The sequence below is a fragment of the Vitis riparia genome, chromosome 9, assembly GCF_004353265.1.
Source record: "Vitis riparia cultivar Riparia Gloire de Montpellier isolate 1030 chromosome 9, EGFV_Vit.rip_1.0, whole genome shotgun sequence".
Classification (NCBI taxonomy): domain Eukaryota; kingdom Viridiplantae; phylum Streptophyta; class Magnoliopsida; order Vitales; family Vitaceae; genus Vitis; species Vitis riparia.
This window is the reverse complement of record NC_048439.1, coordinates 5,394,997-5,465,557: the sequence shown is the minus strand read 5'-3', so window position 1 is coordinate 5,465,557 and position 70,561 is coordinate 5,394,997. Positions and strand designations below refer to the sequence as shown.

The 70,561-nt window shown below is 34.2% G+C and overlaps 9 protein-coding genes and 1 pseudogene across 9 annotated transcripts; 8 read left to right on the top strand and 2 right to left on the bottom strand.

The window, feature by feature from the left end:
• Nucleotides 1–3,996: 3,996 nt before the first annotated feature.
• On the top strand, nt 3,997–9,226 carry LOC117922077 (plastidic ATP/ADP-transporter-like). The gene is made up of 5 exons (XM_034840085.1): nt 3,997–5,159; nt 7,093–7,347; nt 7,784–7,927; nt 8,005–8,352; nt 8,579–9,226. The coding sequence occupies exons 1-5, from the start codon at nt 4,404–4,406 to the stop codon at nt 8,939–8,941; spliced, it is 1,866 nt and encodes a 621-aa protein (XP_034695976.1). The 5' UTR covers nt 3,997–4,403; the 3' UTR covers nt 8,942–9,226.
• Nucleotides 9,227–15,464: 6,238 nt separating this feature from the next.
• On the top strand, nt 15,465–17,637 carry LOC117921583 (coleoptile phototropism protein 1). Its single transcript, XM_034839503.1, has 2 exons — nt 15,465–16,320; nt 16,931–17,637. Exons 1-2 carry the CDS (start codon nt 15,595–15,597, stop codon nt 17,498–17,500), a joined length of 1,296 nt encoding a protein of 431 aa, XP_034695394.1. The 5' UTR covers nt 15,465–15,594; the 3' UTR covers nt 17,501–17,637.
• A 1,512-nt stretch (nt 17,638–19,149) lies between these two features.
• Nucleotides 19,150–22,348, top strand: LOC117921566 (pentatricopeptide repeat-containing protein At1g15510, chloroplastic). Its single transcript, XM_034839482.1, has one exon. It carries the CDS (start codon nt 19,193–19,195, stop codon nt 21,809–21,811), a length of 2,619 nt encoding a protein of 872 aa, XP_034695373.1. The 5' UTR covers nt 19,150–19,192; the 3' UTR covers nt 21,812–22,348.
• A 1,229-nt stretch (nt 22,349–23,577) lies between these two features.
• On the bottom strand, nt 23,578–27,160 carry LOC117921492. Its single transcript, XM_034839373.1, has 7 exons — nt 26,944–27,160; nt 26,247–26,362; nt 26,028–26,146; nt 25,780–25,942; nt 25,465–25,691; nt 25,053–25,374; nt 23,578–24,962 (listed from the first exon to the last, which is right to left on the bottom strand). Exons 1-7 carry the CDS (start codon nt 27,100–27,102, stop codon nt 23,810–23,812), a joined length of 2,259 nt encoding a protein of 752 aa, XP_034695264.1. The 5' UTR covers nt 27,103–27,160; the 3' UTR covers nt 23,578–23,809.
• A 4,898-nt stretch (nt 27,161–32,058) lies between these two features.
• LOC117922488 lies at nt 32,059–33,683 on the bottom strand. Its single transcript, XM_034840618.1, has 2 exons — nt 33,486–33,683; nt 32,059–33,012 (listed from the first exon to the last, which is right to left on the bottom strand). The coding sequence occupies exons 1-2, from the start codon at nt 33,624–33,626 to the stop codon at nt 32,059–32,061; spliced, it is 1,095 nt and encodes a 364-aa protein (XP_034696509.1). The 5' UTR covers nt 33,627–33,683.
• A 3,045-nt stretch (nt 33,684–36,728) lies between these two features.
• On the top strand, nt 36,729–38,439 carry LOC117921426 (molybdate transporter 2). The gene has a single exon (XM_034839268.1). The coding sequence runs from the start codon at nt 36,823–36,825 to the stop codon at nt 38,230–38,232; it is 1,410 nt and encodes a 469-aa protein (XP_034695159.1). The 5' UTR covers nt 36,729–36,822; the 3' UTR covers nt 38,233–38,439.
• Nucleotides 38,440–44,174: 5,735 nt separating this feature from the next.
• On the top strand, nt 44,175–47,204 carry LOC117922486. The gene has a single exon (XM_034840616.1). The coding sequence runs from the start codon at nt 44,175–44,177 to the stop codon at nt 47,202–47,204; it is 3,030 nt and encodes a 1,009-aa protein (XP_034696507.1).
• A 201-nt stretch (nt 47,205–47,405) lies between these two features.
• On the top strand, nt 47,406–47,531 carry LOC117922800 (annotated as a pseudogene).
• Nucleotides 47,532–48,729: 1,198 nt separating this feature from the next.
• On the top strand, nt 48,730–55,498 carry LOC117922485. The gene is made up of 2 exons (XM_034840615.1): nt 48,730–51,741; nt 54,770–55,498. Exons 1-2 carry the CDS (start codon nt 48,730–48,732, stop codon nt 55,496–55,498), a joined length of 3,741 nt encoding a protein of 1,246 aa, XP_034696506.1.
• Nucleotides 55,499–60,364: 4,866 nt separating this feature from the next.
• LOC117922210 lies at nt 60,365–64,338 on the top strand. Its single transcript, XM_034840257.1, has one exon. The coding sequence runs from the start codon at nt 60,800–60,802 to the stop codon at nt 63,977–63,979; it is 3,180 nt and encodes a 1,059-aa protein (XP_034696148.1). The 5' UTR covers nt 60,365–60,799; the 3' UTR covers nt 63,980–64,338.
• The last annotated feature ends 6,223 nt before the right edge of the window (nt 64,339–70,561 follow it).

Genomic DNA, 70,561 nt, shown 5'->3' with positions numbered 1-70,561 from the left:
ACTTAAAATTTTATACGTGATATTATCTTATTAGTGATGTTTTTTCAACACCTAAAAAAAATACCATTCAATATTAGAGACATCAATATTGTAGACATTATAACCATTGTTTTTTTTTTTTTTTTTAAAAAAAAAATTAAGTAATTCACATAACAAGGGAAGACATTTTTGTTTGAATTTTTTTTTGGAAAAAAAGGTATGGTAAAAAAAACGTAAATTTGAGAATAATGATAATAAATCTTTGAAAAATTAAGTCCAATTATAAAATTAAATTATTTGCTTGAAATAGACTATATTTGTCCTAAAAAGGATCTTAGTTTTCAGGATTTACATTTTTTCTTTTTCTATCTAAAAAAAAAAGATAATGTTTCTTTTCCAAAATGTATATTTTCTCATTTTTTTTTTATTTTCCTTCACCTTTTATTTCATTTCATTTTTTTCCTGTATTTTCTTTCCCTCATTTTTTCTCAAATTTTTTGAGAACCAAACATTGCCTTATAGATATATATATATATATATATATATATATATATATATATTTGACAATTATAATTTTATAAACTAATAATAAACTAATTAATACCATAATTTTATAAATAGAGATTGGTTCATAATAACTTTATTATTTTTTTTTACACATAATTATATTTTTATGATTTTTTTACTCTAAAAATGTACTTAAAATAAAGTAATACTTTGTATTGAATTTATTAATTAATTCAAAAAATAATTTGGAACTCAAAAATTAGATCTAATCATTAAAAAAAGGATAAAAAACTGATATATTATAAATAATGACCTTATTGTTTCTCTTATACACATAAATATATATATTTTGAATTTAGGTAAATAAATTATAAATTAAATAAGACATAATTAATAATTTAAATTCTTTAATTTTTAAGAATAATTTTAAATAAAAAATTGATCTAACTAGTTGCAGATTAAATCAAAATATTTTAGAACATTATATACATGTAATGAAAAATTGGACTCAATTATATGTTAAAAAAATTAAAATTTATTTATTATTCATTTTAAATAAAATATTTTAAAAATTATTATTTATTTTTAATGAAAAAAATTTATGAAGATGTTAATATCCTCATGTTTCTAACATATATTAAAATATTTATTTTATAAAATAATATAATTTATGATTTTATTATAATATTACTATTCATGTTTTACTAAAAATTATTTTTTAATTTATTTAAATTATAAAACTATTTTCATTTTCAATATCACCTTAATTAAGTTCAATTTATATTATGTGAATTGAATTTGCAATACTTCTACAAAATAAAAAAAATTAAAAACAATTTATCCAAACAAGTTTTTTGTTTTTAAAAACATTTTTTCAAACATCCTTATTTTTTTAAAAAAAACTTAAAAAAAATCATTTTTTGTTCTTTAAATTACCAAATTCACTTTTAGTAGAGAAAAGTGGGGAGTAAATAAAATTAGATTTTTTAATTATTATTATTTTTATTTAATAATCGAAAATACGAGTTTTCATTGAATTTTGCCAAGTAGGTTTGTATCGTTATTGTTTTGGAAAAATAGCAAATCCATTTGCACTACTACTAAAATTTTCCATGAAAAGGAAATATAACAAAGTCATAAAGCAACTTGTTTTGACTTTGAAAATTGGAAATATGGGTTGTTGGATAGCAACTCAAATACGTTATTTCACTTTTTTTTCTTCTGAATTTCATTGCACCCTGCTACTTTCCTAAATTTTTGTCCAAAGAATAGTTTTCTATTCCCTAAAACAAAAACACAGAAAAATACTTTTAGTTTCCATTTTTTATTTTTAAAAATAAAAAATGAGATATTTAAAAAAAACATCTTTTAATTATTTTTATTTATTTTCTAAAGATTATTTTAAAAAATAATTTTATAAATATTTAGATAATTAAAAAATAAAATATTACATAAAAAATTATTTTTAAAATATTAAAAATATGTTAAAAACATTTTAGAATTCCAAACATATTTTTATCTTATAAAACATCATATAATAATTTTAAAAAACTGTTTTCAAAAACTATTTTAAAAAAATATTTTTAAAAATAATTATCAAATAGGACCTAATACTATATTTGGTTATGAGAAAGTACTAAAAAATTAAAGAAAACAAATCCAATATAATAAAAATTATTTATATATAATCCAAAAAAATAAATTTAAAAAACATATAAAAATAATTTATTAATTTTAAACCTATTATATATTTATTTCCTTTTCCTTTCTTTTTTCTTATATTTTTCATCAAATTTTTTAAAATCAAATATAACCTAAATATAAACAAAAAATTATTTACACGCAAAAGAAACCAATACTTTTTTGATAATATATATATATATATATATATATATATATATATATATTTTTTTTTTTTTTTTTTTTTTTTTTTTTTTTTTTTGTGTGGAAAAATGACCTAACAAGGAAGGGAGAAGTAGGTTTAGCTCAATAGCTCACAAATTGAATTTCACTACTAGGAATGAGGATGGCGACCATACTTCTTCAATTTCCTATTTTGACCTCTAGTTTTCAAATGTATCCTCCGCTCAAAAATAATTCTAAAATAAAAATAAAATAAATGATCAAAATTATTGTAATTTTGTATTTATTTCCTAGATAAATGTTCTTTAATAATACTTCTTAAAAATAATATATTTCTTTTACAAAAATCTTATATAAGATTTACCTCAATAAATGACTGACAAAATTGAATTCCAATGTTGGGAATTAGGAAGGACCCATGAAAATAGTGGGCTCATATTTCTTTGATTTCCTATTTTGACCTAGAATTTTCAAAGGTGGGATTCGCATGCTCAAAAATAATTTTAAAATTATAGTTTAGGATTTTATGTCAAACCCATTTTTTAAAAGGACAATTTTAATATAAAAATAAAAAATGATAAAAAATATCATAATTTTATTTTTATTTTCAAAATAAATCATGTGACTAATGCAAGACTTGTGTATTTAAAAAAAAAAAAATCGTAACATAAAAAATAATTTTAAAATTACTGTACTTTTAAATTTTGAATTAAATTCGTCTTTTAAAAATACAAGTTTAATATAAAAAACTCATAGTTTACTCGGCTTTTTTACCAGATAAGTTTAATAAGAAAGTGAATCCATCTCTTGAAAAAAAGTAAAAATTTAAAAAATAATGAAAAATATCATATTTGTATTTATTTTTAAACAATTTGAATTCCAATGTTGGGAATTAGGAAGGACCCATGAAAATAGTGGGCTCATAATTCTTCGATTTCCTATTTTGACCTAGAATTTTCAAAGGTGGGATTCGCAGGCTCAAAAATAATTTTAAAATTATAGTTTAGGATTTTATGTCAAACCCATTTTTTAAAAAGGACAATTTTAATACAAAAATAAAAAAATGATAAAAGATATCATAATTTTATTTTAATTTTCAAAATAAATGATGTGACTAATGTAAGACTTGTGTATTTAAAAAAGAATAGTAAGATAAAAAATAATTTAAAAATTACGGTATTTTTAAATTTTGAATTAAATTCATCTTTTGAAAATATGAGTTAACGTAAAAAAACTCGTAATTTACTCGTTTTTTGACGATACAAGTTTAATACGAAAGTGAATTCATCTTTTGAAAAAAAGAATTTTTGTGTAAAAATTTTAAAAATAATGAAAAGTATCATATTTGTATTTATTTTTAAACAATTGTATCTTAATAATATTTTTTTTATAAAAAAAATCCTGCTGACGTATCTCAGAAAATAACTCTCAAAATTGGATTCAAATACTATTTTGACCTGTAATTTTCAAAGTGGTGTGTTCCGCAACCCACCTCCCAAAGAAAGAAATATCTCAGGGGTATTTTGGGCATTTAAATTTGGTTCACATGTCACTATTTTTTTTTTTCTTTTTTTTGGGCGCCTGAGAAGATCCTATTGAGATACCTTTTTGGTGTTCGGGTGGCGTTTCTTTCTCCACTTTTTCTCTTTTTTTCTGTCACGACTTCGCAAACCACACATCTGTTTCAATTAGTGAGTCCAAAAATTTCTTGTTTTTACAGAATGAAAAAACTGATTTAAGGCATCTCGGCCACTGGTTCCGAGGCTTTGTTAGGGCAAATACAGAGTGGTTTGGAGCAAAACCCAGATAGTGGAGAGAGAATTGAGGCTCTCTCTCTTTAGATTTTTTTCCTTCATTTATTTTTTCCTTTTGGGGTTGAGGGTTTGGTGCATTGGGTGATATAAAAAGATATTTGTATACCCAATGCTCATTTCTTGAGAAAGTAATCTTCTCCCCTCCCGGCCATCTTATCTCAATTTTACTTCTCAGTCTCTCCCTCACGTTCTCTTCTTGAAAGCCAAGTTTTGGGTTTCTTGAAGGGAAATTAGGGAGACATGGAAGCTGTTTTGCAGACCAAAGGGTTGCTCTCTCTGCCCTCAAACCCGAAATTCAGGGTGTTCAATTCACAGCAAGGGCTAAGGCAGAGGCTTTTCGTTCAAAAACCCAAAACCCTTGGTGGGTTATCTCTACCTCTTAATGGGTTTCAGAAATTTCAAGGGTTTGTGGCAAAACCACATGACTTTTGCAGACAAAATAGAGGCTTTATCTGCAGGGCTGAGGCGGCCGCTGCAGCTGATGGGCAATCGTTGTTTGCAGAGCCAGAGAAGCCCAAGTTCTTGGGTATTGAGACTGCGACCTTTAAGAAGATCGTACCACTTGGGTTGATGTTCTTTTGTATCCTTTTCAACTATACTATTCTTAGGGATACAAAGGATGTTTTGGTTGTGACAGCTCCGGGGAGTAGCGCTGAGATTATACCATTCTTGAAGACTTGGGTGAACTTGCCTATGGCTATTGGGTTCATGTTGCTGTACACAAAATTGGCTAATGTTTTGTCCAAGCAGGCTCTATTCTATACCGTCATCGTCCCCTTTATCGCCTTCTTTGGGGCATTTGGATTTGTTCTCTATCCTCTCAGCAATTTTTTCCATCCCACAGCGCTTGCTGATAAGCTTCTTGCTGCTCTGGGTCCGAGGTTCCTCGGCCCACTCGCAATTTTGAGGATCTGGAGTTTCTGTTTGTTCTATGTCATGGCTGAGCTTTGGGGAAGTGTGGTGGTTTCAGTTCTGTTTTGGGGTTTTGCCAATCAGGTGGTGATACTTTTAAATTGAATATATCTTAATTTATCTGTTCTCTTGATTGTTCAATGATTTTGGCTTCAGGTTTTGTTTGGTCTATATCGATATCTTACGTTAGATTCCTAGTTGATTCTCTGATAATCACATATTATTAATCATTTGATGGGGTTTAAGGAAATCTTTTCCTTTTCAAAATAAAATTTTGGTTCTAGTGTATGGTTTTCTGATTTTAGTGTCTTTCCTGATACATGCTTTATTTCTATTACCTTTTAATTTTGGCATTTGTGGTTGATTCTTGGTCTTCATCATTTGCAACTTTGCTCATAAATGGAGTATTGCCCAATTCTGTTTTGGCATTCAAGGTGTAATAATGGATTGAGAAAATTATATGTTTTCATGGTTATTGTTCTGTTAAAATAGATATTTGCTTGATACTAGAATTTGATTGGTAGGATTGGCTTGATTCCACTATCTTTAGGACCTGATCCATTTCTTGCCTTTCTTATGTAGATTGGTATGTTATTGTCTTGAAATGGTTCCCCTCTTTTTGCATGGTTTTTCGTATATATGGATTTGATCATTTAAGGTGCTCATAGAATGACAGCTTGCCCCTTCTAACATGCCACACTATGGTAGGGAACCGAATCCAGAGGCCAAGTTCCATCATTTCGGTGGAAGAAATTGCTAAATGCTGATGTGTCATTTTTTTGATAGGAAAAACAGTAAACGTGAAACTTGGGAACCCTTTGTTTTTCACATTCTGCCATCTTTTACTAGAGTTGAACAATTTTCATACCTTTATAACATGATACATAGATCATTGTTTTGTTCGTGGCTTTATATACTTTTTTCATCTTTTATTTTTTTGCTGATTGATGTGTCGTGATATTAATCAAGATCTCCAATTTTAGCTTTCACTTAGATGTAACTATTGTTGCAAATCATAATTATAATGTTGTGGATTTGAGAGCTTTGGTCAACCCTTTTGTTCTGTTCTACCAGTTTTTCCCTTTTTATATTGGCAATTTCTTTCCCTTTATGATACCTGTATCATGTATACCACAGATTTCTTTGATTTAGTTTAAATTATAGTTCTTGCTAATCTGTTATTTTCTTAGTTTTCAAGTGTGTAAACGTTTCACCATTAGACCTTTGAAATGAAAATTTCAATGTTCGAAATGTATGATCCGAATATTCACTTTCTGTTCCATGGCTAAGGAAGAAACAAGAGAAAGAAAGAAAAATAGGAATCTTGAAACTTCTTCGACTGTAGTGGTTGTTGAAAGGTTCCAAAGCTCCTTTTCTTTTCCTTTGCTTTCTCATAAATAGATGGTGGATATTTGATTCCTGGGGGAATGTATTGATGTCCCATGTCTGAGCTATGAAGCATAGAGATGCTTTACTGGGCATGAGCTGTGTCCTGGCTATGCAACTGGAAAAGACATGGGTGTTGATTTGTTGTGTTGGAAGTGACATGGATTTCTGATGTGTTGATCTCCATGGGATTAAAATGTTCTATAGCCATGGGAATGGAAAGACTCTGGAATCAGAGACATACTAGGTGCACTGCATGCCATTGCAAAAAGCATAAAAATGGGGATTATGATCTGGCATATATCGAACATGTCTGGTTGTTCAACATTTAATGGATATAGTATATTGACTTCTAAAAACTGCTTTTATAGGCGGAGTAAAACAAAAGGAAATTTGGCTCTTGGCCATGCGTGTAAGATATGCTATGCTTATATTTTTTTTTGGCTAAGTAGATCTGCTATATTTGTTGAGGCTGCAATCCTTTATCTTTGGTGTTGTTCTACAAGTATATGGATTCTTTAGAATCTTGATTTTTTGTAAACTTCTGTCTCAATTTTCTCAGTATCTTATTTCCATCTGAATAGTAGTGGTGGAGCTACCATTTATTGTTATTGTTTGTTTTTCCTGTCAGATAACTACCATTGAGGAAGCTAAAAGATTCTACCCTCTGTTTGGACTTGGAGCCAATGTTGCCCTTATTTTCTCAGGCCGAACAGTGAAGTACTTCTCTAATCTGAGACAAAATTTGGGTCCTGGAGTAGATGGTTGGGCCATCTCCCTGAAAGGAATGATGAGCATTGTGGTGCTGATGGGGCTCGCAATCTGTTTCATTTATTGGTGGGTGAATAAGTCTGTTCCTCTTCCGACCCGTAGCAAGAAGAAGAAGGTAATCCTTTCCACTATCCTGAGCTTTACTACCCAGAGTGGTGATACATTGCAAGAATTACTTTGTAAACCATTCTTTCCTTTTTTTTTTCCCTCTTCTTACTTCTGGTAAACATGGCACTTCATGTTAACTAGAGTGCCAAAATACTTCTATTGAAAAGAGCATAGCTACCTTTGATAAAGCTGACTTTTCATTGGAGGGTTGGTTGGTTCATTGGTCAAAGGTTTGGAAATAGGACAGTTATTTATTTATTTTTAATTATTTTTGTGAAGGGGTTATGCTGCATGGATCCTTCTCTTGCAGTAAACTATATATAAACTTTAGAGAAACTCTCTTATCTTTATTATCCCAAATACTATTATGGGTGCATTGTGGTTTATCTCAGAGTTCTAAAATAGTATTGCTACTACTAATGTAATATTAATTCCTGTCGCAGGAGAAGGTCAGGTTGGGGACAATGGAGAGTTTAAAGTTCTTAGTGTCTTCCAGATACATCAGGGATCTTGCCACTTTGGTGGTTGCATATGGCATCAGCATCAACCTTGTGGAGGTTACATGGAAATCAAAGCTCAAAGCTCAGGTAAGCTGAATTCAGGTTCTATTGTTTCTTGTCCTTTTGATCTGTTAATTAATCTCTCTTTCTCTCCTGAAATGTAGTTTCCTAGCCCGAATGAATACTCATCCTTTATGGGTGACTTCTCAACTGCCACTGGAATAGCAACTTTCACAATGATGCTGCTAAGTCAATGGATATTTAACAAATACGGATGGGGAGCTGCAGCGAAGATCACACCCACAGTCCTCCTCCTCACAGGAGTTGGCTTCTTTTCTCTGGTTTTGTTTGGGGACCCCTTTGCACCTGCTCTTGCAAAGTTTGGATTCACTCCTCTTCTTGCAGCAGTATATGTTGGTGCCATGCAAAATATTTTCAGCAAGAGTGCCAAGTACAGTTTATTTGATCCCTGCAAAGAAATGGCCTATATTCCTTTGGACGAGGACACCAAGGTTTGGATTCTGTTTCCACTGTTTTTGGGATTCTAAATCTTAACTCTGCTTTAAGTTTTGAACTTCATACATATACTATAATTGAATAGTTCTTTGGAACTTTGCACCGGCTTGAAATTTGAGACTATTAAAATTCTGAAAGATTCTTAAAATTTAATACCTTGATATTGAATTTCCTTGCAAAGTCCATATTTCACTCACTTTGCCCATTAAATGCTTAACTTAGGTTAAAGGGAAGGCAGCCATTGATGTTGTTTGCAATCCGTTGGGGAAGTCTGGAGGTGCTTTGATTCAGCAGTTCATGATCTTAACCTTTGGGTCACTAGCGAATTCAACTCCTTACCTTGGAGGGATACTCATGGTGATCGTTGTTGCCTGGTTAGCAGCAGCAAAGTCTCTTGATACCCAGTTTACAGCACTGCGTCGGGAGGAAGAGCTCGAGAAGGAGATGGAAATAGCAACTGTCAAGATCCCAGTTGTAGCTCAAGATGAATCTGGAAATGGTTCTCTTGCAAGTGATCCAGCTCTAAATCCTGCAGGGGGCGACTCGTCAAGCAGTTCATCAGAGACAACTCCTCGCAACATCTAGTAATTTTTCTTCCATTATTGAATGATGAGGAAGAAGTAGAAGATGAGGAGCATCATAGATCTTTTGTTGGTTTTAGTGTTTTTAGTCTGCCATAGAATAATGAAAACCAAAGCTAGCATGCTACTGGGTACGTTTTGAAGAGCCCTTGGGGCTTTTTCCCATAGATGTTATCACCTTTACTTTCTGTTGCAAGTTTATAGAACTGCATTGGATTTATATTTCCCTCCCTTGTTTAACTTCATTTATTTATTTATTTTATGGTGAAAGGTTCTTTTGGAGAATGTAGTGGACATGCTTTGCCCCAAGATTACTCTCATGCTCTCGTTATTGTTATTAGTTAGGCTTATTGGTATGTTAACTTGGTTGTTAGTTGGACAGTTGGTTGGGCAAGATTAAGGCTCTGTTTGGTAAATGTTTTTAAGAATAAGTTTTTTGTTTTCTAGAAAAAAAAAAACACAAAAATATGGTACTTTTAAAGAATATTTTTAATTGTTTTATTTTTTTTTAGGTTATTTTAAAAAATAATTATATAAACATGTAGAATGATTAAAAATAAAAGATTAGATATAAAAATTAGTTTTAAAACATATTTAAAAATATTAAAAACAAGGGAAAAACAGATTTTAAGTTACAAAATGTCAAAAAATTATTTTTTGAAATTATTTGTAAAAGTAGTTACCAAATAGGACTAAGCTTGGACAATTGTTTGTGTAAGCAGTTTTTTTAACTTACATTTTACATGATGTAGATTTGATGGAGAATAAGTTAAGAAAATTGTTTTTCATATTTGAGTTCTCAAATAAAATTTATTTATTTATTTAAACGATTAAGAATTGTGTTTAAAACCTATTTTTAAAAATTGCTTTCTTTTTTCAACTGGTTTTATCCTTACAGAATTTATGTTTGCATAATTGCATCTATCTAGTCATTCTATATATCCATTTTATTCATACCTAAAAATTTTCAGTAATAAATCCTAAAGCAAAATCCTTTCTCGAAAGTTTATTTATTAAAAAAAAAATGTTTCAAATAAAAAAATTGTTTTGTAAATAAAATTATACTAAAAATTAATTTTTAATAAAATTGCCCAAAAAATGTTTTTTTTTTAAAATAAAATTTATTTCCTTAATTAGAATGAGATTGAAAATAATTTTTGTAAATAAAGTTCTTAAATAATCTTTTAATGAGAATAAGTGGAGAGTCATTTTTACAAATTAAAATTATAGAAATCATTTTTTTTAATAAAAATTGAATTGAAAATATTTTTGTAAATAAAGTTTATAACGAGATTAATTCATTTTAAATAAAAATCAAATTGAGATTCTTTTTTTTAAATAAAACTGTAACAATTGATTTCCTAAGAAAGGTAAATAAAACTCATTTTCTTGTAAATAATTTTTTTTTGTAATAAATTTTTTTGATAAAATAAGTGTAAATAAATTTAAGAAAAATTGAAAACTAATAAAGTTGAATCAAATAATTTATTGAAAATAAATTGAAACCTCTTTGTAAATAAGTAAATTGAAATCATTTATTCATTTTTTTTAATAAAATGATTTGAAATTTGTTAAAAAACTAAATTTTGAAATGTCTTCTTTTTAATCAGTTTAATAAATTAATTTGTGTAATTTTCATGTCATTTATCTTGTATATTCTTATTTTATTTTATTTATCATGACTTGTGTATATTTATTTGTATGATTCTTTTTCTTTGTATCCATGATTAATTAATTAATTACCACAATTCCCTTGATTCGTTTAGTAGAGACCGTATGTATACGGACTTGTTACGACTCTCCATCATATATTCCTAATAGGTAACTTGACTCCCGAACTCAAACTTGTTTTTTGTAGACCCAGTTTTCCTTCAGAGTCACATTTGAGGTTTTTCTTTCATATTTTGTTTTTTCTTTTAATAATAAAACAAAAATAAGTTGCGACTCCAAATCTTTTTATAAAAAAAAATCAATAAAATTTTCACCAAGGTTATGTTTGGTTCCCATAAAATATTAAAGAAAGAAAAAAAATACAAAGGAAAATGATTTTTTCATGTTTAGTTGTCCTATGAAAAATATAAAAGAAAATCAAACATAATTAAAACTAATTAAAAATATATATATATTTAAATTATTTAATCTTTATATTGATGAGTTAAAATAAATCAAATGAGTTTGAAGTAACAAAAATAATAATTTATCGACTTTTAATTTATTTTTATTTTCCTTCACTTTTTCTTTTGTATTTTCTTTCCTTTGCATTTTCCCTCTAATTTTCTGGGAACCAAACATAGCCCAAAATAAAAAATGAGTCTCTCCGTTTAAGTAGGGACGGATATGAAAAATATGGGTCTACATATATATATATATATATATATATATATATAATATTTATATAATTTGATAAATTTTTTATATTATAAAGATAGTTAAAAAACAATGACAAGTAATTTAGAAATGTTTAGAAGTGAAAATTTTAAAAAAGTGAAAGAGAAATAAAAAAAAGGGAAAATGATTTCATGTTGTCCCAATTTGCAAGGCCCATATCAAAAGTATGTTTGAAAGTATAGTTATAAAATGCCGTTAAGAATTGGGAAGATAGTATAATTTGATGATAACATAATTTGTTTAAGGTAAATATCTTCAATAAGGAAACCTTATATTTATTATTTAATCGTGACATCAAAATTGATCTCTTTAAAAATTGTTTTTAAAAATTTACTTTATTACTTATTAATTAAATCTATTTGTTACATTAACATTGTAAATAATTTTAATTTTTGTAAATAATTTCATTTATAAATCATAAAATATTTTGAATCATTGAAAAATTTTTTCCTTTTTTTTTATTTTTAATAAATTTTGTAAATTACTTTGTAACATCTTGTGTGAGAATGTTGAAAAAATAAAAATATAATAAAATAATTTGGCAATGACAAATATATATTTTTCTTTTTTACAAAAATATTTGTATTAAGTATTTTGTATGATGAAAGATTAATTTCTTAAATGACTTTCCAAAAAAAATAAAAAATAAAAAAAATCTTTTACTTAATATTCATGAAATTCATATTTGTCTTTATTTATTTTATTTATTGCACCTTATTTGTAAATAACTTTGTTTCTAGGAAATACATTTACTAATAAAATTTGTAAAATATTTTGTATCATCTAAAATAAAGTTTATTTATTTATTTTTCTTTTTTCTTTTCTTCTAATAAAATGCATATTTGATATCAAAATTGTTTTGTGACAATTAATATTAAGATTTCAAATGAATCAAAATATAATAAAATAATATAACTCCAATAAATTATTTTTTGTGATTAAATTATGGTTATCGATCTTTTCTATTTATAATATTTTAAATATAAATTTTTTATAAATAAATTTATTGCTTAGAATTAATAAAATAAATGAGTTAAAATAAATTTTAAGTTAACTTTAATACTTAAAATAAAAAATAAGTAGTAAGTTTTAAGTTAATAATTTAAGAATAATTTAACTTAAAGTCAATTTAAGCTATTAAATAATAAATATTAAATTAATCAAACACGCACTTAGTTAACTATTTATTTAGTTTTATGACTGTGTAGTTAATTTTCTTTAGTTTGGTTGACTTCTATAGAAGCCCTTTGTTGTATCAAGATTCCATTAAAAAGTGGCTAGATTAGGTGTTATGGGAAGGCAACTTGGAGGCATTTAAAAGATGACTAGTTGAATGGCATGTGACAAAATGAAATCAAAGAAATCAAAGAAAATGAAGCTAAAGTTAAAGGAGATTTAAATTAGAAAATTTGATTTAAAAAATATCCTTTTCTTATAAATTTGTGAATTAAAATTTAATATTTAATTGATATTTTGAATGAGGGTTGAGCTGTGAAATAATTTAACATGCTTGATTATGCATGTATGAGAATATTATGATCATTTATGATGATTGAATGAAAAACATGATGATTGGTATGTCGAGAATTGTTACTCATGGTTAGATGTACTTTATTATATTGTGATATAATCTGTTTTGCTAGAATAACCTAATGTGAAATATGAGTGACATGGAGATTTAAGGCATCATGATGGGTGGCTTGAAAAACAAATATTAAGAAAGAATTATTCCTAGGCGGGAGTCCTTAAAGGAAGAAAGGTAAAATATCATAAAGTAAAAAACCTAAAACATCCTCGAGAAGATCTATGAGTGGATATAATGAGAGATATAGACGTATATATGTTCCTAGGTGAGAGTTCTTTAGATATAAGTACAAGGGCTATGGAAGAAGTGTTATTCGGTAAATTAGTATATGAAAATTCTTTAAAAGGTATAAGGTGAGTTGAAATGAGTTGTTGATATATACCCTTACTGTATGTTTCGATGAAAATTTATGTTTTTTGAATGAATTTTAGTATGTTTCTATCGAAGAATATTGAACGACCATATTATACTCTTCTCTACTAAACTTTAGCTTACCCTTTATTTTCTAAAATTGATCATAACAAATTATAGATTGAGTTACAATAATCCTTATAACTCAAATAGATGTCAGAAAAAGTCATATAAATTAAAAAAAAAATCATTATTATTTTTCTTTCAAGAGGGTTCAATCCCATTCTTAGCTAGATTTCAGCAAAAAAATAAGGTTCAAATTAACAATTTTCAAAATATGCTAGCAAATGTGTAACAAGAACAAACATATCCACAACAACAAGAAGCAAATTGCTTCAAAAAAATATCATTTGGCTTCTCCCCACCCAATCTACTTTGCATCATGTTCTTAATATGCAAAATGAACGCAAAAAAGAGAAAAATGGATCAAAAAGAAAGAGAAAACATATTCTAACATGGGTAGAAGCAATAGTCCTACCATATGGGGGTAATAGCAATAGATGCAGACATATGACAATAATAGATGTGACTTTCACAAGTAGGTAACAACAACTTGTAAATATTGTTTGCTTGGGATCTAATAGAGAGCTTATTAATATCACATGACTCCTAGTGAAGAGCTTGAAGGATGAAAAATATTAATATCACATGTAGAGATACCAAACATCAACATATCTTTATAAATTACCTCTCAAACAAGGTACTTGAAAATGCACAAAATCACCTCATCCCAAAACTAGGACCATTATAAAAGAGATGATCTCCCTCCGAACTTACGGGATGACCTAATTGATTGACCTATGCCTAGAAAGACGAGTCCAACTACCTTTGTCCTCATATGCCCAAAAGTTAATAAAGCTTGTTGAAGTCACTCCTTCATGCTCATCCACAAGGAAAAATGGCTATAAAAGGGGAGTCCCCCCCTCTCTCTTTCTCTCTTTCTGTGGGCCTCTTGAGTATTGTCTCAAAAGTTCAAATGAGAGCGATTTAACACCCCCCCTCTTTCTTTTATGGGCCTCTTGAGTACTCTTTTTCTATTTTTTTTGTGGGCCTCTTGAGTATTGTCTCAAAAGTTTAAATGAGAGAGCGATAACAGCCCCTCCTCTCTCTTTCTCTCTCTCTCTCTCTTTTTCTCTCTTTCTGTGGGCCTCTTGAGTATTGTCTCAAAAGTTTAAATGAGAGAGCGATAACAGCCCCCCCCCCTCTCTCTCTCTGGCCTCTTGAGTACTGTCTCAAAAGTTTAAACAAAGGAGCAATCTCTCTCTCTCTCTCTCTCTCTCTCTCTCTCTCTCTCTCTCTCTCTCTCTCTCTCTCTCTCTCTCTCTCTCTCTCTCTCTCTCTCTCTCTCTCTCTCTCTCTCTCTCTCTCTCTCTCTCTCTCTCTCTCTTCTCTCTCTCTCTCTCTCTCTCTCTATGGGCCTCTTGAGTATTGTTTCAAAAGTTTAAACTAGGGAGCGATAACTCTCTCTCTCTCTCCTCGATCGATAATGTATACCTCTTCTCTGAAGCTTCCTATAGTCCAATGAAAGCGTTCCTCCTTTTCTCGGACTTTCTGGAAGGAACGTTCACTCGCTCCCCAGTCCCAGCAATAGCTCTTTAGGCCAAGCTGGGGTGGGCCATCACTCGACACTCACCCCCAAAAGCTATCAAACAAAGCTAATCATACTTCACGTGAATTAAGTTCAACCCATGCACATGCATGCGAAATATGAAGAAGCATACAAGATTTGGCATATATGTCTGTGTCCCTCCCTTTTCATCATGATCATCTTTTTGGTACCTCTCCCCCACTAATATCTCAAATATTGGTCCATCAAACCCCATCATGACCATGGTTCTTCATATGTCAAAGGGCAGCCATTAAATTGCTGGCCATGCATTGTCCGCATGCCATCATGATCAGAATATAATTTCTAGGATTCCTGACAAAATTTCATCATGCCCATGCGCTACCTGCAGATTGAGGGAGAAGACAATTGTTATTTAATGCGATATATTCCACCCAAATCACATATGATGGCTCATTCTCTGATACCATAACAAAATTCATTATAAATAAAAATGACTTCCAACTGTCCACAATGTTTCTTTATTCCCAAACAACCCATGTTTTTCTTCCGTTTACTTTTCAAAGCAGCAGCAGTCTTCAAGGGCGCTACTGTCAATTAGGCTGGCACCAGGCAGAGGTGTGGTCTACATACTCTTATCTATTAATACTGGGAGCTTATGTCCCCCTTCATTATCAGTCTTCACATGTAGCCTGGAGTACCAAAAATGAAGAAGCTAGCCTTGCCGGAATCCATCACTCTAGCCGGAAAGGGGCCGATATTTGCAGCCGAATGCTGGCTCGATGACGCATGTATCCTCGACATGGACTACTTTGTCAAGACTCTCTCTGGAATTAAGGCCAAGGGCGTTCGACCTGACCTAATTGGTTCGATCATAGCACACTATGCTTCTAAGTGGCTTCCGGAATTATTAACCGATGACGAAAAGGGGCTAACGATCTTTGAGGAGTCACCGGAGAGTGCTACTACTTCATGGATGAAGAAAAGGTTTTTTGTCGAAACGCTAGTGGGAATTCTCCCTCCAGAGAAGGACTCCATTCCGTGCAACTTCCTTCTGAGGCTGCTCCGGACGGCTAACATGGTTGGGGTTGAGCCAACATATCGCGCTGAGCTAGAGAGCCGGATATCATGGCAGCTCGACCAAGCTTCACTGAAGGAGCTGATGATTCCTTCCTTTTGCCACACCTGTGCGACTTTACTGGATGTTGAGCTTGTCATGAGATTGGTGAAGAGGTTTGTGAACATGGATGATGCTGCTAAGAGTGGAGCTGCCCTCATTAAAGTTGCGAAGCTCATCGACTCCTACCTTGCAGAGGCTGCCGTTGATTCCAATTTGACATTGCAGGAGTTTGCCTCTCTTGCCGGTGCTCTCCCCAGCCACGCCCGATCAACAGACGATGGGTTATACCGGGCTATCGATACTTATCTCAAAGTAAGTAAAATTTTGTGATACGACATTTAGTTCATCAGATAAATAAATTAGAGAGCTTGTTTCAATCCCTGAAAAAATGTATTGTATCTTGAATACATTTATTATACCTTTAAATGTTAAACCAGAAGAGAAAATTCTGGGTTCTCAGCTCAAGGAGTAGCAGATGGGATTGATGTGTTGTCACCAGCACCAGATTCTTCATCTAAAGTGGTGGCTCAGGAATTTTGTGGACAAAATGTGAGGCAGCATATATTTGTCCATTTTCTTGAGAAAGTGACAGGCCAAGAAAATTGGCTCTTCTGTTGTCTATTCATAAAGCATGTGAAAGGTAGCGTTAAAAATACTGTTGGATTGAATTGCCATTGCACTCTTGTTTTTGTGCGTCGATATGACATCGCAATTCAGCAACGAATAGAACTAAATTTCTGGATCATACACTATGAATTTTCAATTCAAGGCAATGTAAAAATACCCTGTGAAAAAATGTTCTTAGAATGTTAAGTTCCAACACCATGATGAGAAATTAGTCTAATCCAAAAGAATCTGCCAAGTAAGAACTGATAAACTTAGAACTTCAAGGGGTGGCTTAATGGTTCATGTTCACTTTCAGGCACATCCCGGGGTGTCCAAGCAAGATAGAAAGGTACTTTGCAGGATAATAGACAGCCGAAAACTCTCGCCGGAGGCCTCTTTCCATGCAGCTCACAATGAACGTTTGCCGGTCCGAGCAGTGATCCAAGTGCTCCTCTCAGAGCAAACCAAGCTCACCCGGCAGCTAGACTGGAGCGGTTCCTTCAGTGGAACCCGAAGCCCCAAGCCTGGAGTACTTGAGCATCCATCTAGGTGTCCCTCCAAGCGCGAAATATCGTCTCAACAGGCGGAGATAAGGAGGTTGAGAGAGGAAGTTAGGAGGCTTCAAGGGCAGTGCAGTGCGATGCAGGGACAGATAGAGAGGTTGTTGGAGAAGAAGAAGGGGTTGTTCAAGTGGAAGAAGTTGGTAATGCCTTCATTCAGATCTACTGGGGTCGATGCTGGAAGCATTGGGGAGAAGATCCAAGGAAGAGAAGAAGGAGAAGGAGAGGCTGCATTTGGGCAGCAAACGCCTCTGGATTTCAAGATCACGAAGACAAGGCTGGTTCGAGGAAAAACTCCTCCCAAGTGGAGGAATTCCTTGTCTTGAAACTTAGACCAGAGTTTCAGAACTGACTTCAGTTATTTTGTTATCTATTGACTGGTAACTTGTGGGTTGAACAACATCTCTTTAATTTGCATTTATTTTAGATTTGACTCAAAACCCAGTTCCATAAGATTATTTTAGATTTGGGTTTGCATTAAATTTAGAATTAAATTCTAAAAACTGTTTTCAAATTTACTTTGGTGGTGTCTTAAAAACATCCTGACAAGGGCTTTTTACCCCAAAGAAACACCCGAACTAATTGGTTAGACTGTTAGTGTAACGAATTTTGGGTCAAAATGAACCGTTTGACCATAAAAATATGCCTTTCAGGTCCCTTTAAAACTTATATTTAATGTACCTCTTTTTAAATATCACATCATCCTCTCATAAAATTGAAGCATTAACTGACAATTGAATCTTTATTTTAAATAAAATCTCCGTTGACAAATAAAACTTTAATTTAATTTTTTTTTAAATATTTTTTTTTAATGATACGACTATTAAATAGCAATAAAAGGGTAATTTTGAATATAAGTTTAAAAAAAATGGTTAAATTTATTTATTTATTTTCATATAAAAGGACTATTTTGGATCAAAACTATGTTCAATCCATAAACTTATTTTTACGGATATCCATTTGTTAGGCTATCCATCTAAACCAGAGGTTATTATAGATGCTATAACAAAATTTCGTAAAAAAATATCTCGAAAAATTTATAAAGATAGAATAAGTCTCGGTAGAAAAGAGTTTTCATTTTTGAAAAATTTATTCGATCTAAGAGAGATTTTTAGTAAAAATGGGATTTTCAATGGATATAAAAAGATGTAAGACTCTATATTCTATATATATATATTTTATGGTTAAGTCTTATGTATTTATATACATAAGAAGGGAAGAAGGGAAAATGATTTTTATTTGTTTATTTTTTAATTTATTTGCCTTGCCTAATCTCATTGTGACCATGGTCCCAATCAGACCTTCAAACATGTCAAATTATTCCTATCAGCCTTGGATTTTTCCTCAATTGCCCCCACTATTAAATTTTCAAAGAAATTACATGACATTTAATTTTATGTGTTAAATAAGCATTTTGGAAAGTCTCCTCCTTTAAATAAAGCAAATAGGAGCGTGCTTAAGAATTGTTTTTAAAAATAGTTTTTTGTTTCCAAAACCAAAAAATTATGTTCAAAACTTGAAAATATGTCTTATGTTTTTTTTTAAAAAGGTTTTTTGAGAAATTATTTTGAAAATAAGTTATTTTCTGAAAATATGTTTTAATTATTTTTTAGTTATTTTTTATTTATTTTTATTTTTATTTTTATTTTTTATAATTTTAAAAAATAATGGCACAAATATAAAAATGATTGAAAATAAAGCATTAATAATAAAATTTATCTTAAACAAATATTAGGAAACACAAAAAACAATAGGTTGAGACTTGAGAAAAGTTCCAGAATTTTCTTTAAAAAATACGAGAGAGGTATTTTGAAAATTATTTTTTAAAACTGTTTTCAATTCGAGAATTGTTTTGGAAAATGATAACAATCTGGCCTAGAATATTCCAAACCTAAAATAGTGGAGAATTTGAAAATGGTCCAAACGACGTCGTTTTCTGTTTTCCCTCTCATCGTAATCTTGAACGAAGCCACCAAAGCCACCTGAACGAAGCCAATGCTCTGTTCCAATTTCCAGAGATGGCTGTTTCTGCTAAAATCCCCGCAATTCATCTCCAGACTAACCTCCCCAATCCTCATCACTCCAAAACCCACAAACCCAAACCCCTAAATTTCTCTCAAAATATCAAAACCCGCCAAATTTCCCTAAGAAAACACCACGAAATCTCAGTCCTCAACCCCAGCTCCATCACTGCCCAAAACCCGAACTCACTTATCTTGGAACTCTGCCTTAAAGGGGACTTAGAGAAAGCTTTAATCCACTTAGATTCAATGCAAGAACTTCAAGTTTCTGTCGAAGAAGAAACTTATATTGCCTTATTGAGGCTCTGTGAGTGGAAGAGAGCTGCCAGTGAAGGCTCGAGGGTTCACTCGTACGTGAGTAAAACAGTAACCCGTTTGGGGGTTAGACTCGGTAATGCGTTATTGAGTATGTTTGTGAGATTTGGTGATTTAGTTGAAGCGTGGTATGTGTTTGGGAAAATGGCCGAGAGGGATTTGTTTTCTTGGAATGTTTTGGTGGGTGGGTATGCAAAAGCTGGGTATTTTGACGAAGCTTTGAATTTGTATCATAGGATGTTGTGGGTGGGGATTAGGCCTGATGTGTACACGTTTCCTTGTGTTTTGAGGACTTGCGGGGGTTTGCCAGACTTGGCGAGGGGTAGGGAGGTTCATTTGCATGTAATTAGATATGGGTTCGAGTCAGATGTAGATGTGGTTAACGCTTTGATAACTATGTACGTGAAGTGTGGAGATATTTTTAGTGCAAGGTTGGTGTTTGATAGAATGCCCAGGAGGGATCGGATATCATGGAATGCGATGATTTCAGGGTACTTTGAGAATGATGTTTGCTTGGAAGGATTGAGATTGTTCTTTATGATGCGTGAATTTTTCGCTGATCCGGATTTGATGACAATGACCAGTGTGATCTCGGCCTGTGAGGCTCTTGGTGATGAGAGATTAGGGAGGGAAGTTCATGGGTATGTGATCAAAACTGGGTTTGTTGCTGAAGTTTCGGTAAATAATTCATTGATTCAAATGCATTCAAGTGTTGGGTGTTGGGATGAAGCAGAAATGGTTTTTTCTAAAATGGAGTTTAAAGATTTGGTATCATGGACGGCAATGATTTCAGGTTATGAGAAGAATGGGTTGCCTGAAAAAGCTGTGGAAACATACACAATCATGGAGCACGAGGGGGTTGTGCCAGATGAGATCACAATAGCCAGTGTTCTTTCTGCTTGTGCTGGTTTAGGCCTTTTAGACAAGGGTATTATGCTTCATGAGTTTGCTGATAGGACTGGACTTACTTCTTATGTCATAGTTGCAAACAGCCTTATAGATATGTATTCCAAGTGTCGATGCATTGATAAGGCTTTGGACGTGTTTCATCGTATTCCTAACAAGAACGTGATATCTTGGACTTCGATCATTCTTGGGCTTCGGCTCAACTATCGGAGCTTTGAGGCTCTGTTTTTCTTTCAGCAAATGATACTCAGTTTAAAACCCAATTCTGTTACCTTAGTTTCTGTCCTGTCTGCATGTGCTAGGATAGGAGCTTTGTCATGTGGAAAAGAGATTCATGCTCATGCATTAAGAACTGGATTGGGGTTTGATGGTTTTTTACCCAATGCTCTTCTAGACATGTATGTAAGGTGTGGAAGGATGGAACCTGCATGGAACCAGTTTAATTCATGTGAAAAGGATGTTGCTTCATGGAACATTCTGCTTACAGGCTATGCCCAGCAGGGGAAAGGAGGACTCGCTGTGGAGCTATTTCATAAAATGATCGAGTCAGATGTCAATCCCGATGAGATTACATTTACTTCCCTATTATGTGCTTGTAGTAGATCTGGAATGGTGACTGATGGCTTGGAATATTTTGAAAGCATGGAACATAAGTTCCATATTGCCCCAAATCTGAAACATTATGCCAGTGTGGTGGATTTACTTGGCCGTGCAGGCCGGTTGGAGGATGCATACGAGTTTATAAAGAAAATGCCCATAGATCCAGATCCTGCCATTTGGGGAGCCTTATTAAATGCATGTAGGATTTACCAGAACATTGAGCTTGGGGAACTCGCAGCTCAACATATCTTTGAAATGGATACAAAAAGTGTTGGCTATTACATTCTCTTGTGTAATCTTTATGCTGACAGTGGTAAGTGGGATGAAGTAGCCAGGGTGAGAAAGATAATGAGAGAAAACAGGCTAACTGTTGATCCTGGGTGCAGTTGGGTAGAAGTAGCAGGACAAGTTCATGCTTTCCTTACTGGTGATGATTTTCACCCTCAGATAAAGGAAATAAATGCAGTTTTGGAGGGGTTTTATGAGAAGATGGAGGCAACAGGTCTGAGTATGTCAAAGGACAGTCGTAGAGATGATATTGATGCTTCAAAAGCTGAAATTTTTTGTGGGCACAGCGAGAGACTGGCCATTGCGTTTGGGCTCATAAATACTGTCCCTGGTACCCCTATTTGGGTGACAAAGAATCTTTACATGTGTGAAAATTGCCATAACACCGTCAAATTCATTTCCAAGGTTGTTCGGAGGGGGATTTCAGTTAGGGATACCGAACAATTTCACCATTTCAAGGATGGAGTCTGCTCTTGTGGTGACGAGGGTTACTGGGGAAAAACTTGACTGGTGAGTACTAAAGACACCTACTTCTCATATATCTAGTGGTTCTAACTTGTAAGAGCATATATGACCTCAACCTCAAGAATTCAATATGCACATAACTATCTGATAGAACCGGCCCCTCAGCAGTGAAGTGTATTAAGCTATGTGAAATTGCTAAGCTCAGATCAGAACCATAAGGTTGAAGGAAAGATGTACATCCATTGTCAAGGATGATATGACAAACAAAAGTGAAGAGGGAAGAAACTATTAATTCCTTCTTATCACAGCACAGCATTCGATCAGGAAAATTGATGATGGAATATTGTAGGTTTGGTGCTGCTGGGAATTCAGTTAAGTCCCTCCTAAAAGTAGTATAGGGAAGGAACATTGAGCTGTAAAGAAGGGCTTCAGTTCCTGTTATTTTTATATATATGCCTTTTTTTCTTGTAATGTTAAACAAACAGGCTTACTGCAAGTGGAATGTATTGTATAATGTTGCAAATTGCAAGTGCTTGGATAAGACTGCTTCATAGATATAAAGGGAAAAGATTTAGGCTATATTTGGTCCTCGGAATCACAAAAGCTATGTTTGGTTTCATGAGGTATGAGTAATATAAAAACATATATGAAAAAAAATTAAATATAATTAAAATTAATTAAAATTTTATATATTTTAAATCAATTTTATATAAAAGAGGAAAATAATTAAGTAAAATGAGTTTAAATAAATATATAAAAATAATTTATTAACTTTAAATCTATTTTTTTATTTTCTTTCATTTTTTTTCCTTTTATTTTCTTTCTTTTTCCTTTTCTTTCAAATGTTTTGCAAATCAAACATGGCATAAAAAGTTATACTCTTAGGTTTTAATGTCATAGAAAAATGCAAGAAAATTATTTTAAACTTTGTATATTCATTGTATGAATGTGATATTTCACTTTCTTTCTTCAATTCACAAATTTATGCTTCTATATATTTTATATAAATTTGTATTGATGGTAGAATATAAAACTTTTCATCTCCCTTCATTTGTATTGACTAAACATTATGATTCTATATGTATTTTTGAAAAAAAAAAAAAGGTGTTTAGTAAAATTTAGGAAACCTTTTTAAAAATCTAAAAAATCATTTGTGATGTTAAAAAATGTTAAAAAAATCACTTGTAGCGTTTTCTGAAAAAAAATACTTGATAATTAAAACACTTTAAGAGAAAACATTTTTACGAATAAAAACACTAATCGTAATTAAAAATAAAACATTTCTTCTTATAACAATCAAAATTCTACTCTTAAAAATATTTTAGTTCTCCTATGGACGATACCATGATTTACCTTCACTTTCAGCTTTATTCAATTCTTATCTCCGCATAGCAAAAAAGGCATAAAAGGATAGAGTTGTAACACAAGATCCAATCAATGTACGTCTCATTTGCTGAGGCAGGTTACATGTTGCCAAATTATTTGCTTCAAACAATGACCTATTATTTTGATTTGAATTGGGATATGGGGATTCCAATATCTGGATCTTGTTTCTCCCTTCAATGGTTATGAAGATACTAAGATCCTCTATTCGGTAATTAGTATAAGCTGTTCTAGAATGGAAGGGGGAGTGGAGCCTTGCGATTGCAGAGGGGTTTGAAGTTTTTTTGCCCCCTCCAAGTTATGAGAGAACATTTGGGAGTGAACCAACCAGCCCAATCCTAAAGATTCCAAGAAGCTGAAATTCCTTCTGTCACTGCATTATTCATGCAACAGGACACAAGAGAAGAAGAGAAACTAAAATTGGATTTAGCTGATCAAACAACAAGCTGTTATTATATATATAGAACAATCAGTCTTATACACAAAATCAAACACAATAAACACCTAAATTTCACACCATTATTAAGCGCTTGAAGGAGCTACTTTGCCAGCATCCTTACTAAAAAATGAAGATTCAATGCAAACAGAGACTAATGTCACAAGACTTTAGATGTTTCCTAACCACACAGTGTGACACTAAGCTGTGATCTTCCTGTTTTACATCTTCACCACCTTCTTGATGGTTTTGATGGATGACTTCAGGAAGTTGTTATGAACGACTCCATCCTCATCCTCATCATCACTGGTTACCATGGGCTTCTTCCCTATGCAATCCACTCCCTTTTTCATGGTCAAGATCACAGATGGAGATGATGGGGTTGGTCGAAAGGCCCTGGCACTCTCGCTTCTCACAAGCCCCCTGTCCTTTCGGCTTCTCTCCCCCCTTCTTTCCTTCCCTTCAAAGCTCTTGCTACTCCCAACTCCTTTACCAATGCTACCCACCACCCCATCTGCATAGCTTTTATCTGAAGGAAGTAGGTTGGGAAGGTTCTCAGACACTGTATTACTATTACCATCCTTCTCAACAATCGGTTCCTTCCCCTTCCACTGATCTTTCCTCCCCCGGATTTTTTGCTGCTTGTTCTCTGATTCTGGGAACTTTGTCTGGTTGTGGGGATACTTGAGATTTAGTTGTCTGATTACTTCATCAGTCCTGCTTGTTTCATGTTCCTGGGCATTGTTAGAGCCAAACCCTTCTTCTTGAGTGTTCTCTAACAGCATCTGGAGCCACTTCTCTACATTTCCTTTCCCACGCTGCTTCCTGCACTCTTCGTCCTCCTCTATTTCCGGTTCTCGAAGAACCGGGAATTGGGTGTTATAGTTCTTCCCTTCTCCAATTTCTAATGCCTGAAGCCTCTCCTCAATTGTGTTTTCATCCTCCACTGCAACAATGGAGAGACGTGTCTCCTCAGGCTTCTCCCTACCATCCACATTTTCTTCAGTTTCCTCTTCTATTTCTTCTTGCTTTCTTTCCTCAATCAGAGACAAGGCAGCCTCAGATGCTTTCTGCTCCTCCTCTAGAAACACCCTCAGTTCCTTGTGTGAAAGTGCACTACTTGGCTTGATTCCTGGTAAACACAAAACAGTTTTGTTGTCTCCGTCTTCATGTAAGGTGTCATCCATTCTCGACCTCTTCCTTCCTTGCTCCCACTCGGGTCTTATCTGGTACTCAATCTCATCCCTTTGTTTGAATTTTTTGTGGAGTTCCTTCTCCGAGGCATCACAAATAGCCTTCTGTGCTTCAAGCCTTGCCATGAGAGCATTTGTTGCTGCCTGGTTCAGTCTCACTTGTTCCTTGTAGATGACACTCCTGCAACAGAAAATTCATAAATTTGACAGTTTTGAATCTTAAAAAAGAAAAAAAGACAAACAGAAAAGGGGTTCTTGTAGTTAATCTTACTGGTGCATGGCATCTCGAATCATCTTCTCTAACATGATCCTATATGAAGATTGTGCCTCTGCTAGGCGCCTACACTTTTCGGCCCGTCTCCTACGCTTTATGAGCTGGTATTCCAAGTCTTGAATCAAGACCTTTTCCTCTTCATTCTTTTGCTTCAAGTCGTTCACTTCATCATCCAATTTCTGTATTTCTCCTTGCATTTTTGCGGCTTCTTCTCTTTGTTTCAGGGAATCTCTGGCCATGACAATGGCTTGATATGGGTTGGTAACCATGTCTGGGTTTTCATTTTCTTTGGAGAAACTATGTTTCATTTTCCTGGCAGCTGTGACAATCGAAGGATAAAAGATCTTTACTGTGAAGTTCAAAATTGCTCTCAGAATCATAAGAAGAAAACTATTTTTTGGGTACTAACCAACTATAGGGGAGTTTGGCCTTGGCTGCCTATTGAAATCCAGGGATTTCAGAGCTGGTGAAGGATCCCGGGATTCTCTTCGAGATAAAACAACAGCAGCAGGAGCAAGGCCTACTTGCTCTTTGGATTCAATGAAATGGTGTGGAAAACTATGCGATTCTACTGTATGTGAATCATTTAATTCTTCATTTTCCCCTTCAAAGAAGAGCAATGAAAATGCCCTGTGCCTGCAATATTGTAAAACTAGATAAATCATCACAACTGTGTTTCTATATGGAAATGCATTAGACACCTAAGGAAGTGAAGCATATCGACCTGAAGTCTGAGTTAGAAGAAGCAAATATCGATAAGAACTGGTTAATGGAGATGCCTAATTGAAGATCCCACCATGGAACTAGAAATTCCAGCTTGTTATGCTTCCTCTTGCACACTTGCCACTGCAATATCCTCAAATTGCTGGGCACAGTCAATCCTCCTCCTGCAATTCCCGAGGAATGATCAAAAGTTATGACAGAAACAAAGGCACAGAAAAAGAAGCAGATGCCCAGTGATTGATCAATTACTTGAGCAGGGAAACCAATGATCTATATCCCAGGCTAGCGGGGAGGCCGAATCAGCATGATAATATAGAACATTGCCATAAGGATCAACCCGAAATATTGCAGGGTCAAAGCCAGCATTCCTAAGATATCAATCAGAAACAGAACTTAGATGTCTCTTGATTAAAGTATAAAAAGTTTCATTATTTTTTGAGATACCCAGAACAAAATTCAAGCAGTTACCCTAGGTGGTTGAGTTGTTTCCAGAGGAGACTGATAAAAATCTTGGGCTTGGTGGTTGGTTTCGCTTTGGGATCTATAATTGGGAACATCTGATCCAATTCCCTTGCTCTCAGAGCCTGCCAACAAAAAATTTGACGCCCATCAACATACCAACGAAAAGACATTCACATCAAATCTGTAAACAAGAAACAGAGACTCCCAGAAGTCACTTTCCATAACATTAGAATATGGAAAATTGCAGACACAACCAAGGGCAGGTGGAGTTTTACAGAAAGCCCATGCTCAAAATAAAGTCTCTAGTCTAAAAGAACTGTACTTCAAGAAGAACTCATTTTCAGACGAACATATGATGATCAATTAAGCCTGCAAAAGCTCCTTGTAAGCTCATTCTCAGAACTTCAACAACACTCAAAGAAAAAGAAAACCCATAAATTCTCCATTTGATTACTGGGAAGATGAAGAGAAAAAATGGAAATTAAAATTATGAATCTCATTATCACTGATCCAAGAATTTAAAAACCACCACTCTTAACTATGCTTGGTAAACAATTTAGATTTTAGCCCTTCTGAGTTGACATGCTCATTTTCTCTTAAACCAAACAACATAAAAAGCCAAATAAAGAATTTTCCTGCCTTTTCTTTTCCTCAGCTTTCTCAGCAACTAAACAGAGAGATTCAAGGAGTGTAATTCACTTACCTCATGTTGCTGCAGAATATAGGGCGTGAAGGTGAAAGGAGGGCCATGGCTGTATGGACCAAGACCGCGATTCCAACAGAGCTTCGCGTAGGCTTTGGGGTACCCAAGGCCCTCGTCGATAGCCACCTCTTCTTCTGAGAATGCAATATCCATGGCCATTGTTGTTGGGAACTCTGGTGTGCAGAAGATTGTGATAAATGGAGTAGGTGATTTTGCTGAAGAAGACTGTAACGGTCAAGTTATTTAAAAAAGTATAAAGAGTGGGACATTTCAAATTTTTGTTGCCACATTGGCAAACGGTGGATGCTGTAACGGCTAGATGTCATGCCCCACCGCAATTAATCCTTTGTCACGTAAGTCTCACCTCCACCAGAATAGGATACCCTGAAAAGACACAATTGCCCTCTGAATGTTTTTAATACCATATATATAGTTAAAAATTTAAAATAACTGAAAAAGTACTTTTCAATTAGAAAAGGGTAATTGATGGAAAAAAAATTATTGAGAGATGTAATTAAATATTTAAAATATGACAAGGTAATAATTAATCAAAATTAATATTTGAAATTAAAAGAGAAAAACAAAATTGAATTGGAAATTAAATAGGATGTTACTTATAAAATTATAATAAATGTCACAATTTATTACAAACAACCAAATTTATTTATAATAAAATAAATAAATAAATAAAGGAGAAGGGTATTATGGTAAAAATATAGAGTAAAGTTGGACCTTCAAAAATTCAAAACTAAGGACAAGGTGATTTGGTTAATGATTGGGGTTTGAACATTTTAACAAAAAGAGAAGGCCCTTTTTCCGCCAAGTACGCTCTTTTGAACCATTTTTTTCCCATGGACCCACTCAACAATTGGCCCTGGTGGCCCTGATTAAGGGGCCCATTGGATTTTTTGGGCCGGATTTGTCATTTTTATTGTGGGATAACTAGTTTTTGGGCTTTGATTTGAAGCCCAACCTGAGCCCGCAGAGAACAGAATGAATATTGAAGCTCTATCTAGAATTTTCCAAACATTTGAGCAAAAGTCTCTCTCTCTCTCTTTTTTTTTTTTTAAGTGTCTCCTTTTATGGCTTTTATTTTCATAACAATGGTCAATATAATAAAAAATATTAGTGTTTATACCATTACTAATTCATTTAAAATATATATTATTAATGGAAGATGTTAATATCTTTATTTTTTTAATGATATTATTCTCTTCTCTCAAATTATTATCATAGTCAATTTATTTATTAAGATTATGAAAATAAATTTAATATTATGGATCGTTGCTATGGGCACTAGAAGTTGACATCCATCTAGATATCCTTATTTGAATGAATCATTAGTTCAACATTGTATCCGACCAGAACTCATTAATTAAATGACGTACACGGTACACCTAGGCAATGAAGTCATAAATGTGATTGTTATGCATTTTGTATAAGACAGACAATTCTTACACAACATAAGTAGACAACTCTTACTAACTACTAATAATTAAGTCTTACGCATTAAAGTTGTAGTAAATGGTAATCATAAAGGCACAAACAATGTTACAAACCACTCACTATAAAAACACATTAGATACTAAAAGAAAGGTACACACTCTGACTCATATAAAAACTTTGCTAAAAATTCTCCAAAGCTAATTAAAGCATTAGAGGGGTCTACTCGGACAAACCTCCGAACACACATTTTTTGCAAGTTTGACTAGTAGCTGAGTAGAAAAAGCTGCCCGAAAAAGAAATTGTTGGTTAAGTACTAACAATTGGCACCATCTATGGTAAACAAGCAAAAGTCACTACTATAGAAGTAGCAAAATAGCAAATATGCCCTTTGGAATGGGTGCCAATACTTAGTCTGTAACCCATCTTGTGGGAATTGATGAAAGATTTAACACCTTGTAGGTGAAAATGGAGAAAATGTAGGAAAAGTATGAGCAATGTATACAATTATTGCTTTAGCACATTGATTAGTTGAGACACAGAAATGAAGGGTTATAGGCGTAGATGGCTACTAGGTGCCACATAAGCAAAATAAGTCATCGCTCAACTAGCAGAACAATCCAGGGATTTGCAAAACAATGTGACAGGAGTCCTACCGATATAAAGAGAACCTTCATTGTAGGTGGACGATGAGTAATTAGCCAATAGTTCCTCTTTGTCGCTCATGGCACAAAGGTCCCTTATGAAGTGACTGATTAGCAAGAATCGATTAAATGAAGCCGTTGACATTACCAAAGAAAAGTGCCCACGAGGGTATGTGTTGGGTCACCATACTATTGCTGCCTTAGGTATGTGGTCTAACATTCCCCACGGAGAAGCTCATTCGAGTCACATACAGAATGCAAGGTCTGAGTAGCTACCTAAGGAGTTAATGCAAAGGGCCTCATTAGGTATAGTGAATAAGCGCTTAGATGACAAGTTGTGTGCATCGTTTGGTGTGCACATAATTAACTATGAGGCATCGAGAGGATTTGTGGTTCCTAAATTTACCATGTATGATGGGACGATTGACTAATTCGACCACCTAATGCATTATAGACAGGTGATGACTCTTGACATTAGCAATGACTGGTTGTTATGCAAAGCTTTCATGGACAATCTGCACGGTCGAGCATTGTCATGTTTCCATAGGTTGCCTTATAATTTAATCAACTCCTTCAAGGATGTTTCAAAGGTCTTCGTTGTGCATTATTTATAACTAGCTTGGTAAAAGCAGAATATAAGTGTGTTGCAAAACATAAAAATGCTAAAAAAATGAATCATTATAGGAATTCATGAAGCGGTTTGGACATGTCATATTAGAGGTGGAATCTTATAGCGTGGATGCAATCCTCCAAATTTTCAAGAAGAGCATAAGCTCAAGTACCCCTTTCTTCAAGTCCATTGCTAAGAAACCACATATTATGATGGATGATTTATTTTAGAGAGTTGATAAGTATGCTATACTAGAGGATGGCGTCTGGGCAGCCTCACAACCAATTTTTCTCATAACACAGTTGAATAGAAGTAGTAAAGTGGGGAACTCAAAACCTTCAAGGAGTGAATCAAGGTAGGGGAGCCCAAAATCAGCTAACAAGACCGGCAAAAAAGAGAACCACTACAACTGACCCTCTTGATTATCTCTTACAAATGACTCTTGCCATTAGTTCAGGGCCCTTCCAAACTTAATAAAACACGATTTAGTTTAACAAGTGGTATTAGTTGCTTTCGCCTAAAAATATTTTGACAAATCATTTTCATTTAGCATGGTTTTAATCATTTCTTGCAAAATTCCATTTTTGCTTTCAACTACCTTATTTTGTTAAAAAATTCTAGGAGCTGAAAAACTGTGCTTAATCTCACACTCATTGCAAAAGGTTTCAAAGTCATAATTTTCAAATTCCCTTCTATGATGATTTCTTATACAAGTAATGATATAACCTTTCTAATTTTGAATCTTTTTGCAAAACTTCAAAAATACTTGAAAAACTTCATTTTAAAGAGTTAAAAGTAAAACTCAGGTGAATCTGGAGAAGTTATCCACAATCACATAAGCATAGGATTTCTTTTAAGACTAGAAGTCTTAGAAGGTCCAAAAATATCTATATACAACAACTTTAAAGGTCTTGAAGTAGAAATAATTTTTTTTAAAGGAATTTTTTATTTGTTTTCTCATTTGGCATGCTTCACAAATGTTATCTTTTTCAAAATTAATTTTAGAAAGACTTAAAACAAATTCATGTTTGTTGAGATAAGAAATAAGGTCCATGTTAGTATGTCCCAACATCTTATGCTAGAATCAATTGTCATCATGCATTATGAAAAACATTTGTCATAGTCATGATATTTTTTAATATCAATTGTGTAAACATTTTCATATCTATGACTTATGAAAATAGTTTTATTATTATTTTATATCCTTGATAATATAATGAAATGATTCAAAATTTACTTTAAAACCTTTATCATAAAGTTGACTAATACTTAAAAGATTATGCTTCAATCCCTAAACAAATAGAACATTTCCATGTCTAATAATTCTTCTTTTTTCATTGTCTCCAAAGGTCACAAACCGCCTTTCTTTTTGGTGGGAAAGATAAAGTTGAATTTATCTCCCATAATGTGTCTTAAGCACCACCATCCAAGAACCATTTGTCTTTTCTAAGAGCCTACAAAACAAATTAAGATGATTTAAGTACTCATATTTTCTTTTGTCCTTAGCCGTTAGTGCTCTTCACCTTTGCAACTAATACTTTATTTATTTATTTATTTTATTTACTCAAGAGTAGTAGTCTTTTGTAAAGATTTTCTTAGGGGACAAGTGCTACTAATGTAACCTCCTCTTCTACAAAAATTGTGGTGGGTGGACTAACACTAGATTTCTCTTTAACAAAATAATTTTCTTGTCGTCTAACTTTTTTATTGAAAATATATTTTTAACTAGTAAGAATTATCAAAGGGTTTTTTTGTCCATAAGAGAATTTTGAGAGAGAGAGAGGTTAACCATTATTTATTCTTTTCAATTCTTCATTTTCTTTTTCTAAAGATATTTATGCTTTCTAAATTATTTGGCTCATTTTCAAGACATAAGATTTTTTTTTTTTTGAAAGATACATTTTTCAAATTAAGTTTTTCAATTATCAACATAAAGTTCTTCAAAATCTTCTTGTAATTTTCTATGGTTTGAGTCAGAATTTATCTCATCATCTTCTTCAATTGCCATGAAACATATGAGTCCACTTCATTATCAAGTCTTTCTTCTTTTTTCTACATTTGATAATTCTTTCTTTTGAGATTCTTTCCTTAGATAAAATTTCTTTTCTTTGTTTTTCTCACACTTGATGAACTTCTTGAATTTATTTTCTTTTCTATGGTTTGTCAGAATTTATCTCATCATCTTCTTCAATTGCCATGAAACATACGTGTCCCCACTTCATTATCAAGTCTTTCTTCTGTTTTCTACATTTGATAATTCTTTCTTTTGAGAATCTTTCTATGGATAAAATTTCTTTTCTTTGTTTTTCTCACACTTGATGAACTTCTTGAATTTATTTTCTTTTCTATGGTTTGAGTCAGAATTTATCTCATCATCTTCTTCAATTGCCATGAAACATACGTGTCCCCACTTCATTATCAAGTCTTTCTTCTGTTTTCTACATTTGATAATTCTTTCTTTTGAGAATCTTTCTTTGGATAAAATTTCTTTTCTTTGTTTTTCTCACACTTGATGAACTTCTTGATTTTTCTTATGATGAGTGCAAGGTCCTCATCTTCTTCACTAGCTTCTTCTTCTTCTTTATCAATGATGGAGGCTTTAAAAATAATACTTTTCTTTTTCATGTCTTCCACTTGTTGACGACTCTTCATGGTGATTTCGTATGCCATCAAGGATCCAATCAATTCCTCTAAAGGAAGTTTTGTGAGATCTTTAGCTTCTTGGATAACTGTCACTTTAATTTCCCATTTCTTAGGAAGGGATCTTAGAATCTTCATCACCTTCTCATATTCTGTGTAGACTTTTCCCAAGGCTTGGAGCTCATTGATGATGTTGGTGAACCTCGTAAACATCTCAACAATAGATTCATCATCTTTCATAAAAAATAACTCATAACTACGCATAAGAATATTAATTTTGGATTCTTTAACTTTATTGTTCCCTTCATGGATTATTTCTAACCATCTCCAAATATCCTTAGCTGATTTACATTGACAAATATGGTTATATTCGTTTCTATCAATTGCACAATATAAACAGTGGATAACTCTGGCATTTAATTGAATTTTCTTTCTATCAAACTCATCCCACTCTTGCTTAGGTTTAGATACAACAACTCCATTTTCAATTTTAGTTGGAATATAGGGACCATCTTCGATCACATCCCAAAGATCCATGGATTTTAAAAACCATGTCATCCTATTTTTCCAATAAAAGTAATCATTTCCCGAAAAGAATGGAGGTCTATCAATAGAAAACCCTTCCATATGGGATGAGTTGGAAGAATTAACCATAACCTTGTGATTGGTGGCTGGTTTTGCTTTGGGATCTATAATTGGGAATATATGATCCAATTCCCTTGCACTGAGAGCCTGCAAACAGAAAATTTCACACTAATCAACATACCAACGAAAAAAATTCATTAAATCTGAGCAAAAGAACATAGACTCAAATGGAAAATTGCAGATACAACCAAGAGCAGGTGGAATTTTACAGAAAGCCCATAAGAACTGTACTTCAAGAAGAACTCATTTCCAGAAGAACATATGATCAATTATTCAATTAAGCTATCTTCAACAACACAACCAAAGAAAAAGAAAACCCAAAAATTCTCCATTTGATTACTGGGAAAATGAAGGAAAAATGGAAATTAAAATCATGGATCTCGCTACCACTGATCCAAGAATAAGGTAAACAACTTAGATTTTAGCTATATGAGTTGACGTGTCTTTTTTCTCCAAACCCAAACAACATAAATACCCAAATTAAGAATTTTCCTCCATTTTCCTTTCCTTAGGTTTCTCATCAACCATACAGAGAGATTCAAGGAGTGTAATTCTCTTACCTCATGTTGCTGCAGAATATGGGGTGTGGAGGTGAAAGGAGGGCCATGGCTGTATAGACCTGGACCGGGATTTCGACAGAGCTTCGGGTTCCCGAGGCCCTCGTCGATAGCCACCTCTTCTTCTGAGAATGCAAAATCCATGGCCGTTGTTGTTGATGAGACCTCACTCTGGTGTGGAGAAGACGAGTACGAGAAATGGAGAAGGTGATTTTGTTGAAGAAGAATGTAACGGTCAAGTTATTTAAAAAGTATGAAGAGTCTGACATTTCAAATTTTGGTTGCCGCACGGACAAACGGTCGATACCGTAACGGCTAGATTATTTATGCCCCACCAAAGACTGGCACTACACTAGAACAGGACCCTCTGTTTTTAATACCTAATTAAAAATTTTAAATAATTGAAAAAGTATTTTTCAATAAGAAAAGGGAAATTGATGGAACAAAAAAATTATTAACAGATGTAATTAAATATTCAAAATATAATTTTTTTTATATAAAAAAATAGACAATAAAATAATAATGAATAAAAATTAATATTTGGAATTAGAAGAGGAAAATAAAATTGAAAGAGAAGTCAAATAAATTTATTACCGGAAAACAAAATTTGGTTATTAATATAGACATTGCTCAAATTTGGTTGTCACCCATTTATCTTCTTTTTTTTCAATTAAAATTAATAAATTTTATTAGCTGGACTTACCCATGTCCTTTATTCTACGTGGCATATTTTATCCTTTCTAAATTTGGCCAATAAAATAGTTCCTTTCATAGTAGTTTGAGGGATTCCTTTATGGTGTGTTTGGAGGTGGCAATGGGGAATTTCTCTTTTTTTTTTCTCCCTCATTCTCGTATTTGGACAATTTTTATAAAGGTAAAAATGAAATAAAAAATAATTTTAATAGAAATTAAATCGTACTTACAAGTGAGATTTCAATTTATCATAAGTAGATGATTTTCTGATTCATTTAATGAGATAATATAAAATAATCTAAAATTACTATTTTACTCTTAAATAATTAGATATTATAGTTATTGAAAATTAAAAGGGAGTTTGAATTTTTTATTTCCCTTTTTGGAAGTAGGAAAAGAATTTGTTAGCTTTAAGAATTTAAATATGATAATAAACATCTTTCTTATCTTTTATTTTTAGTAAAATAAAATTTTATAGCTTCTTAGGCATGACAAATTATTCAATTTTTAATATAAAGAATAATTGAATATTTGCATACTAGGATTTTCTGATTTTTTATAGTTTTATTTATTTGTGGAGTATATATATATATTTTTAGTTTTATCATTTATTTAAAAAAAATAAAAACTATCAAAATTAATCTTTTAAAATGAAAATAAAAAATTATTTTAAATATGTTTTCGTGGTAAAACCACAGCTACTGTGGTTCTATTACACTTATTTAGTACACTCTTTTCAACCATTTTATCCCCATGGGCCCACTCAACAAATTGGCCCTAGTGGCCCTGATCAAGGCCCATTGGATCATTGCAATTTGTGGAATAACAAGTTTTTGGGCTTTGTGTTAAAGCCTAACCTCAGCCCGCAGAGATTATTCAAGTTTTATAGGAGAAATAAAATAATAGAATGAATATTGAAACTCTATCCAGACTTTTATATTTCCTTTTTAAAAATAAATAAATAAATAAAACGTGTGTCCCTTTTTTTTTTACCTACCTCCAAAAATTAATTGTCTTTATTTTCAAAAAAATGATCAATAAAATAAAATTCATATTAGTATTTAAATCAATTACTAAAAATGTGTTTAGGAGGGTCGTTTATAAGTAATTCTAGAGAAAATAATACAAGTGATTTTTCAATACAATGTTTTTTTTTTCCATATTTTTTAAATATATTTAAAAAAATTATATTATAAACAAATAAGATTTATAAATAAATAAATAATATATATTCTATGATAAATAAACATTTTATTTTATATATGTAAAATTAAAAAAAAAATTATTATTATTATTATTTAATTATATATATAAATGAGATGAGACGGGGTATGCTAAGACATGATAAAACCCAAACTCTAGATTTAAAAAAATCTCCTTTAACAGATTTAATCTTCTCCTAAGGTTTTTTTTTTTTTTATTAAGAACGAGGCAAGACATATACTTATTGTCATTCCTAATTACAATACTTAGAAAATGTGAATAAGTTATCCTCCCCTCTTTATTTTACAAACATCCTCGTTTGAAGTTTACCTAAAAATTATTTAAGATTTTATTTTATTTATTTTATTTTTATCTTTTACATGATGGGAAAAAAAAAATTGGGCAAAGATGCGAGAAAAATATTAGAATTTAATCTTATTTTTATTTTTATTTTTTTCATTTTTCTAATTTTTCTCTTATAATATGAAATATATATGTTAGAATGTCATTTCGAATAAAATATGATATTATTGAATATTAAATCCAACTAAATTAACATATCTAATAAGAAATATTAGGTTAAGTTTATATTTAATTTATAAAATAATTAAAATATAATATATATATATATATATATATATATATATACTAATTTTTTTAAAATAAAAATTATACTGAATTTCAATATTTTCTATTTAAAAATGATATATAAAAATTTTCTTATGTTCAATAGTATTTATGATTAAAATATTTAAATTTTATAAAATAAAAAATTATATTATGTTATTCAACATGTAAAAATAATTTTTATATATTAAACAATACATACAATATTATTATTTTGTAATATATTTTATAAATGATTTTTTAATTATTTTTAAACTAAAAAAATTTAATTCTATAATAATTTTTTATTTTAAAAAATAAGTTATATTTAAAAAATAAGTTTATGATAAATGAAATATATTTATTTTACATCTTTAATTTACGAGTGATATATATGAAAGAAACATGAAAAAGGAGTGGATAATTATGCTAAAGAAGGAATTTATAAAAATTTAATTTCTATAAGAAGTAAATGAATTTTGATTTTATTAAAATTAAATTTGAGTTTTGATTTTAATTTTGGAATTTTATTAATTTATTTTGGATTAAATTTTTATCCAAATTAAATTATTTTTACTTTGTTTGTTTCGTTTTTGCGTAACAATTAATTTTTTTATATATAAATTTTCTTCAAAAAGAAGGAAAAAAAAAAAGATAAAAAAAGGAAAAGTATTCCGGTCATAGTCCAATTTTTGGACGATAATTTTAGTGAAAAGGATGGTATGAGCCATTTAACTCATCCCTCGCCGAAAGGTCATTTTGGCTGGGCCTCTCTCTCTCTCTCTTAACGCAAAACTGAATTCACAGACTCAGTCCTTTGCTACACTGTACTGCCTTCATGGCCAACGACACACCTTCCACCACCACCACCCCTCTCCTCCGCCCCAGCCGGCGGTGGTTCAGCTCCCTCCGCCTCAAAACCACTCTCTCCGCCGAGCTCGGGGGCTCTGTGGGCGACCTGGGCACCTACATACCCATCGTCCTAGCTCTCACACTGGTCAACCACCTGGACCTCTCCACAACCCTCATCTTCACGGCTCTCTACAACATCTCCACCGGCTTTCTCTTCGGCATTCCAATGCCTGTCCAGCCCATGAAGTCCATCGCTGCCGTCGCCATCTCCGACCCCCTCCTCTCTCTCCCCCAAATCGCTGCCGCGGGTCTCTCCACTGCCGCCACCCTCTTCATCCTCGGCGCCACTGGCCTCATGTCCCTCCTCTACCGCTTCATCCCCCTCCCCGTCGTCCGCGGCGTCCAGCTCTCCCAGGGCCTCGCCTTCGCCTTCTCCGCCATCAAATACATCCGTTACAACCAGGACTTTTCCGCCGGAAAATCCGGTCCGCCTAGAAATTGGCTCGGCCTCGACGGAATCGCACTTGCCCTTTTCGCTATTCTGTCCTTGGTCTTGGTCACTGGCTCTGGTGATTTTGGCGATGAAGCTATCCCCTTGGGTGTTCATGAAGAAGAAAATAATTCTGTGAATCGCTCTCGCCGCCGTGTGCGACGGAGATTGCGGATTATGTCGTCAATTCCAGCTGCTTTAATTGTTTTTATACTGGGTTTGGTGCTTTGCTTTATTCGAGACCCTTCGATTGTGAAGGATCTTCGATTTGGTCCATCTAGAATCCATCTCCTAAGAATTACGTGGGAAGATTGGAAAATTGGGTTCTTCCGCGGTGCAATTCCGCAGATCCCTTTATCAATTCTGAATTCAGTGATTGCTGTGTGTAAACTGTCAGCTGATTTGTTCCCAGACCGAGAAGTGTCTGTGACTTCGGTTTCTGTCAGCGTTGGGGTCATGAATTTGGTGGGGTGCTGGTTTGGAGCAATGCCAGTTTGCCACGGTGCTGGAGGACTGGCAGGGCAGTACCGGTTCGGTGGGAGGAGTGGCGCATCAGTGGTGTTTTTGGGGCTTGGAAAGTTGCTGATTGGGCTGGTATTTGGGAATTCTTTTGTAAGGATATTGGGGCAGTTTCCAATTGGGATTCTTGGGGTGCTTTTGCTCTTTGCTGGGATTGAGTTGGCAATGGCTTCAAGGGACATGAACACCAAGGAAGAGTCATTTGTGATGTTGGTTTGTGCTGCTGTTTCAATGACCGGATCTAGTGCTGCATTGGGCTTTGGCTGTGGCATTTTGTTATATGGGCTATTGAAACTGAGGCAGATGGAATGTTCTTGTTTTGGGAACTTCAATTTCGACCCGAAACGGCCTGTTGCAGTGGATGATGAAACTAGTCTCAATCCTTAGGTGTTCTTTTTGATGAACATGGGTTCTGGGACTGGTCTATATACATCATGTGGGAACTCCTTGTTTCGGATCGGGCCTTCCTTCTCACATTATTACCTGTATGTATCTATTTATTATTTAGTGATAACTGGTACAATATTATTTGTAATGCCTATATGTATCTGTCAAAAGTGTTTCTATCAATTTATTTCAGCCTCTCATACCAAATCCAAGTTCCCATTATAGTTCTTAAATTGCTCAAAGAGGTTCAGAACCTATGTTACAGTTATCATTGCTCTGCTTTGGCATGAGGTTAAAATGTTAATCAGTGGTGGATGACCAGATTTTCTATGAGCTCCTGGAGAATGAGCTTGTTTCCTTGAGCTTCTTTTGTTGTCACAAAGTTGGATATGGGGTATTTTGAAATTGAAAGCATTTCATCTTCCAGTTTGTAAGAATTTCTTACTATTTTCTGGTCTTTCATGAAAACATCAACCAGAGATCAGCCCCGGGGTGCCAAATAATTGTTATGAGTTTACACTTGAATCACTATAATGAATAAACCACAACTAGGATTTGAAAGTTCTTATTTGATGTGTAAAACCACCTATAAGGTTGGTGAATTGGAAGAGTCGATTTTTAAGTCTAAAAATATTTTCTTTTGATAAGTGATTTTTAAGGCTATTTTTTTTTTTTCACAATTATGAAAATCTTTTATTGGAATGTGATGTTGAGGAATTAGAATAAATATCCATTCATACATTAGACACATCATGTACGGAAAAAACCATTTACAAAATCTACCAGAATAAGTACATAGATTTATCTACATTAGACACTACCTCCTCCCACTTTTTTTTTTTCCTGTTTTTTTTTATGCTTTAATGTAAATTAATTTATGCTTTTTTTTGTCATCATTCATATTAAGCACACTCAATTGTACTTGCCTTAGTAGTTGTATGTTTGAACTAATAATCTTAAAATTTTAATGGTGAGTGATATCCCATATCGGATAAGAGAGAAAGTTCAGGATACTATATAAGTGTGAGTTTCTCCTAATTATATAGATGTGTTTTAAAGTTGTGGGGGTTTTTTTTGGATCCAGAGTGGACAATTATCCAATGTAGACGTGGAAGTGCCAGGAGCTTCATCTCTCAATTGCAGTTGATGGATAAGACGCTGAAGCTTGACCTCTTGAACAGTACCGAATCCATCAATAATCGCATCTGAATGCGTCTGTAGCTCTGATGCCCTCACAAAGTAGTCCGCCAAACTCATGTTGTATGGGCGAACCAGATAGTCAAATGGTGTGTGAGTCAATCGGGCCCTCACCCTTTCTTTGCACAATCGCGCCATATATCGATAATCGGCCTAGATAGGGATGAACCCAAGTCCAAATGGTACATCATGATCAAGGATAACGATAAACTCACTGGGCCCATGCTGACGTTGCCTTAATCCCATGCCAGACAGATAAGACATGCTCCTCATCATGTCAAGTACCACTATGCTACCACGCTGATCAAATGACATAGCCACGAAGTCTCTGCAAAAGTCCTCAACCTCCAGAGTCTGCACCTCATCAAATGTGAACCCAGTTAGAAATAGGTCATACTCACCGTGACTGATCTGAAGCACTGACTCAGAAGAAGCAAACATATCTCCACTAGACCGCACCGTGATGACTTGCCCATCATGAATGAACTTCACCTTCTAATGAAGAGAAGAAGGAATGACCCCAGCTCTATGAATCCAAGGTCGGCCCAATAGCAGGTTAAAGGATGTAGGAATCCTCAAAACCTGAAACAAAGTAGGAAATGTGGTCGGACCTATTAATAACTTGATCTCCAAAGTGCCCATGACCTCCCTCTTAGTGCTATCATATGCTCTGACTGTCTGGGTAGAGAGACCAAAGTCTAAGGGCGCATAATCGAGGGCGATGGCAGTAGCTAAGGGGCAGATGTTCAGGGCCGAGCCATTGTCCAAAAGGACAGATGAGACTCGGTGGCCTGAACAACCAATTGAGATGTACAAAGGACGTGTATGGTCTGAACCCTTGGGTGACAAGTCATCATCAGAAAACACAATGCAAGTGACTCTGCTAGTCGTCATCATATGAATCAACCCTTCAGGAGTAGTGGTAGTCTCAACCCTAATCTGATTCAAGGTTCGAATCAATGCATCTCTATGAGTGCTATAAAACACCAGTAAGCTCCAAATAGATATACGAGCCTGGGTGCTTTGAAACCATCTCAGGATCTCATCATTTTCTCTCCTGACCTCTTCATGAGGTTGCACCCTCCAAGGGTCTAGTGGTTGTGAGTGGTTGTTGTCGTACTACCTTACCTCCGCAAAGAATATACTGTATATCGGAAGTGTGAACATCATCAACAACTGGAGTATGAACCCCATCAACATCTGGAATCAAAATAAAAGGAGTCTGAACACTGTAACATGGGAAAGTCAATGGCTCAACTGTGGTCGACTATACTGATGTCACATCGGGAACCAATCTGAATGGTGTGGGCATCCGTGGGCCCAAGGTCACTCCACCTACCTCATAAATCCCATCCGCTACTATAGACTCCGGCTATAGTATACTAATCATTTAAATGAAAATTGATATCTTGCAATACTAATCATTTAGGAAAACAATAATAAGTTGAGCAACTAACAAGATTCAATCAAACAATAAACATGAAGTTGGCCCTAGGATCCTGAGAAAATAAAGGCTAATCTTAAAAGAGAAAAACACCCAAGAGGAGGGGTGAATTGGGTTTTTAAAAACTCTCTCTAAACACAACAAATTTAAGCACAAGAGAAGCAAATATAAAGAGATAAGGTAAGAGAAATCAAACTCAGATTTTATAGTGGTTCGACACTTCCTTACCTACATTCACTCTCCTCAAACTCCTAACTGAGTGAGGGTTCCACTAACTTGAAGCTTCAACCAACCTTCTAATCACCTTTACACTTGGATTCCAACTCCAATGTGCTCTTACACAATCTCTTCAAGTTTCAACTCACTTGAAGACTTTAACACTCAATTAACAAGTATGAATCTCTCAAACAATGACTCAAATACAACTTAAAGTTAGGATGAATCACAAATGTGCACTAAAGAGTATGCAAATGGAGATTTAATGCACTAAGAAAAAAATAAGAGCTTTTAAGGCAAGAACAAGTGGGTAGACAAATAAATGCATGTGTTCTCTTACTCATAAATGAAGTGGAGCTCTCTATTTATAGGTTTCTAACCTTGGGAGCCAAAGAAACCAAAAGACAATGTCAACCGGTCGAGTTGGGGGTCGACTGGTTCACGAGCAGTTGGAGCATTTAATGCTTGGCAGGTGACCGTTACCCTCGACCGGACCTCGACAGGGAAGACAAATACCTCGACCGAGTAGGAAAGGCCATTGGAAGAGAGAGAGTGTTTTTTGCACCTCTCGACCAGACCTCGACCGGGAAGGGGTACCGGTCGATCGGTACCCTGCCCGGTTGAGCCGGTTTGGCCAATACCTTGACCAATTCACCATTTTTGGACCGAAAACCTATCTTTTTATGTTATTTTCTCTTCTAACACTTAGGCAAGGTTTTTAGATAAATTAATATGTCAATTTTGAAACGATTTGCTTAAGGTTCATTTGATAAAACTTGGGTTTTGATGGAAATGTAACTTTAAAGCCTAAACCGAGTTTTTTCAAAGATGCATGAAATGATATGTAAATTCTAAGTGCACCCATGCATTCATCTTACATATATTTCCTATGATTAAAGGTCTTCCAAAAGTCTTGATCTTGCATCCATTAGGTCATTTGATGAATTTTCAAATTAACACCTGGAATTCTTTATAATTCAAACCAATTAGTAACTTAACCATGGTTTGTTATCATCAAAACATGATTAGGAGAACCCTTGGGCTAACAAATCCTAAAATAATCTCTCCCCTTAAACCAATGATCCATGCTGAAATAACATCAATCGAGAGAACATATATCGAAAGATTTCTCAAGGGAATCTAAACGTTTACTCATGATGTTAGCAATCTAATTTTTAATAGGGAAGTCTAAGGATATGACTTTCTCTTCTACAAGGTCCCTAATGAAATGAAAAACCTTACTAGTGGCTTTACCCACTGAGTCGAGGTCATATCCATAGGCAATGTTTGTGAAAAACTTGGAATAGAAAGAAAGAAGAAGGGATTATAGAGCAAAGAGTTGTTTCTAAAATGATAAATGAATTTTTGAGGAGAATAACAGAAATTTAATGAATAAAAACCAACTTTTATTAATGGTGAAAAGTTCTAAGGCTCAGGATTCCATTGGTATCCACACACATGGCCTTGCTTGTCCTTTAATACGCACTTGGGTCTAATGATTACCTCAACCCAAATGGAAGATATATTCATTAAACTCTTTTAGATTTCAGTTTTCCAAAGAGCGTCTTCTCTGATTGATACCTAATTTTTCATCATTCAAGATCAATGTGTTTCTTACCCTAACTTTCGAGTCTTACTGGATCCCACCAATAATCAGTAATCTCAACATGATCTCATTGTAACTGTAATATGCTAGAAATTGTATAGTTCAAGTTGCATAAGAAAACTTGATGAGATTTCCAAAAAAAAAAAAAAACGAAAAAGAAAAGACATCAGTAAACTACTCACAGCAGTTCAATCAGTTTGGCTGGCTGTTTTGCTTTTTTCTAATCCTTTTTCCCTTTTTTCCTTTCTTTTCTGGCAACCTTCAGCTCTTGCAGATGCTCTCTGGATCACAACTTCATTGTTTAAGAGAAGGCTTTGATTTGAAAGGGTTGCTATGCTTTCCTAGGAGCAGTGATGCTGCATGAAGATTTTTCTTAAGCCTCTGTCACTATAGTTTTTCATTTCTTCCTGTTCCTTCCGTTTTGTTACTCTTTCTCTACAAGTCCTTATTCAGAGTACAGATTTTGGACTGAAAGTTGCAAACATCGCATCCTTTCTATGCTTTATGGCAAAGATAAAAGCCTCATTAGATTATCAGTAATCACTGAGAGGAAGAAACTTTGGAATAGTAATTCTATCAATGCCTCTTTAACCAGATATTAATCAGCTTCAAGGTTCTCAAGGATTCCAGAAGCTTTCTCCTTAAGAAAATGTATGTTTGTAGAAATTCCAATGGATGGGTGAGGCTCAACAAAAACAGGTAGCCCTGAAATTTATGTATGCATTTCCTATCAGTTTGGGAAACAACTATACTTAGATCCAGCTTTCTACTGGGGCCAGGGTTTCTAGTAGATGTTTTTTATGTAGTAGTGGTCCTTCACCTCTTTTAACTAATGTTATATGCAAAGGAAGGAGGTAGAGATCCTGCGGCAAGGTAAATAAAAATGTGGAAATGAATTGGTCCAGGTTAAGAATTGTTCCACACAGGCTGGTTGATGGCCTACACAGGCCTAAAACCTGAGTACGCTTATTCTGCAGTTTTACTTTGCCAGGGGCCATATCCTGACAAGCTGAGCAGAAACAAAAATGTCGATGGAAACAAGGAAGATAATCCATGGTGATGTAATTAATTAAATTTAAGGTTTTGTCTTTTGTATCTTCCTGAGCTTTGGGTCTTTGTAAAATGTGACTTTCAAGGAAGTTTTGTTTGTCTATATATATTTTTAATTCTTTTAATCCTAAACAGATTAGGAGTTCTTTTCTTATCACATTCTCAAAAATCAAGTTTCATCTGCAGGGACAATTACACTGAAAAGAAGGAATATTAAGGTTAGTCTATCTAGTTAAATTTCTGCCTGCATCATTCTTTTCCAAACCTACTTGATTCTTCTATTAAGGTTAGTCTTTCTAGTTTAGGTTTTGTTTTGGTTGCTATATTAGAACCAAAGAACCAAACTATATGTACATACTGACACTAGTGTCTTTGGTTTAGCAAGTGTGTAACTCAGAAACCCAGAAGTATAAGCTTTGAATCTCAGATATGGATATTCCACCTCTGGTTCATCATCTCATGGCTCTAGCATTCTTAATACTTCTCTTGGGTTCATTTACTTCTCCATTCTCGGATTTTGAAAGCTCTGATGAGCCTTCGAGTATCTGCAGTTTTGAACGTCTTTCTGAGGTCAGAAGGGAATGTAACTCCTTTTTGTCTTCAGCCTCTAAACTTAAACTTGAGGGTGAGAAAGCCTATAGAATGCCAAATGAGCTCTCTTTTCAATATGGAGACTGGATGCAAGAGGCTGGCACATCGCCATTGATGCCATTTGATGATGGTGACATGGGGAAGAACTTTTCAGATCCTGGATCACTCCTAAAATTGGTTTCTTTCTCAATAATGGACATTGACATCTCCCATCAGTATGAAGATGCAGTCAGTGTCTGCGGGTATTTGTCTATAGGCATAACTAGGAATCGCTCACTGTCTAATGATGCAGACGGTCTGTCCCCATGGTTCAGGAAAGAGCCAGGAATTTCAGAATTGATTATCCCATTTGAAGGTCTTTATACAGAGACTGAAGGCGAACGCTTGATGTGCTTCTTGGGAACTTCAGTTTCTCCTTTCTCAGAGAGCTTTCCTGATCCTTTGGAATTACCAATGGCCTATAGCAGTGAAAACTATCTCCAATCTCCTCTGTTACAGGATGATCGTCTTATGCTGGTTCTTCGGTACCCTCAGACATTTTCTTTGACTAGCAGAGTGATCCATGGAGAAATGAGGAATCTGAATCAAAATTCAAACCCAAAATATTTCGATGAAGTTTATATATCATCCCAGTTGGGTTATTACTCAAATTATCAATTTGTGTCCGAAAAGTTTGTGTTGAAAGCTTGCAATCTGTACCCATGCCAAGATGGATTGTTAGATGGTGGAATTATCAAAGGTTTGGAGTTTTGTAAAATTTTCCAGAGGCTTTCGGCAGAAAAGTTTGACATTGTTGCAAACTCAGGATGTGATGGTACAGAAGAGCACTGCCATAGTCTGGGCCCCTTTGTGCTAGGAAGTGAAGTGAAGACAACCAATGGGATTCAGAACAAGTTCAGAATCATGATGAACGATCTGCATTGCATTCCAGGAGACAAGCTCAGTACTGCGAAAGCTTCTGCGGTCTTTAGAGTGGTCTCTTCTGGAGAGAATCTGTATATTGCAGAAGGAAGAACTGGCCTTTCCGGAATGACAATTACTGCAGAGGGAACATGGAATTCCTCAAGTGGGCGACTGTGCATGGTTGGATGTGTTGGTCTTGCTGAAACTGGCTCACATGGATGCAATTCTCGGATCTGTTTATACTTCCCCTTTTCATTTTCCATCACTCAACGGAGTATTGTTGTTGGGACCATGTTGAGCATAAACAATACAGATTCTCACAATCTGTTGTCGTTTAGAAAGGTACTCCGACCTCTGGATGCTTGGAATAAGTACTATGACTACAGCAACTCTTATTTGTCGTACAAGTATTCAAAAATTGAGTCAGCCAATATCATCTTGAAGAGAAATGAGAATTTCAATTTGGGAACCTTTATGAAGAAGTCATTTCTCAAATATCCATCTGTGGAAGATATAAACAACATCACCAGTCTTTCCCTACTATCAGATGAGCTGAGTTTTGATACCTATGGTCTTCCAGATCCTTTACCCAATATCCATCCTCCAAAGGCGTATGTCACAATGGAGGTACTTTCTATAGGTTCCTTGTTTGGTCGTCATTGGGCACACTTTAGAGACTTTTCTCATAAAGAAGAGCCTCAAATTCTTACTAATTCTGATTCCACCAAACAAGACCAACTTCTGAAAATTTCAGCACATTTCACCCTTAGTGGAGAATCCCATGCTCATATCTCGGTGCTATACTTGGAGGGTCTTTACAACCCACTTCTTGGGAAGGCTTTTCTGATTGGCTGCAGAGACATCCCATTGTCTCAGGGCCCCATCAACATTACAAGCCTGGAAAGGAGGATGGACTGTTTGATAGAAGTGAAAGTAGAGTACTCGTCTAAGACCACCCGTTGGTTGATAAACCCAACTGCCAAGGTCTCTATTACCAGCCAAAGGAATGTGGAAGACACACTCTATTTTAGTCCAATCAGCATCCAAACATTTCTAATTCCCTACAGTGACAACTCAAAAGAGTTCATTTTTCGTCTAAACTTGGAGGAAAGTTTACGGATGCTGGTTCTTTCTGCCTCAATTGCTTGCATATATAGCCAGTTGTTTTTCATAGAAAAGAAGGTTGATGCCATCCCTTTCATATCCTTAGCCATGCTTGGTATTCAGGCTCTTGGCTATGTTCTTCCCCTGATCACGGATGGCGCAATCCTTTTCAAGTGGAAGGAATTTCAATATTCTCATAACCTACTTGATGTTGGAAAACCTATGTGGTTTCAAGTAGTTGACTGCACCCTAAAGTTCCTTTCGCTGATTGCTTTTGTACTGACTTTAAGACTCTGTCAGAAGGTAAAGAAAGCTCGTCTCAAACTACTCACCAGTCAGCCTATAAATTGGAAGCACAATCCAAGTGACAAGCTAGTTTTTCTTTCTGCCTGGACTATTCACATGGTTGGATTTGTAGCTGTTCACATCATTCATTACAAGAAAACAGCAGATGGGGTCATAAGTACTCACCATAAGCTTTCAGAATGGGTGACTGACGTAGATGAGTACATGGGCCTCGTTCAAGATTTTTTCTTGCTTCCTCAAATCATCGGTAATGTTCTATGGCAAACCCAAGTTAAATCATTGAGGGAACTTTATTACATTGGGTTCACACTTCTGAGATTGCTTGTCCGAGCTTATGATTGCATAAGAGATCCTGTTTTCAATCACTACTTTCATAAAGGCGACCACAACAGAAGTTCAGTGTTCTTTTCAAAGTCTGAAGAAGTTATAATAATGGCAATTCTAGTTGTTCTTGCAATGACAGTTCATGTCCAACAGGGATGGAATTTCAACAAGTCTAGTCAAATAGAGAAGTTCAAGCAGCACAGCCCTCCACCTCTTGATTCCAATTCCTGACGAATATCTTTCCAAGCATTTTGAAGCTGCAACATGTGATGATAAGCATTGTTTCAAGCTGTAGTGGACTAGAGTAATATTATGTGTTGCTTTTCTAATGATCACCAGGAAAACTTGTTTTAGCTTCAAAATTTTCATTTTTCTTGTTGTGTTTGCTGTACAATATCTGCAGAATTTTCAATTACACAGTACCGCCTGGGAGTATCTTTCTTGGCCTTTTGGCTAAGATCAAGAGCAATGTTTGTTATTATCAGTTTAATCATGGATGCTTGTTTTATCATTTTAATTTTCCAGGTTAATTATCCTAGGATACACAGGCCACCCTTCCTTAGGAATTGAACTCTCATTGTGAACAGTATTCCAGACTACTTTTGGTTGAGATCATTTAATATCGAATACTCTCTGTTTTCATACCTGTGCCCAGACATAACATTCTTTTAGAGGAACAACACCTATTGGCTTCAAGCTGTTCTATGAGAATTTTCATAACATCCAGTTAGTGGCTAGAAATTGTCACTGCAACTTCAACCAGATGTTAGACCTAAAGATCCTGAGGGTTGCAGACACATCTTCTTACGAAAATGTCATGTTCTTGTGGAAATTCCAGTAAAGGGTGAAGCTCAATAAAAGCAAGTTGCCTTGAAATTTTTGGATATGTTACCTATCAGATGGGTTCCAAAGGTTTCCTGCTTATTTAGCTTTAACATACTTAACTATATGCAAAGGAAAGAGGTTGAAATTTGATGGGATGGTAACAAATGAAGCTACCATGACATGCAAAGTAGATGGTTAAGAAGACATTCTAAAGCCGGCATTTTGTGATAGGCTCATCAGAAACAACAAAATGGTAGATTAAAACAATGAAAACAGGCTCAGCAGAAACAACAAAATAGTAGATAGAAACAATGAAGATTGTCCTTGCTAATAATGTCTTTAATTAAATTTAAGGTTTTTTGCTTCTGCATCTTTCTATGCTTTGAGACTTTGTAGTGTTCGAGGGTTCATACCAATTTCGTTCCTTTTTTTTTCTCTGTTTAAATTTCGTAAGTATCTATAAACTCCAAGTTATTTCTTATCTCATTCCCAGCAATCAAGTTCTACCACTAGGAATACCTGGAGAAGAAAGAATAGTAAGGTTAGTCCCTTCATTTCAATTTCTTTGTGTATCTTTCCTGCTAAACGTGCCTGATACTTTATTTAATGTTCTCTCTGGCATAGACAAATTAATGAAGATTGCATACATGAGACATACTTGGTTCTCTCTTGAATTATAAGAATTTGTTATACAGTTTGTGACAGAACTTCTGAATCTGCAGCATTCAATTTCTAGTATTTTTCTTATAATACTTGGATATTTGGAAATTGCTGATTTGAGCAAGTGGGTGTACTTTTCTGTTTTGTTTTGGTTAATATCTTAGAATCAAAATATATTTATCTGCTAACATCTGTGTTCTTTTCGAAATTTCTTTGGTTAGCAAAATGGGTGACTGAGAAATCAAGGAAAGATAAGCTTCCAATCTTTGACATGGACATGCTACCTCTTGCTCATCATCTCTTTGTTCTTGTGTTCTTGATTTTTCTCTTCAATACTGTTGATGCTCAATTATCAAATTTTGAAGACTCAGATGAGCCTTTGAGAATCTGCAAGTATGAAAGATTTTCTGAGGTAAAAAGGGAATGCAGCTCCTTTTTGTCTTCAGCCTCTGAATTGAAACTTGAGAAGGAGAAAGCCTATGAAATTGCAACTGAGCTCTCCTTTGTAAATGGAGACTGGGTGCAAGAGGCTGGTGGAGCACCATTGATGCCATTTGATGATAGTGACATGCCTAGGAACTTTTCAAGTCCTGGATCACTCCTAAAATTGGTTTCTTTCTGGATGATGGGCATTGATTTTTCTCGTCAACTTGAAAATGCAATCAATATCTGTGGATATTTGTCTATAGCCATAACAAGGAATAGCACATTGTCCAACAGGCCAGAGAGTTGGACCCCATTGTTCTTTAAAAGGCCAGGAGTATCTGAATTGAGAATCCCATTTGAAGGGCTTTATATGGAATCTGAAGAAAATGAAGGGGAACGTTTGATGTGCTTGTTAGGGACTTCAATTCCTCCTTTCTCAGAGGGCTCTTCTGATCCTTTAAAATCGTCAATGCCCTACAGGTCTGGGTGCAATGACCAGTTTTCCCTCTTAATGGATGATCGAATTATGCTGGTTCTTCGGTTCCCTAAAAGATATACTTTGACTAACAGAGCAATCTATGGAGAAATGAGAAGTCTAAACGAAAACTCGAACCCAAATTATTTTGATAGAGTTCATATGTCATCCCAGTTGGGTTTCAACTCAAAGTATCTATTTGGGTCAGAAATGGTTTTGTCCAAAGCCCGTGATCTGTACCCGGACCAACACGAACTGATAGATAATGGAGTCAAGTTTGAAGCGTTGCAGTTTTGTAAACTTCTCCGCATGTTTGAAGGAGAAACATTTGACATTGTTGAAAACTCAAGGTGTGATGGTAAAGGGGAGAATTGCAATAATTTAGACCCCTTTGTGCTAGAAAGTGAGGTTAAGGGCATCAATGGGATTCCACCCAAGTTTAGGCTCATGATGAACAACTTGCGTTGTGTGTCAGGAGACAATGTCAACGAGCCCAAAACTGCAAAAGCTTCTGCAGTCTTTAGAGCATTTTCTTCTGAAAATCGGTTCACAGCAGGAGGGAGAACTGGTGTTTCTGGAATGACTATTTCTGCTGAAGGAACATGGAATTCTTCAAGTGGACAATTCTGCATGATTGGATGTGTTGGATTCACCAAGACTGGGTCACATGGATGCAATTCTCAAATCTGTTTGTACTTTCCTGCCACATTTTCCATCACCCAACGGAGTATTATCTCTGGGACAATCTCAAGCCTGCAAAAGAGAGATTCTCACAATCCCTTATGGTTTAGAAAGGTGCTGCGTCGTCTGGATCTTTGGAACAGTTACAACGATTACAGCAACTCTTATTTGTCATACAAGTATTCAAAGATTGAGTCAGCCAGCATCCTCTTGAAGAGGAATGAGAAGTTCAATTTGGGAACCATAATGAAGAAGTCATTTATGAAGTATCCATCTGTGGAAGATATAAACAACATAACCAGTGTTTCCCTCCTATCAGATAAGCTGGGTTTTGGTGCCTATGCTCTTCCAGATCCTTTACCCAGCAACCATCCTCCAAAGACCTATGTTGGGTTGGAGGTACTCTCTCTAGGTTCATTGTTTGGTCGTTATTGGCCAGATTGGAGCGACTCCTATCAGACAGCAGAGGCTAAATTACTTAACAATTCTGATACCACCGAACAAAATCAAAATCGACTCTTGAATGTTTCAGCTTATCTCACCCTTACTGGAGAATCCTATGGTCATATCTCAATGCTATTCTTGGAGGGTCTTTACAATCCACTTGATGGGAAGATTTTCTTCATCGGTTGCAGGGACGTCCCAGTGTTTCAGGAGTCCATCATCAACAATCCAAGCCTGGAAAGCAGGATGGACTGCTTAATAGAAGTGACAGTAGAGTACTCATCCAAGACCACCCGTTGGTTGATAAACCCAACTGCCAAGGTCTCTATTACCAGCCAAAGGAATGAGAAAGATCCACTCTCTTTTAGGCCAATTATTCTCAAGACAGATCTAATTCCTTACAGAGACAACTCGAAAGAGATCATAATTCGCAGAAACTTTGAGGCGGTTCTTCGGATTCTAGTCCTTTCAGCCTCAACTGCTTGCACATTAAGCCAGTTGTTTTACATTCAGAAGAAGGCAGACGACATTCCTTTCATATCATTAACCATGTATGGTGTTCAAGCTCTTGGTTTTGGCCTTCCCCTCTTCACCGGAACTGCAGTTCTTTTCAAATGGAAGGAATTTGAACATACCATGAACCGTTCTTATGCTAGAAAAACTATGTGGTTCCAAGTACTTGACTCCATCACGAAGTCCCTTTCGTTGGTTGCATTTGTACTCTCTCTAAGACTCTTTCAGAAGATTTGGAAAGCTCGTCTCAGACTACCTGCTAATAAGCCTCTAAATGTGAATCAAAATCCAAGTGATAAACCAGTTTTTCTTTCTTCCTGGACTATTCACGCGGTGGGGTTTCTAGCTCTTCTCATCATTCACAACAAAAAGACAGAAGATGGGGTCGGGATCAGAAATAACCATAAGCCTCCCGAGTGGGTGACTGACCTGGGTGAGTACATGGGTCTTGTTCAGGACTTCTTTTTGCTTCCTCAAATCATCGGTAATATCATATGGAAGACCCAGGTTAAACCCTTGAGGAAAGTTTATTACATCGGGTTCACAGCTCTGAGGTTGCTTCTCCGGGCCTATGATTATGTAAGGGATCCTGTCATCGGATTCTACATCCATCAAAGCGATTTCAACCAAAGCTCAGAGTTCTTCTCAAAGTCTTTAGACATTGTGATAATGGCAATTCTTGTTGTTCTTGCTATCACAGTTGGGGTCCAACAGAGGTGGAACTTCAACAAGCCTAATAATCAGGTACTAGATTCCACTTATGAAGAATTGCTTTCCAAATAAGGCTTGAGTGCCCACCATCATGAATGAGACCAGAGCACATTGACGACGATCACTCATCATTTCATATTATGAAGTAATCTTGAATCAGACTTTCAACAACTTCAAAGTTTGATACTCTTGAAAGATTATATCCTGATTTCTTACAGGTTGTCTCTTGACTGGATCGTATGATCTAAAACGAGACTCTTCATCACTATACCTAACAAATATGTATGGAACTGCTTTATCAAAGCTTTGATATTTATTTTTGAGGGCATGCACAAAGGATTTACATCCAAACACCTTTAAGTAAGAATAGGAGACATCCTTCCCAATCTAAATCTTTTCTATAACATGCAAATTTAAAGGAATTGGAGGTGACCTATTTATCAAGTGCATCTGGTATGTGGTTCAAGCAAGACATATCCTTATAACACCTTATGTACCTTTGCAGTTTGCAGTGTACATCTAGCTCTCTGTATGATCATGTGATTCATCTTTTAAGCTACGCCATCATATTGTGGGGTACCTGTACGTTGAGAGTTATGCCTTAGTATCTGCTGAAAGAAAGGCTGCAAACATCAACCACATGCAATTGAAGTTAGCGAGATTACTAGAGTACTGATGCAATTTTTATGTTTCTGTTTTGTTAATGCTATTTTTTTGTTTTTGTTTTTAAGTCAAATTCTGATGCTATTTTGTAGGAGGTAGTTGTTTGTTCAACAAGTAGCTTCATTTGCTGTTTTTTTTAGGTCATATTTGTTACAATATCGTGTATAAATTTTTCCTTATGATCCAATAAAAATATAGAGCAGTAGCAGTACAACTTTGTTCTCTGTTGCTTGGTGTGTTAACCTGCCCTGCTACCAACAGTGTGGTATCAGAGCTTTTTTGTCTTGAGGGACCAGTGAGGTGAGTGAGCCTAAACACCATATACCAAACCTGAATCTGAAAACCTTGCAAAAATGGGAAAAGTAAGCTTCATAGTGGAACCACCAGTCTTCAATGGAGAAAATTACCAAACTTGGGCTATTAGGATGATTGTTCATCTACAGGCTCTTGATGTCTTGGAAGCAATAGAGGAAGATTATAAAATTCCTCCACTTAGAGCCAATCCAACTGTGGCACAGATGAAAAATCATAAAGAGAAAAATACGAGGAAGGCTAAAGCCAAGGCTTGCTTATTTCCTACAGTCTCACCATAAATTCTCACCAGAATCATGCAACTTGAATCTGCTGCAGAAATCTGGGAGCATCTCTGGGAAGAATATCAAGGCAATGAAAGAGTTAGAAATATGCAGGTGATGAATTTGATTCGAGAATTTGAAATGGTGAGGATGAAGGAGTCTCAAACCATAAAAGACTATGCAGAACAACTTCTTACAATAGCAAACTAGGTGAAATTGCTAGGTAAAGAGTTTTCTAATGAAAGAGTTGTTCAAAATTTTTTTGTCACACTTCTTGAAAAATATGAAGCTACAATTTCTTCTTTGGAAAATTCAAAGGATTTGTCAAGTATCACCTTGACAGACTACTAAATGCTTTACATGCTTTGGAACAAAGAAGACTCATGAGGCAATGAAGTTCTATAGAAGGAGCTTTTCAAGCAAAGACACAAACCAATGAAGGCAACACAAGAAGAAGGAAGAACAAAAAGAACAACAATAAGCCAAACAACAACAATAATAAAAAAAACTAGAACCTATCCACCTTGTCCTCATTGCAAGAAAACAAATCATCCTTAATAAAAATGTTGGTGGAGACCAGATGTGAAATGCAACAAATGTGGTAGACAGGGACACATAGAAAGGATATGTAGAACTCAGCAGCAGCTGAACAATACCAGGAGGAACAACTGTTTGCAGCAACATGTTTTGAAAAAGGAAGCACCTCTGAAAGTTGGCTTGTGGATAGTGGTTGTACAAACCACATGACATATGATCAAAATCTTTTTAGGGAGATTGATAGGACAACTATTTCCAAAGTCAGAATTGGAAATGATGAGTATATTCCAGTAAAAGGTAAATGAACAGTAGCTATTGAAAGCCTAACAGGTTTAAAGCTCATTTATGATGTTTTGTTTGTGCCTAACATTGACCAAAATTTGCTAAGTGTTGGACAACTTGTTGAGAAAGGATTTAAATTTTGTTTTGAAGACAGAAATTGCATAATCAAGGATGTTGAAGGCAGAGAGGTGCTCAACATAAAAATGAAAGGCAAATTTTTTGCCTTAAATATGTTAGAAGATGAGCAAGTTGCTACTGCACAACATGAGAACAATACAATGCTTAGGCATAAAAGATTAGGGAATTTCCATCACAATGTTGTGCTCTACATGAAGAAGAATCAAATTTTAGAAGAACTCCTTGATTTAGAAGAAGAACTTCCTATATGTGCAGTCTGTCAATATGGGAAGCAAATGAGACTTCATTTTCCTAAAAAAACAGTGTGGAAATCAACACAGAAACTACAATTGGTTCACACAAATGTTGGTGGACCTCAGAAGACACCATCCTTGAAAGGAAGTAAGTACTATATTGCATTTATTGATGACTTCACAAGATTTTGTGGGATTTATTTCCTCACTTACAAATCGTAGGTTATTGATGTGTTTTGGAAATATAAGGCCATGGTTGAAAATCAAAGTGAATACAAGATCAAGGTTATAAGGACAGATAATGGTATAGAATATACATCAGAAAAATTCAACAAATTATGTGAAGATGCAAGCATAGATCACCAGCTCACTATACTATACACCCCACAACAAAATGGGGTAGTGGAAAGAAAAAATAGAACAATAATGGAGATGACAAGATGTCTTTTGCATGAGAAAGGGCTGCCAAAAATTTTCTGGGTTGAAGCTGCAAATACAGTAGTATTTTTGCTAAATAGACTACCAACAAAAGTATTGCAGAAACAGACACCTTTTGAGGTCTGGTTTGGTTATAAACCTATGCTAATGAATTAAAAGACCTTTGGTTGCTTGTGTTTCTCTTATGTTCCTCAGGTGAAAGGCAAGCTAGACAAAAAGTCAGAACCAGGAATTTTCATTGGATACAACAGTACCTCAAAAGCTTACAAAATCTACTTGCCACAAACTAGTAAAATTGTGGTAAGCAGAGAAGTTAACTTTTTGGAAATGGAGAAATGGAGCTGGGATGAGCAGAATCAACAGTATATTGATGAAGATGTTGATGAACTTCCAGTTAGAGGCTTTAGGACACTTTTTGATATTTATCAAAAGTGTAATATAGTTGTTGTTGAACTTGCAGGGTTTGTTGAGGCTGCTGAACATAAAAAATGGAGGGTTGCAATGCAGGAGGAACTAAATATGATTGACAAGAACAACACTTGGGAGCTAGTAGATAGACCTTCACACAAAAAACCTATTGGGGTTAAGTGGGTTTACAAAACCAAACTCAACTCTGATGGTTCTATAAACAAGCATAAAGCAAGGCTGGTTGTCAAAAGGTATGCACAAATGTTTGGTGTTGACTTTTCGGAAACCATTGCACCAGTAGCTTGTTTGGATACAATTAGGATGTTTTTGGCTGTTGCAGCTCAAATAAAATGGAGGATTTATCAACTAGATGTGAAGTCAGCATTTTTGAATGGCTACCCGGAGGAAGAGATTTTTGTCGAGCAACCAGAAGGTTTTGCTATCAAAGGAAAAGAAGAAAAAGTATACCTCCTTAAGAAGGCCTTGTATGGGTTAAGACAAACCCCTAGAGCCTAGTACAGTAGGATTGATACTCACCTGCTAACTTTAGGCTTTCACAAGAGCTTGAGTGAATTTACACTCTAAATTAAGAAGATTGAAGAAGATATATTAATTGTTTCTCTATATGTTGATGATTTGCTTGTAACATGAAGTAATGCAGGGTTTGTGAACAAATTCAAGGCTAAAATGGAGCAGGTCTTTAAGATAATAGACCTGGGTGAGATGTCTTATTTCTTGGGACTGGAAGTACACTAGAAGCATAATGAGATTTTCATCTGCCAACAAAAATATGCCAAAGAAAAAATTTAGAATGGAGGAATGCAAACCTACATCTACCCCTATGAACCGAAAAGAGAAGTTCTGTAAGAAGGATGGTGCTGAAAAAGTATATGAAGGACTTTATCAAAGCATGATTGGATGCTTAATGTACTTGACTACAACAAGACCAGATATAATGCATGATGTAAGTCTACTTTCGAGATACATGCATTGTGCTAGTGAAATTCATTTCCAGGCAGCAAAGCGTGTGATAAGATATGTTATAGGCACTGTGGATTATGGCATTAAGTTTAGTTAAGTTCAAAGTTTCAATTTTCATGGATTTTCTTATAGTGATTGGGTTGGTTGTGTTGACGATATGAGAATTGTTTTAGCTTTAGTTCTGGTGTTTTTTCATGGAGTTCAAATAAGCAAAAAAGTTGTGGCTCAATCAATAGCTGAGGCAGAGTATATTCTGCTGTTGCAGTTGTAAATCAAGCCTTATGGCTTAGAAAGTTGCTGACAGATTTGGATATGAAGTAAGAAGTGAGTACACAGGTGTTTGTAGACAACCAAGCCATTATATCCATTGCAAATGATTCATTTTTTTATGGTAAAACAAAGCACTTTAAGATTAAATTATATTTTATAAGGGAAGTACAAAAAGAATGAGATATACAACTAGTCTACTACAATATAGAAAGTCAAAATGTAGATATTCTGACTAAATCTCTTTCTAGAATAAGATTTGAGTTTCTACTAGAAAGACTTGGAGTTTGTAGCTCCTAAGTCAAGGAGGAGTGTTGAGAGTTATGCCTTAGTATCTGCCGAAAGAAAGGTTGCAAACATCAACCACATGCAATTGAAGTCAACGAGATTACTAGAGTGCTGATGCTATTTTTATGTTTTTGTTTTTAAGTCAAATTCTGATGCTATTTTGTAATAGGTAGTTGTTTGTTCAACAAGTAGCTTAATTTGCTGTTTTTTTTTTTGAGGTCATATTTGTTACAATATCGTGTATAAATTTTTCCATATGATCCAATAAAAATATAGAGCAGTAGCAGCACAACTCTGTTCTCTGTTGCTTGGTGTGTTAACCTGCCCTGCTACCAACAGTACCAAACGCTATTCTCATGTTTTATGCATCTATCTCTCATTTCCCATGTACTCACTTCCATTATTAGATTTGGGACACTTTTAAGTTCTTCCCGGTCTCTCTCGACAAATACACTTTCTTGATGGCATCATCAATCAAGGTAACAAAGTTTTGGTTCCCTTAGGATTCCAAATATATTGACGAGCCACACACATAGTATATCAATTTAGTTTGTCAAACAAAGAGCGGTTATATGGAGATAAGAAGCCATTTTGGCCAAGGGAATTAGGGACTTCCTCATCAAGACTTGCAATTCTTTCTCTCATATATCCCAACTTCTTATGTCATGACTCCAAAGAGACATCTTCTTTAGCATTCAACTCATTCTTACATGTTTTTTTCTTTTGCATTTTGTATAAATTGCAACACATCTAATCTTTTTTTGCAAAACCAAACATGACATTGAAGCATAAATTTGGCACTTGCTTGACATCTCTAGATGTTAATAAATTTTAGATGTCATTTAGATACACTTGTCTTTTTTTTAAAAAAAAAAATAGAAAATTATAATAATTTCCAAAAAGTATGACAATTTTTTAAAATTTAATTTAAAAGCTATGATTTTTGAAAACTATTTAAAAATTTGAGATATTAATTTTTTTTTTTTTACTATCTTAAATTTTAAGAATTTTAAAAATGATTTAATATAAGATTGTGACATCCCACATCGGATAGGAGAGAAAATTCTTGACGCTATGTAAGTATAGACTCCTCTTAACCCTGTAGACATGTTTTAAATTCGTGAGGATCCCTTTGGATCCAAAGTGGACAATATCTACATGGTTGGGAGCAGGTCATTACAAATGGTATCAGAGTCAATCCCCGACCCCGATGTGGGGGTTTGTTTGGCTCCATAAGAGGTGTTTGTCCGTTTGACCCCGCAATCCCGTGAGACACAACGAGGACATTGTGTCTGTATGAGGGGTGTTTGTGACATCCCACATCGGATAGGGGGGAAAGTTTCTGACGTTATATAAGTATGAATTCCTCTTAACCCTGTAGATGACTTTTAAAGTCGTAAGAGTCCATTTGGGTGCAAAGCGGATAATATCTACATAGTTAATATTAACCTATATATGTATTTTTTTTTTTTTTTTTTTTTTATAGTTTGAAATTGAGATTTGGAGATTATGAAAATTTTGTTAGCACTTGAATTGTTTGAGTTTGCAATCTATTTGGATAATGGATTTTTGTTGATGAATGCTTAGTTTTAAAGTTAAGTTTTGAAGATATTAGAATTTTGTTACGCTACTCTGAACAGGTATTTGGTAATTAGCAACTTCCAATTACAAGATAATTGTTAGGGTTAGGTTACACTTTAAGCCTTCGGATTGAGGTGTGAAATGATCGTCACGCCCTTGAAGTGGGTCTTAAAGCGTGACAAAGGTAAATTCATACTTTTTATATAAAAATTATTATATTACTACTATTTTTATTTTTAAAAAGAAAAAATTGAAAATGATAACAAATCTAATCCACAATGTAATTTTTTTTTTTTGAAACTTGTATTGAGAAAAATAGTATTTAGAAAATTGAGGCATTTATTGTCTCAAATTTTAGAAATAATTTTTAAAGACTCGTGCTTTGAATTTTGAACCAAACTAGCCTTCCGTGCATGCATAATGTGGAGATTGGGCTGCTTTTGAAACTTATATACAAACTAACCCCTTTGGATCCACGAAAGCTAGAGAAAATTCTTTTTCTTATTTTAATTTATTTTCCTTTCCCCCCTTCTCACCATCTCATTCCCCTTTTCAGTTAAAAAAATGAAATCAAAAGAAGCCTCAATTGCCATGTGTGACTTCAATTCAAAAATAAAACCCTGGTTAACAATTGAAACTTAACTTAAATTTCTTCTTCTTTTTTTTTTAAATATCTTATATGACATAAGTTTTGTAAATGGTTAAACCTTTTATATATTTATAAAAGTGTTATTTTGCCCAAAAAATCCTCATGCTTTAATTAATATATATATATATATATATATGTATAAGTTACTATTATTTTCTAGCTTTTTGGTATCCAAAGAATGTTTAATAAAAGTACATATATCTAAAAAAATCATGGAGAATGAAAATGATTTTTTAATGCTTTGTGAAATAACTTCATGTTTTAAATTTTAATTAGAAGTTAAAAATTCAATTAAAGTTGTAATTTTTAAAGGATATTATTGGTATCATGATTTTTTTAATAAACATTAAAAAAATTTATACAACCTAAATGAGAATTTTTTTTTATAAGAACCAATATTTTCCTAATTTCAATATTATTATTTTTTTTCAAATATGGTTCCAATAAAATTAGTTAAATAGGAATAAAAATTCTTATTAAACTTAAAAAATAACTTTTAATTTTTTTTGGAAGTCCATCTAAGCATGCCCAAAACCATTAACATACACAATCACTTTGAGAAACTACTCTAAATCAAATGGGTCCACAGATTCCAATATTTCTATATAAATTTATGAAGGTCGGTCCTCTTCACAACCACCGGGGTGGTTGGCGATCTGCTTCCACCAACTTCGGCGTGTTCATAGCTGGTAAAGATGTTGATGTTTGATGTCTTATTTTATTTCAATAACACCCTCAAATTTTTTGTAAATATCAGGAAATGCCCATCCACGTGGACAGTCCATTTTTCCAGTTTTGTGATAACTTGAAATGACGATGATGTCCTCCAACCGACACGTTTCGGGAATCCATTTGATTTTCATGCGTACACTCGTCCACGCGCTGTAGTCCGTGTGAAACACGAAGACTCTTCAGAAATTGTTATTTGTCCCCTTCTCAACTCATATTCCTTTTTAAATTTGATTATTTGTTCGTTGACTTTACTCATTAAAGGGCAAAAAAAAAAAAAGTTTTTCTATGAAATAATTTTTAAAAAATATATTTTATTTAGACATTTTAAAATTACTTAATTGGTGTTTGATAAACAGACTTGATAACTTATAAAGTAATTTAATAACTTAATTTGAATTATTAAGTAATTAAATATATTTGATAAAATAATTTAATAGTATAACTTAAAGTAAATAATAAGTAATCAAAAGTATTTATTGAATAAAATATCAAGATCGCTTAAATATGTATGATGAGATTTAAGTAATAAAATAAAAGTAAATATGAATGAAATTAATATATAAAAATACAAATAAATGAGATTAAGATATAAGTAATAGATATGTATCGAAAATAAGTTCCTTTTAGTATTGTAATCAAACCCTTGATTTTTACATTAAAATATTAAAATAAAAAAATAAGTTTGAATTAATAAATAAAAACAATTTATTACTTTTAATTTTTTTATATTTATTTTTGGTTTGGCATTTTGATTGGTAAATTACTAAATTGTAATTAGGTATATGACAGTTACATGACGCGCTGTTCGGGAGAGTGGCATAAAAGTGCTCAACAGTTGAATACTACTACTAAAGTGAAAGGAGCTGACTTGCTCCACAGCCATATGCTAACTTAAATTTCACACCTCTCTCTCTCTCTTTAATTCTCAGACACATCGATTTTCAAGATCCAAACCAGAGCTACTGGGCTTTGAGCTTCTGACAGATCTGTAGTGAAGAACCCAATAAAACTCTCCATTTTCAGGTCAGTTCTCTTCTCACCAAATTTCATAGTCTCTGCACCATGCCCATCAAACAATAAGCTTAATGCTGACCGACCCTGTTAGTTTCCTTCAGCTTTGTTTGCAAATTTTTTTATGATACTTTTTACGGGTGAATTGTGAACTGAGTGTTCATGACTTGTGGGCGATTCATAAAAAACTGTAAAATTTCATACGCCCGTTTGTGTTGAGAGAATTGGGTTTTCAAGTTTTGTGATTTGGGTTGGTTGGGTGGCTGCGCAATTGTGGGAAAAGTGATTAGGGTTTAAGATTTGAAATCATGAAGATTATGAATTTGAGTATTCATGCGTGGACTGTTTGTGGGTTGTTGATGGTATTGTTCTTTAGCTGCTCAAATTCATCTCTTTATGGTGAAGAGTTTGATCTTAGAAATGAGCCTTCTGTGACCTACAAGTATGATAGGATTGATGAGGTAAAGAAAGCATGTGGCTTTGTTCTGTCATCAGCTTCTGAGTTGAAGCCTGATGATAACAGAGTTTATAGTATCAAGAAAGAGCTCCCTTTTGTGAATGGGGATTGGGTTCAAGATGCTGGTGGGTTACCATTAATGCCATATGTTGTTAGAAAATCTTGGGATAACTCATCTGATTTTCATACACCCATGAATTTAGTTTCTTTCTGGGTTACCGATGTTGATACTACCCGTCGATTGAAGAACTCGGTCAGTGTCAGCGGGCTCTTGACACTAGGCATTACTCTGGAAAATTCATTTGTGGAAAAAATTTATGGCCCTCAGTTCCAGGTATGGCCTGGTAATTCTCAGCTCTCAGTTTCTTTCCAAGGAATCTACACAGAATCGAAGGAAAATAATGGGGAAAAAGTAATGTGCTTGTTAGGTACTACAATGTTGCCTTCTCGGGAGCCTGAATCTTCGGATCCATGGGCATGGTTGGAGGCTTCTGGTCATAGTTATGACCAGCTGCCACTTTCAGAAGATGATCAAATCTTGCTTGTTCTTCGTTATCCCAAGAAATTCACCTTGACAAAAAGGGAAGTGCATGGGGAAATGAAGAGTTTGAACCCAAAATCAAACCCTAAGTACTTTGATGAAATTCACATTTCTTCCCAGTTGAATACTGCATATGAATTCAGTTCTGAAAAGGTTGTGGCAAAAGCCTGTGATCCTTACCCATATAAAGATAGCTTTATGAATAATGGGATTGAAATTTATAAGGATACAGAGTTTTGTGCAATTATTCAGAAATTTAGTCAGGGGGAAGCTTTCACCATCGTGCCAAACTGGAGATGCAATGGAACAGATGAGTACTGCAGTAAGTTGGGTCCATTTGTGACAGATAAGGAGATTAAAGCTACAGATGGGGGTTTTCAAGAAGTGAAACTTTTTATGCAGAATGTTCACTGTGAGGAAAAAACTGCACGTGACAATACCAACTCTGCACGGGTTTCTGCAGTGTTTAGAGCTGTTCCTCCTTCTGAGTATCCATATACTGCAGCTCAGAGAAGTGGGCTAAGCAACATGACTCTTCCTGCGGAGGGAATTTGGAGATCGTCCAGTGGGCAGCTCTGCATGGTTGGTTGCATTGGCTCCACGGATGCAGAAGGGAGTGGCTGTAATTCTCGAATCTGTTTATACATTCCTGTGTCTTTTTCTGTAAAGCAAAGAAGCATAATAGTTGGGACTATTTCGAGCATTAGTAATGATCACAGCTCATACTTCCCTTTGTCATTTGAAAAGCTAGTTCAACCTTCAGAGATGTGGGACTTAAATCATTTCATGTCTTCCCATCTGCATTACCAGTACACAAAACTTGATTCTGCTGGTAGCATCCTAGAGAAAAATGAGCCCTTCAGTTTTGGAACTGTCATAAAAAAATCATTGCTGACATTCCCTAAATTAGAAGATGCAGAGGCATCGCCAGTCAGTCTTTCTATTCTGTCAGAAGATCTCACACTCCATGTCTCTGCTATTCCTGATCCACCCCCTAGGTCTCCAGTCCCAAGAATTGAGATCCAGATGGAGATCGTCTCTCTTGGCCCTTTGTTTGGACGCTATTGGTCAAATGGTTCCACTGTAGAGGAGGACACTCCTTACCATACTAAGGCTGAATATACAGAAAAACAGCTTCTTCTGAATGTATCAGCTCAACTAATGCTTACTGGAAAAGCTTATAAGAATTTTTCTGTGGTTTTTGTTGAAGGTCTTTATGATCCACATGTTGGGAAGATGTACCTTGTTGGTTGCAGGGATTTCCGGGCCTCGTGGAAAACTTTATTTGAGAGCATGGATCTTGAAGCTGGGTTGGACTGTTTAATTGAAGTGATTGTGTCTTATCCACCCACTACAGCTCAGTGGTTAACGAATCCAATTGCTAGGATTTCTATAACTAGCGCAAGGAATGAAGATGACCCTCTCCATTTTAGCACAATCAAGTTCCAAACTCTCCCAATTATGTACCGGAGACAGCGAGAAAACATTCTCTCTCGCAGAGGTGTAGAGGGGATTCTCAGGATTCTGACACTTTCTGTGGTGATCGCTTGCATTGTGAGCCAACTGCTATACATCAGAGATAATGTGGATTCTGTTCCTTACATATCTCTTGTCATGCTAGGTGTTCAGGTTCTTGGGTATAGCCTTCCTCTGATCACAGATGCAGAAGCTCTCTTCAAGAAAGCATCTGATTCTTATGGGACACCATCATACGAGCTTGATAGGAATCAATGGTTCCATGTAATTGATTACACAGTGAAGCTTCTTGTGCTGGTTTCATTTCTACTAACTCTAAGGCTTTGTCAGAAGGTGTGGAAATCGCGTATCAGATTACTAACACGGGCTCCTCTTGAGCCACACCGTGTCCCAAGTGACAAGTGGGTGTTTATTACTACCTTGATCATACATGTGATTGGGTATATAATTGTTCTGATCATTCATGCTGCACAAACTGACGAGAAATTTCGAACAGAAAGTTATGTTGATTCAAATGGAAATGTCCATGTGCAGCGAGAATGGGAAACAGAACTGGAGGAGTATGTGGGTCTTGTCCAAGATTTTTTCCTGCTTCCTCAGGTAATGGGGAACTTTGTGTGGCAGATCCATTGCAAACCACTCAGAAAACTGTATTTTATCGGGATCACAGTTGTCCGGCTTCTTCCTCACTTCTATGATTACATAAGGGCTCCTGTTTCCAATCCTTACTTCTCTGAAGAATATGAGTTTGTGAACCCAAACATGGATTTCTACTCCAAGTTTGGGGACATTGCCATACCAGTCACTGCGTTTTTTCTCGCTGTGATAGTCTATATTCAGCAGAGGTGGAATTACGAGAAGCTCAGCCAGACACTTACTTTGGGTAAGCGTAGGCTTCTCCCTCTGGGTTCGGCAGTGTATCAGAGGTTGCCCTCCAAGTCATTTGAGGCTGAGCTTGCTTCTGGTGTCAATGAGAATGCCACACACGAGAAAGATCATGATGGTGAGGAATGATCAGAACCCTCCAAATTACTGAAAGAAATAGTTGTAAACATAGAAGTATAGTAGATGTTCTTCGGACGGTTTGTTGTTAAACATAAGCCATTGGCCCTCCTGAAAGAATAATTGAAGACTTGGCTTCCCTGGCATAATCTGAATGTTCATATTTTGTCTTTTGCTTGTTTCTCAGAAGGTCCAATTAGCCACTAAATGTTAGTGAAATATTGCTATGGTCTTCTGAGAATTTCTTGTTCACAGCTTATCTATGATTGAGGTAGCATTTCATTCAAAGAGTGGAACTGAATTTGTACCCTTAACTTACTTGGAATCCAGATTAACTGAAGATTTTCTAATTTGAATTGCAGTTATGTAAATTTAAGATGGAAGTGTTTTGTGTTTACTCCAATTTCCTGAAATTGGAAACAGGAACAAGGATATGAACTGAAGGAGGCAATACAGGTTTGAAATCCTGAATAGGCTTCTGCAGGAGGCAATACGGGAAAAGCAACACAAGGAAGATTTTTAGGCAAGTCTCAACAGACGGGCACCAGCCGGAGAAACTGGTGAGCGGGTGTTTGGTAAAACAACTTATCACCGGAGAGTGAAAAGGTGTGATCTACACCAAGCATTTTTTAAGTCTGATCAGCTAGAAATCACCTTCAACCAAGGTCCTATGGAAGGAATAAGAGGGATCCTTGGACTTTATTGAATTTCCTTTCAATCCGATCAATAGATATCAAGTCCAAGAAGGAAAGAGAACACGAGTAATGATTGGTAGGACAATAGGATTTAATTAGTTCGACTTGTAGCAATGCCAAGGATAGAATCGGTCTAACCAATCCTATTAAGTTGAAGAGTAAGAGGAATGAAAGAGAATGGAAATTCAAAAATTCAATGCTTAAACTTTAAAATTATACCAACATTTTTCACTTCTATGGAATGAGCTTAAATATTTTTAGTATTAAGTTTTCAATTTTATTAAATACATCTTAGCAGCATTGGTGTAAGTGGGAGAATGGGAAATTGATAGAATTGACCAATTTAGTCAAAATTCAACAACCATGAAGCTAGGTTCAATTTAAAAATTATGGAAACTGACTTTGATATTTGCTTTTGATTTTCTTCTCTCAACCAATAGAAATTATATTAAAAGTTGGATATGTTTTTATTTGCCATTGACTTTGGGGTTTTGAGAATTTCTTTTTTATAAACTATGTTTGGTTCTTGAAAAATTTGAGAGAATATGTAATGAAAAGAAAATAGAGAGAAAAAGTAGAAGAAAATAAAAAATGAAGGAAATTAAAAAAATTTAGGTTAGTTTCACTCACATCCCATAAGGTTTTAACTAAACACGATTAATTTCTATTGGTTTGAAAATTTATTGAATATCTTTCTTATTTTGAATTAGAGATGAAGCAAATGAAAATAACAAATGAGAAGGGTAAGAGAGATATTTAATGAAATTTCAAATCAATGAGTACTAGGTGTATTTAGCCAAAACCTTAAAGGAGGTCAATGAAATTAACCTTAAATTATTTTTATATATTACTTTAAATTTTTTTTCACTTATTTAACTTTTCTATAAAAAGATTAAATAATTTAACAATAAACAAATTTTTGAAAATTTTAATTATATTTGACTTTTTTTTCATATCCTTTATCATAAAACCAAAAATAAGAAAACCAATTTCCTTAGTGTTTTTTTTTTTTTCTTTTCCTAGTGTTTTTTGGAAACCAAATATAACCATATTGTATAGAATTATAATAAATATATACAAATTGCAAAAGAAATGGAAAAACAAAGGAGCTTATCTCTAGCCTAAGATATCTCTATTTACAAATAAAAAATAAAAAATAAAAAATAATTAAACTAATAAGGAAAAAACTTAATTAAAAAATATTATCCATCAGAAAGTCTTCATCTCCAACTTGCTTGTGATGTTACATACTATATGTCCTTAGTCAATATATCAACCATTGATTGCTTTTTAATCCTCCTAAGAATGTGCAATAACCAAAGGTCAATCTTTGATCTATAACTAATTGTAGCCTAATCAATATCTATATAAGCTTTAAGAATGATTTTTTCTACATTTCAAAATTGAATGCCTTTTCTTGGTGTTGATTTTAAATAACAAATAATTCTATTGGAGTCATCAATGAAGTGACCCACTACACTCATCACATTAGTTATGTTCAATTTAGTATTCAATAAATAGATCAACTTCCACATTAATTATTGATATTTCTCTTGATCTCTCAACATATCTTCTTTTTCTCTATCAAGTTTGTGATTTGGCTCAATTGAGGTGTCTTTGGTCTACATCCTAACATTCTTATTTCTTTGAGAAGGTCAAGTATACACTTATGTTGTGAAATAGTTATTCCTTCCTTTGAATGTGCAACCTCGATCCCTAGAAAATATTTTAACCTTCCAAGATACTTAATTTCAAACTCATTTCCAAGTTGTTTCTCTATTTCCTCCAAATCATCTCCTATTACCATGATGACATCAACATATGCTATGAAAGTTGTTATCTTTTCCTTATCTTAATGATTAATGAAAAGAGTGATCTCCTTGGCTTTGAATATAACCCATCTTTTTCATTGTTTTAGCAAATCTCCTAAATTAGGCCCTAAACAATTGTTTGAGACCATAAAAGGCCTTGTTTAATTTTCAAACTTTATTCCTTAAATTTTGGTGGTAGTTCCACATAAACCTCTTTTCCCAAATCTTTCTACATAAAAGCATTTGTCACATCGAATTGGTGTAAGGGCTAATCAAAATTAGTAACTAGGGATAATAAAATATAAATAGTATTCATCTTTGCCACTGGAGCAAAGGTTTATCAGTTATCCATTCTATGAATTTGCATATTAACCTGGCTACCGGTATCACCTTATATCTCTATTATATCCCATCTACTTTGTGCTTGGCAGTGAACACCCATTTACACCTCACATTTCTTTTGCGTTTAGGAAGATCAAGAAGTTCCCAAAGTGTCATTTTTCTTCAATGCACTCATTTCTTCAAACATGGCTTTCTTCTAATTCCCATCCCTAAGTGTTTCTTGAATAGCTTCGATATTTTATAAAGATAAGTTTGTAAACAAATGCTCAATATGAGAATAACAAGTTGTCAAAGAAAGCAAAGTTAGTGGATGTTGAGTGCATTATCCTTTTTTTTTTTTTTTCTTTTCTAAGGGCAATAGTCAAATTAAGGTCATTAATGACATTAGAGGTAGAGATACTTTGATTTTCAATATTTTATCAAGGTTAATGGTTGGAGCATGTAGAGATTCCAGAGTTGGTTACATTTTCCTTAAATAGACTTTAAGTTCCACTAAATGATTCTCCAGCTCTTTTCCTTAAACAATAGACTTAAGCTTAGTCATGAACTCAGAAGGAACTGAGTCTAGAGTATTGTGGGGTAAGGGTTTAGGTGAAGAACTAATTTTTAGAAATTCAAAGGGTTAGATGAGGAAAGGTTAGGATGATAATAAAAAATCTCTAGGAATTAAGATGATAATATCTCTTTTTGTTGGAGAATAACCAATGAATATACATTTAAAAGCCTAGGGATCTAGTTTAGTTTTATGACTAGCCTAAATATGAACAAATACCACACACTAGAATATTTTTTAAGTTATTCAACTAAAACCATCAAAGTGTGTAGTATTGAGTGAGAAGACTTATGGGGTCTTTGAAATCAAGCACCTTAGAAGGCAATCTATTGATAAAATAGTCTTCCCCTAATATGTCTTTGAAACATTCATTTGAAAAATCATGTGTCTAGTTACCTTTAGCAAATGTCTATTTTTCCATTCAACTACCCTTATTTCGTTATGGTGTATTAGTATAAGAAGATTAATGAACAATTCCCTTTTTTTTTAAAGCATGATAATAGGCACGGAAAATAATGTTAACATCATATTTGTGTTTCATAAGATGTACCATATGACCCTTCTATAATCGTCAATAAAAGACAAACTATTTTGCCCCATAAGCACTTTGAATTTGAGTGGGCCCTAAGAATCAATGTGGATTAGACTAAATGAAATAATCTATTATTCCTTAAAGAGAATGACGCATTATGGAAAATCATAAAATATGTGGGAGATTTAATTTAATGTTGTAAATGGGATGTTGTGATTTGATTTAATGGAGTAAATTATGAGATAGAATCAGTTGAGTCAATGTTTTTACTATGGTTTTTATTTTTTTTCTAACTTCAAGATTGTAATTATTTGCACAATCGCATCTTTTATTTTCTTCATTTTGCATGTACTCAAGAGTGGTCCTATATATATGTTGTAATCCAAAACTTCAAAGATATAGAGGAACAATTTTTTTTTTTCCAAACTTTGATGGTATTAAATCTAGTTTTCTATTAGAAGTGGTACATTTATTTATGGTTTCAAATACCAGAATTTTTTTTTTTTTTTTTTTTTGAACTATTAGGTTGCTAAAAGGAGTTTCAAGTACTAGATTTTTTATTTTTATTTTTGGTTGGAAATATTAGGCTGCTAGTAAAAGAATTTGAAGTTAGGAATCAACAAGAAGGAGAATTTTGGAGATTTTTCACATCAAGTATCAATGCCTCCATTTCAAATCTCACCTCATGGTACCAATGATAGTCTTCCATTTCTCCGATGATCTCAGTCCGTTATATTGTTTATTTGTAGGAAAATGAAACTAAGATATTTGACCGGTGCAACAAAGGCCCCAAAAAATGATGATCCAGGCTTTTCAAACATGGGACTCATAAAACTTCATGATCATGGCATGATTAGTGAATTCTATGGAGTTGAAGATAAGTTAGGCTTACGTGTTTTTACTAATAGAAAAAAAGCTTTGGGAAGCACTTATGAAAGCTTATTTTGATATTGGGAATTCAGCACAAATCTTTGAGTTGAAATCAAAGATCCATGAGATAAAGTAAGGAGATCAAGGTGTGACTAAATATTACAATAGCTTGAAAGGTCTTTGGCAATAATGGTCCTATTTAATGGATTTGAATGGGCATGTGCTATAGATAGTGCCTATTCTAAGAAGATGATGGAGAAGAAACGAGTGTTTAAGTTTCTTACTAGGCTAAATAAAGAACCAGATGAAGTTTGTGGATGAACCCTCAATAAAGAACCCTTACCCTTTATCCGAGAAATGTTTGTTGAGGTTCGAAGGGAAGAAAACTGCACATCAGTCATGATGGGAGGCTATTCTTCAATCATTCATGAGAACTCAACAATTTTCGCAACTGATGCTACTCCCAGTGTTGCTACTAATCTTACTACCAATTATGCTTCCAGTGCTAGTAGTTAAGGGATCTCAAAGAAAGTAGTAGGTAGAATAAAGATATGGTGTGATCATTGTCACAAACAATGACATACTAAAGACACCTATTGGAAACCGCATGGAAAACCACAAAACTTGAAAATCAATGGCAAATTTCATGAGAGAAATGACCAAGGCATGTAGACTGCAACCAAGAGTAAAAAAAAAAAAAAAAACATAACTAAAACATCTTCATTTAGTAAAGAGTAGCTAAAACACCGGTATAGGTTATTCAATCAATCTTCATCTTCTAACTCTTATCATCTTGTTCTTTAGCACAAACAGGTAAATCTCTTAGTGCTTTAAGCATTCATTCTATAAATTTTACACCATAGATCATAGATTTTGGTGCATTTGATCATATGAGGAGCTTATCAAATTTGTTTTCAACATATTTTCCTTATCCAAAAAATCAAAATTGCAAATGGATCATTTTCATTCGTTGTAGGGAAAAGTTTAATCTTTGTTTCAAAATTTTTTACTTTAGACTTTGTTCTTCGTGTCCCCAATTTTTCATGCAATCTTCTTTCTATTAGTAAACTAACAAGGGACATGAATTGTGTTGCTAAATTTTTCCCATCTTATTGTGAATTTCAAGACCTATGCTCAGGGAGGACAATTGACAGTGCTAAAGAAATTGATGGATTTTATTACCTTGTTGAGGATCTTATCATAGGTAGGCAAGCTCAAGTTGCAAGTAATGATGTTTTTTCTTCCTCTATTGAACATCAAATAATGTTATAGCACCATAGGTTAGGTCATCCTAGTTTTTCATATTTAAAGTCGTTGTTTCCATATTTGTTTAAGAATAAAAATCCTTTAATGGTTCAATGTGAGGTATGTTAACTATCTAAAAAATCATTGTGTCTACTTTCTTGTAGGACCCTATAAAGAATTTAGACCTTTTGCATTGATACATAGTAATATTTGTGGACCCTCACGTGTGATAACCTTAATCAAAACTAAGTGGTTTATCACTTTCATAAATGACCACACTAGAGTTTATTGAATTTATTTGTTAAAGGAAAAATTAGTGGCAAAAAGGGTTTTTAAAATAGTCCATGTTATGATAAAAACGCAATTTCAAACTCATATTCAAGTACTTGGGATTGATAATGGAAATGAATTTTTTAACTATATTCTTGGAAATTAACTACTTGAAAATGGGATCATACTGTAGACCTGCATTTTTCATGTGTTTTCTCATTCATTGACGAACCTCACTTTTTAATGGTGAAAAATTAGTTTTAGTAAAATCGGAGA

What these genes read in the sequence shown, in the direction of transcription:
- LOC117922077 (XM_034840085.1), top strand. Translation starts at nt 4,404, where the DNA reads ATGGAAGCTGTTTTGCAGACCAAAGGGTTGCTCTCTCTGCCCTCAAAC. An exon ending in CCCGTAGCAAGAAGAAGAAG is followed by an intron (nt 7,348 to 7,783) that starts GTAATCCTTTCC and finishes TTCCTGTCGCAG; the next exon opens with GAGAAGGTCAGGTTGGGGAC. An exon ending in CTTTGGACGAGGACACCAAG is followed by an intron (nt 8,353 to 8,578) that starts GTTTGGATTCTG and finishes TGCTTAACTTAG; the next exon opens with GTTAAAGGGAAGGCAGCCAT.
- LOC117921583 (XM_034839503.1), top strand. Translation starts at nt 15,595, where the DNA reads ATGAAGAAGCTAGCCTTGCCGGAATCCATCACTCTAGCCGGAAAGGGG. An exon ending in CTATCGATACTTATCTCAAA is followed by an intron (nt 16,321 to 16,930) that starts GTAAGTAAAATT and finishes GTTCACTTTCAG; the next exon opens with GCACATCCCGGGGTGTCCAA.
- LOC117921566 (XM_034839482.1), top strand. Translation starts at nt 19,193, where the DNA reads ATGGCTGTTTCTGCTAAAATCCCCGCAATTCATCTCCAGACTAACCTC.
- LOC117921492 (XM_034839373.1), bottom strand. Translation starts at nt 27,102, where the DNA reads ATGGCCATGGATATTGCATTCTCAGAAGAAGAGGTGGCTATCGACGAG. An exon ending in TCATTGGTTTCCCTGCTCAA is followed by an intron (nt 25,943 to 26,027) that starts GTAATTGATCAA and finishes CGGGAATTGCAG; the next exon opens with GAGGAGGATTGACTGTGCCC. An exon ending in ATTCGAGATGCCATGCACCA is followed by an intron (nt 24,963 to 25,052) that starts GTAAGATTAACT and finishes TTTCTGTTGCAG; the next exon opens with GAGTGTCATCTACAAGGAAC.
- LOC117922488 (XM_034840618.1), bottom strand. Translation starts at nt 33,626, where the DNA reads ATGGATTTTGCATTCTCAGAAGAAGAGGTGGCTATCGACGAGGGCCTC. An exon ending in ATATTCTGCAGCAACATGAG is followed by an intron (nt 33,013 to 33,485) that starts GTAAGAGAATTA and finishes TTCTGTTTGCAG; the next exon opens with GCTCTCAGTGCAAGGGAATT.
- LOC117921426 (XM_034839268.1), top strand. Translation starts at nt 36,823, where the DNA reads ATGGCCAACGACACACCTTCCACCACCACCACCCCTCTCCTCCGCCCC.
- LOC117922486 (XM_034840616.1), top strand. Translation starts at nt 44,175, where the DNA reads ATGGATATTCCACCTCTGGTTCATCATCTCATGGCTCTAGCATTCTTA.
- LOC117922485 (XM_034840615.1), top strand. Translation starts at nt 48,730, where the DNA reads ATGGACATGCTACCTCTTGCTCATCATCTCTTTGTTCTTGTGTTCTTG. An exon ending in TCAACAAGCCTAATAATCAG is followed by an intron (nt 51,742 to 54,769) that starts GTACTAGATTCC and finishes TATGTTCCTCAG; the next exon opens with GTGAAAGGCAAGCTAGACAA.
- LOC117922210 (XM_034840257.1), top strand. Translation starts at nt 60,800, where the DNA reads ATGAAGATTATGAATTTGAGTATTCATGCGTGGACTGTTTGTGGGTTG.